Source organism: Sarcophilus harrisii, chromosome 3 (assembly GCF_902635505.1).
Source record: "Sarcophilus harrisii chromosome 3, mSarHar1.11, whole genome shotgun sequence".
NCBI lineage: Eukaryota > Metazoa > Chordata > Mammalia > Dasyuromorphia > Dasyuridae > Sarcophilus > Sarcophilus harrisii.
In genome coordinates this window covers 231,324,679-231,396,767 of record NC_045428.1, presented here as the reverse complement: position 1 = coordinate 231,396,767, position 72,089 = coordinate 231,324,679, and the positions used below count along the sequence as shown (strand labels likewise).

Here is a 72,089-nt window from a genome sequence, read left to right as displayed (position 1 = left end):
TATTAAATTAAAAAATCTTTGTACAAACAAAACTAATGCAGACACCATTGGAAGGGAAGCAATAAACTGGGAAAACATTTTTATAGTCAAAGGTTCTGATAAAGATCTCATTTCTAAGACATATATAGAATTGACTCTAATTTATAAGAAATCAAGCCATTCTCCACTTGATAAATGGTCAAAGGATATGAACAGACAATTTTCAAATGAAAAAGTTGAGACTATTTCTAATAATATGAAAAGGTTCTTCAAATCATTATTTAGAGAAATGCAAATTAAGACAACTCTGAGATACCACTACATACCTCTCAGATTGGGTAAGATGACAAGAAAAGATAATGATGAATGTTGGAGGGGATGTGGGAGAACTGGGACACTGATACATTGTTGGTGGAACTGTGAATGGATCCAACCATTCTCAAGAGCAATTTGGGACTATGCTCAAAAAGTTATCAAACTGTGCATACCCTTTCATCCAGCAGTGTTACTACTGGCCTTATATCCCAAAGAGGTCTTAAAGAAGGGAAAGGGACCCATATGTGCAAAAATTTTTGTGGCAGCCCTTTTTGTAGGGGCAAGAAACTGGAAATTGAGTGGATGCCCATCAGTTGGAGAATGGCTGAATAAGTTATAGTATATGAATGTTATAGATTATTATTGTTCTATAAAAAACGATCAGGAGGATGATTTTAGAACGGCCTGGAGAGCCTTACATGAACTGATGGTAAGTGAAATGAGCAGAACCAGAAGATCATTATTCACTTCAACAACAATACTATATGGTGATCAATTCTGATGGACGTGGCTCTCTTCAACAATGAGAGGATCCAAATCAGTTCCAATTGTTCAGTAATGAAGAATCAGCTACAGCCAGAGAGAGAACTATGGGAAATGAGTATTGAGCACAACATAGCATTTCCACTCTTTCTGTTATTGTTTGCTTGCATTTTTGTTTTCCTTCTCGGGTTTTTTTTACCTTCTTTCTAGATCCAATTGATCTTGTGCAGCAAGATAACTGTATGAATATGTATATACATATATATATATGTATATTGTATTTAATATATACTTTAATATATTTAACATGTATTGGACTATCTGCCATCTAGGGGAAGGAGCAGAAAAGTGGGAACAGAAGGTTTTGCAAGGGTCAATGTTGAAAAATTACCCATGCATATGTTTTGTAAATAAAAAGCTATAATAATAATAAAAAATGACAATAGTGTTACTACTGGGATTATATCCCAAAGAGATTATAAAGAAGGGAAAGGGACCTGTATGTGCACGAATGTTTGTGGCAGCCCTTTTTGTAGTGGCTAGAAACTGGAAACTGAATGGATGTCCATCAGTTGGAGAATGGCTGAATAAATTGTGGTATATGAAAATTATGGAATATTACTGTTCTGTAAGAAATGACCAACAGGATGATTTCAGAAAGGCCTGGAGAGACTTACACGAACTGATGCTGAGTGAAATGAGCAGGACCAGGAGATCATTATATACTTCAACAACAATACTAGATGATGACCAGTTCTGATGGACCTGGCCATCCTCAGCAACGAGATCAACCAAATCATTTCTAATGGAGCAGTAATGAACTGAACTAGCTATGCCCAGAAAAAGAACTCTGGGAGATGACTAAAAACCATTACATTGAATTCCCAATCCCTATATTTATGCACACATGCATTTTTGATTTCCTTCACAAGCTAATTGTACAATAATTCAGAGTCTGATTCTTTTTGTACAGCAAAATAATGTTTTGGTCATGTATATTTATTGTGTATCTAAGTTATATTTTAATATATTTAACATCTACTGGTCATCCTGCCATTTAGGGGAGGGGGTGGGGGGGGGTAAAAGGTGAAAAATTGGAACAAGAGGTTTGGCAATTGTTAATCCTGTAAAGTTACCCATGTATATATCCTGTAAATAAAAGGCTATTAAAAAAAAAAGAAAAAAAAATGACAATAACTTCAAAAGAGTTCCAGGCTATAGATTAGAAGCTCAAAAGCCAACTGTATTTCTGTGTAGTAGTAGCAACATCCAAGAAGCATTGATAGGGAAATAACATTTCAAAAACTTCAAAATGCATAAAGAATTTCTCAACCTCCAAAGTACAAAAAAAGGGACATAAATCTAATTCTGAAATATTCTTTAATAGAGAACAACTTAAATAAATGGAGGAATATTTAATAGCTGGGCTGGGCCAATATAATGAAAATGACAACGCTATAAAAGTTTTTATAATTTTCATATCAATCAAATGACTGAAAATATACTTTATTAGACATGATAAAACAATAACATTCACTTAGAAAAACTATATAACAATCAAAATGACATAAAGAAGTAGGGATAAAGAATGAGACCTCTAGTCCTCAACAATCAGCATTCATCAAAGCCATCTAGTATTGATTAAAAAAATAAATAGATCAATGGAAGAGACAAGGAAGAATCAGAAACAATGGAACTCAATAAATTATATTTAGGAAAGAAAATTTCTATTTGATAAAAAAAATTGCTGAATAAAATGGAAAGCAGGAATTATGCTTAAACCAATACCATATTCAGCATTCTAACTGGATAGAGGACCTTACTAAAGACCACACTATTTAAAATTTGGAAGATAATTAGATTACATACCTCCTATAGCTATGAATAGGAAATACATTCCTAATTAAAGACAAGTAGAGGCAATTATAATATGTGATTACCTAAAAATGAAAAAGTTTTGTAAAAACAAAATTAATGCACCTAGAATAAAAAATGATCTTTTTTTATTGTATTTCTCTCATAAAGTGAGTTCTGATGTTTATTAATGCACTGACAATAAAGGCTGTTTATAAATGACCCTTGGAATTGTCCCTGACAGAATCCTAGCTAAATGGATAACAAGTCAAGCTTAGATCACAAGTACTTCAAGTTCATGAGACACTAACCAAAGCAATGACTACAGTTCTTGGTAACTGCACCTCTGCAGATGGAATAGAATTGGCAGCTCTGCCATAACTCTCCATTATTACCCATTTTCTTCCTTCAGTCTTTGGGGAGAACAAAGAACACATTTCTGAACTGTGCTCTACCGGTAAGGATTTCATGCCTTAAATTCTCTTAATTAGCTAACCCTTGCTTAAATTTGGGACTCCTCAGCCAAGTAGCTGCCCTGATCTCATATTTCAATTGGATGGTTTCCTTTAATCTTCTAAAATCTAAAAATGTTGACCAAGCCAACTAGTGGCCCTGGTAGCAACAACTCTGTGGGCAGGATTTCCTGCCCTCATGGAAAATAGCAAGGGCCAGAGACCAAGCTACAGACTTTAGCAACAGGGAATTCCCCTTCCATTCTATTTTTTAGAAACATATGCTTCTGACCAGGATCAGACTCAGGATCAGGACTGTACAACAGGACTTCATTGGAGAACTTTCCCCTTATTTTCTACCCTTTAGATTTATAAATTTTTTATATTAGATTATGATATGATAGTGCTATACTATAAGAAAAGATAAGCTTAATAATCTTAGAGAAACATGGATAGACTTGCAAAAAAAAATAATGAAGAGTAAAATGAGAAGAACAAAGAGAGCATTGTACCAGTAATATTGTTTTAAGTACAACTTTGAGTGACTAAGTAATTTTGATTATTATAAATATCCAAATTAACTACAAAGGATATATGAAGAAAGACGCTATCTACATCCAAAGAAAGAATTGATAAATAGAAGTATCTATGATTTTACAGACACACACACACACACACACACACACACACACACACACATGCTTGTGGCTAGGAGTAACCATTTCAGGGTCAGGGGAGAGGAAAGAAAAAGGGGGGAGGAAAGAAAGTTACATAATAATTTTATTACATCTTTATTATATATCATATCATATACCACTTATTATTTAAAGGAATAACAAGTTGTATGCAATAGATTTTCAGTTTCATAGGCAATATTTTTTCCTATTCTGCTATGTTATGGAAATACTAAGTTCAGAATAAAATAAAAGTAATTTTTAAAATTGAAGGAAAAGCAACACGGTCAACAAGACAAGGCACTAGACATTTTCCCTCATCCTCATGAGCTCTCAGCCTTCATCAAAACAGAGGTTATATAGAGCAACTTCAACTGACTACATGGACAAAGACTACAGAAAATCGTTTTAAAAAGGGAAAAAAAAGACTTCATGAAAGGCTGAACCAAGATGTCAGAGAAAAGTCATTTACTTGCCTGATGTCTCTCCACTTTTCCTTAAAACAATTTTAAAAGTGTCTCAAAATGAATTCAGGAACAACAACCCACAAAAGAACAGGATGAAACATTTTTTCCAACCCAAGATAACTGTAGAAAAGTTTTATCTCATATGGATAAAAGGGGAGCACATCCTACTGTAGGCAGTGTAAAGGCAAGCCAGCAAGAGGCCCCTAGCATCAGCACAAGCCTGCAACTCAGATATACAAAGTCCCCATAGGCCAATGGCACAGCTGGCTATCTCTAAGGTTTCTGTCCCTGATGTATCAGGATAGTGGTCAGATCTGGTAAGCCTCCAGGTTTACCTCCAATACAACCAGCAAGACAAGGTGACCTCAGTGCAGAATGCAGTGTTAGCTCTTGAGGCCCTACGTGAGAAACCCAACCCCCTTGCCCCTGGTGAAAGGAGCTTGGGACAATGTCCCCTGAATCCCAAGAGCAGAAATCACCTTACATAGAACAACATCTTATACCACATACCATGATAAGATCAAAAAAGATATATGATTTAGACATAGAGGTTGATACCATAAGTGAATTAAGAGAGCAAGGAATAGTTTAGCTATATAATTTATAGAGAAGGGATGAATTTTTGGCCAAACAAAAGAGCAATACAAGATGTAAAATGGATAAGTTTGATTATATTAAATTTATAAAGTTTTGCCAAAACAAAACCAATGCAGCCAAGAATAGAAAGGAAGTAGAAAGCTGAGAAACAATTTTACAGAAGTATCTCTGATAAAGCCCTCATTTCTCAAATACATAGCGAACTGAGTCAACTTTATAAGAATACAAGTCATTACCTAGTTGATAAATGGTTAGAGTATCCTAAACAGTTTGTTTTCAGATGAAGAAAACAAAATTATCTATAGCCATATAAAAATGTTATAAATTACTTTTGATTAGAGAAATATAAATTAAAATAACTGAGATACCACCTCACTACTAATGACAAAAAAGGAAAATGATAAATGTTGGAAAGAATGTGGGAAAATTGGGACACTACTGCAATGTTGTTGGAATTGTAAACTAATTCAATGACTATGGAGAGAATTTTGAAATCAAATTGTGCAATTTTTTGATCCTACAATTCGATCCTTCAGTACCATTACTATATATTTTAAAGGATGATAAAAAGAAAAGGGGGAAAGGATCTACATGTACAAAAATATTTCTAGGATCTTTATTAAAATAGAATTGGACATTGAGGGGATGTCCATCAATTAAAAGATGACTAAACAAGTTGTGGCATATGAATGGAGTATTACTGAGCTATATAAGAAATGATGAACAGGCAAATAAAAAAAAAATCTGGAGTTACATAAACTGATACAAAGTGAAATGAGCAGAAGTAGAACATTGCACACAGTAACAGTAACACTGTGCAATGATCAACTACAATAGACTTACCTCTTTTCAGCAATATGATAATCTAAGATAAGTCCAAAGAAGTCATTATGGAAAATCCTCTCCACATGCAGAGAAAGAACTAATGGAGTCTGAAAGCAGATCAAAGCATATTATTTTCATTTAATTTTTTTCCTGGTTTTTTTTCCCCCCTTTTGGCCTATTTCTTCTTTGACAACACAACTAATATGAAAATGTTTTACATGATTGTATATATGTAACCTATATTAAATTGCCCACCATTTCAGGGAGAAAAAGGAGAAAAATTTGAAACTGAAAAAAATTTTCAAGTGAATGCTAACAGTTATCTTTTCATATAATTGAAAAGAATAAAATACTTTTTAAAAGCTTTATTACTAAAACTCACTCAGCACTTCTCTCTCTGCAGACCATACTATCAATAGCAAAACTGCACTATGAAATCCAACAAAACAGAACTCAGTCTCACACTGTAGTGCCTTCTTCCTCTTCCCTGTGCTGTGAAGATCCAAACTGTAGACATTTGCTGAGGTTTTGAATGCTAGTATTATGTTATAAAAATTTCTGGAGGAGAGTAGAGGAACAGAGGGAAAGGGATAGGGCATGTGTAAAAAAATTTAAAAATATGTAATTATATATATATATATAAAACCATGTGAAAAAATGCTCCAAATAATTATTGTTAAGAGAAATTCTAAACAATTCTGAGGTTTCTACCTCACACCCTTTAAATTTGCAATGATGACTAAAAAATGACAATGTTGGGGAGGGACGGTTCGTCCAATGTAGACACATTAATTCATTGTTATTTGAGCCTTGGAATTATATATTTTGGAAAGCAATTTGGAATTAAACAAATAAAGTGACTAAAATGCCCATATCCTTTGACCTAGAGACTTATTTACTGGGTTTATACTTCAAAAAAGGTATCGATAAAAAGAATGTATTTATAATATTTTTAGCAGCACTTTTCAATTTGAAAATAACAGAATTAGAAACAAAATGGATGCTTATTGATTGAGGAATGGCTAAACAAGTTGTGGTTCATGAATAGAATATTACTGTACTATAAGCAATGATGTGTGTAATGAATAAAGAGATGCATGGAAAGATCTACATTAACTGATATAGTTAAGTAAGCAGGGTCAACAAATCAGTATGCACAATGAATACAATATTGTAAATAGAAAGAACAACCTCACCCACAGAGTAAATATAAAAAAAACTGTAAATATCAAACATGATGCAAAATGAAGAAACATGATTGAGGGGATAGTTCTATTTCCCTCTAAAATAAGGAATATTGCAACTGTGAAATAAGATGAAAAATTTTCATTAATTTCTCATTTCTGAGAACTCCTGTATCCACTAGTGACTTTGTTGTTCATATCAGATTGTTCTTCATGGGAGGAATATTAAAAACATAAAAGGAATTTGTTTTTGAATTAATTTACGCAATAAGCTATCTGGTGTATTCCTTGAATAAAGTACCATTTCTACTTTATACAATTTAAAAGGACTTGGTTTTTACTGCAGTTATATGACTATATACATACATACATATATTTCAATATACAAAAATAAACTGATTTTGAGACTGATGACTAGTAAATTTATGAAATTTCACAAAATTAAACAGTTACCCTCAGAGAAATGACAAAGAAGTAGAAATTGTTACCTTATTGGAATCCAGTCTGAAATTCAGTAGCTTCAATCCCATTTTGTTTTTTTATATTGTTCTCCATCTGTAGGGTAGCTTTATTTGAATCTAACATAAAGGAATATTGAAACTGGGAAGCAGGACACATTATATTTAGTTCTTTGAAGTCCTTTATCTTATAGCCAATTTAAACTTACTAAATGACTGATACCTATAGTAGGAATACTGAAAACACCAAAGGAAATGCACAATATATAATCTTATGAACTAATGTATATGATTAGTAATGTATGTAACTAATAATTTTTTAAATGAAATAGTTTTTTGTTTTTTTTCAGTTGAGTATTTTTAAAAAATACTTTTAATGTTTTTATTTTCTGGTTATACATGTACATTAATTTTTAATACAGATTTCTTTTTTTAAAGCCTTTTATTTTCAAAATATATGCATAGATAGCTTTCAACATTCACCCTTGCAAAACCTTATGTTTCAAGTTTTTTTCTCCCTCCCTTCCCTTCATCCCTTCATTTAGATGACAAGTAATTCAATATATGTTGAACATGTGCAATTCTTCTACACATATTTCCACATTTATCTTGCTGCACAAGAAAAATCAGATCAAAAAGAAAAAAAATGAGAGAAAAAACAAAAAGCAAGCAAATAACACCAAAAAAGTAAAAATACTATGTTGTGATTCACAGTCTCCACAGTCCTTTCTTTGGATGCAGATGGCTCTCTCTATCACAAGACCATTGAAACTAGCCTGAATCACTTCTCTGTTGAAAAGATCCATGTCTATCAGAGTTGATGATCATCATAATCTTGTTGTTGCTGTGTATAGTGTTCTCTTGGTTCTACTCACCTTCACTTAGCACCAGTTCACATGAGTCTCTCCTGGCCTTTCAGAAATCGTCCTGTTGATCGTTTCTTATAGAACAAAAATATTCCATAACATTCATGTGCCATAACTTATTCAGCCATTCTCCAATTAATGGGCATTCACTCAATTTTCAGTTCCTTGTCACTACAAAAAGAGGCTGCTAAAAATATTTTTGCACAGGTGGGTCCTTTTCCCTTTTTATGATCGCAAAGGCCCAGTTGAGACACTACTGTATCAAAGGGTATACACAGTTTGATAACCCTTTGGGCATAGAGTTTCATATTGCTCTCTAGAAGAATTGGATCAATTCACAACTGTACCAACAATTATTGGTGTCCCAGTTTTCCCACTTCCCTTCCAACATTCATCATTATCTTTCCCTGTCATTTTAGCAAATCTGAGAGGTGTATAGTGGTGCCTCAGAATTATCATAATTTGCATTTCTCTGATCAATAGTGATTTAGAGCATTTTTTCATATGATTAGAAATGTTTTTAATTTCTTCATCTCAAAATTGTTTATATCCTTTGTCCACTTATCAATTAAAGAATGGCTTGTATTCTTATAAATTTGAGTTAGTTCTCTATGTACTTTAGAAATGAGGCCTTTATCAGAACCCTTGGATGTAAAAATTTTTCCAAGTTTATTGCTTCCCTCCTAATCTTGTCTAAATTGATTTTGTTTACATAAAAACTTTTCAAATTAATATTACCAAAATTATCCATTTTGCATTCCATAACATATTCTAGTTCTTCATTGGCCACAAATATCCTTTGTATGAAATAATTTTTAAAAATATTCTACATTGTTTATTATAGTTGGTTTGTTATTGCTGTAATTTGATAGGATAAATATCTTTCAAAACATGAGATCAAAACCTTGTTTTCTGTTATCTATAAAATATGATTCTTAAAAATTCAGCCAATATAATACAGTGATCTCCCAAAGGTTAACTCCACCTTCTGGAGGGAGAGGGATTCTGGGTTATCTCCCAGAGTGCTCTCTGGTCCTAAGGAAGATGTGAATTCAGCTCTCATACTAGCCCTGAACTCTCTTGTGAACTCCATTGAGTATAGATATTTGAGCTCTCTAAAGGTGTGAACACAAGCATTGTTCAATCAGTTCCGCCTAATACCTTGTTTCAAGTTCTGGCCCAAAATCAGATCAAATCAACTCCAATGTCTTCACACTTTGTAAAGAAATGTCTTAACACTTTGTAAAAGAATCCAACATCTTCCCTTTTCTTTTGATTTAGACCATAGGCGGTCATAACCTCCTTGACTTCTTAAGGAGGTGAGAACTCCAAAAAGGTGATCATGCCTTCCCTGACATCTCAGGAAGGGAGATGGAAATACCAATAGAAAATCAAATCAGATTAAGGGGTTTCTAAAGGGGCTCACTTGAGACAAGGTGTACATAAATCCATCAGTATGGGAGGCATTACACATAGTTACATAAGAACATAGTAATATAACACAGACTAGTAGTAATGTTAACAAATAACATGAATTAACATGAGAATTTACACATTTACACATTGTCCATTAGTTCATGTGCCAGGAATCCAATGATTCCTGTAAGCTTTGAAATAAACAATTTGTCAACTAGGGAATGACTTGTATTCTTATGAATTTGAGTCAGCTCACTATATAAAGGCCTCATTTCTAAAATATATAGTGAGCTGACTCAAATTCATAAGAATACAAGTCATTCCCCAGTTGACAAATGGTTAAAGGACATGAATAGATACTTTTCTGTAAAGCCACTTCTAGTCATATGAAAAAAATACTTCAAATCATTATTGATTAGAAAATGCAAATTAAGACAACTCTGAAGAACCACTTCATACCCATTAGATTGGCTAATATGACAGAAAAAGATAATAAATATTGGAAGGGATATGGGAAAACTGGAACACTAGTGCATTGTTGATAGAGTTATGTATTGATCCAACCATTCTGGAGAGAAATTTATAACTGTGTGTAACTTTGATCTAACAGTGTCACTACTAGATCTGTATCCCAAAGAGACCATAAAAGAGAGAAAAGGACCCACATGTGCAAAAATGTTTATAGCAGCTCCTTTTGTAATGGCAACTTTATTTTTATACACTGAATGAAATCTATCAAATTAAAAAATAAGAAATTGGAATAAATTATGTTGAATATTTTAAAAAATGTTTTGAAGGAACATATCAAGCATTCATAAATATTACTACATAGCAATTATATTGTATTTTTTCCTGCAGAATTCACACTCATGGATTCTGTTGGATTATATTGTGCTATTCCTGTGGCATTTGTAGGATCATTCTTTTAGGCTGCAATCTGATATAAGGTAGAAGTTTCATTTTCTAATAGATGAAGGTTATTAGAGAGATGAGTGGGATTTAAGTGTCTTGTGGAGAATCACAGTATTCTTTTGCTTGAAAATGAAATAACCTATCTCAATATGTTGAGAACAATATAAAGACAATGGGACTGAAGTGTAGGGTTTAAGATCAGTTATTTGAATCTAATGAAGAATGAGACTTTTAGTTCTTTATGTATTTCCTTAGAGGTGGTACTGAATTTTATTTGCTGAAATAACAGAAAATATCTAATAGGCAATCTAATCATAGAAAGCAAGATTTTATTCTTCTAAATTGAAATATTTTGATCCAATTAATTGATGGCCAAAATCATGGGAGCTAATGAGACACCAAATGAAGTAGTGTAGAGGGTGAAGACCCAGGACAAAACCCTGACAGGACATCTATGTTTAAAGAGAGTCATCTGGATGAGGATCAACCAAAGGATTCTGAGAAGGAACAATCAGATATGTAGGAGGATAACTAGAAGGAAGTATCATCTTGAAAGCTTAGAGGGATGAGAATATAAAAAAGGAGAGGATGATCCATTGTGTGAAAAGCTGGAGAGAAGTCAAGGATAGATTTGGTGACTTTGGAGAAGGCTTTTGTGAAATGATGAAGTCAGAAGCTAGGTTTTAATGGATTAAGGAGAATAAGAGGAGAGAGAGTAGTGGAAGTACCTGTAGAAGGTAGCTTTTTCAAGTTGTTTAGCTGCAAAGAGTAGAAGAGACAGGGATGGTAGTGACAATGGAAAGATCAAGTGAAGGTTTTTTGAGGATGGAATTTGTTTGCAGGCAATACAGAATAAACCAACAGACGAAAAAATTGAAGATAAATGAGAGTTGGAATGACAAACTGGGCAATCTGTTGCCAGAAATGAGATAGAATGGGATTACTTGAACAGATAAAGTGGTTAGCATTAGTGGTTAACATTATATGAGACAGGTATGATGAGATGGTGGCTGAAGGCATCTGAGTGATAAAGAAGAGGGAAAAAGGAGCTCTCAATGAAGACCTCAAATTTTTTTCTGTTAAATATGAGCCAAAGCTCTCAGTTAAGGGAAAGAAAGAGAACCATAGAATGATTGAGGAGGATTGAAAAGACTGAATGAATCATTTTGGAAAGTGGGATTGTGAGCTGATAAGACCACCTAGTTAGTAGCAGTGAGAGCCCAGTTAAGGTTGTATAACATAAATTTGCAGTGAACCTAGAAAGAATGATTGTGTAATTTTCTTTATCTTTTCCAGACTTATATAGGAACAAAGACAGCAAATAGTAGAAGTAATCTAAGGCTGAGAGATGTGGGCAGGGTATAATTAATGATATGATAAATTTAAGACAGAACAATGTAGAGTTGATTTGGTTCCTCCAGGGGTCAAGATGGGGAAAAAAGTGAGTGAAGATAGTATAGTGCAGGTGGTTTGGGAGAGAATTGATTGAATCAAGGGATTAGAAATCACATTATAGATGAAGAATAGGGTCTCATAAGGGGCTGCGAAGAGAGAGGTAGGAAGCCAACAGATGATAATTGGATAAGAGGATTTTGGAATTCTTGAATGTAAACGAAGCACATTTATGAGGGATAAGATAAAGAATATGACCATCAGAAGTGGATTTCTTCAACAAAGAGAAGATTTAACTTAGTTTCAATTGATCAAGGATGGACAGAAGCAGCTACACCCAAAGAAAGAACACTAGGAAATGAATGTAAACTGCTTGCATTTTTGTTCTTCTTCCCGGGTTATTTATACCTTCTAAATCCTATTCTCCCTGAGCAACAAGAGAACTGTTCGGTTCTGCACACATATATTGTATCCATGATCTACTGTAACCTATTTAACATATATAGGACTGCTTGCCATTTGGGGGAGAGGGTGGAGGGAGGGAGGGGAAAAATCGGAACAGAAGTAAGTGCAAGGGATAATGCTGTAAAAAATTACCCTGGCATGGGTTTTGTCAATAAAAAGTTATTAAAAAAAAAGAATATGACCATCATTATGTGTGACTAAAGTACGATGGAAGAGTATAGGAAGTATATGGTCTGAATGAGTAGTTAGGGTGTTCAAGGAAGAGTCACTATTTATGCTAGAGTTTCCTAGTGGCACCTGGGGAGAAAAAAAAAAATTATGATTCATGTATGAACTCAATGAAGAAGGAAAGGGAGTGACCTCGATTTCTGTAGGTGGTAGGAATTTCAATTTGGTGGTAGGAATGAATAGCATGAATCTCAAGAGAGATTATTAAAAGATGGAAGTAGGAAGAGAACCTGGAAGTAGCAAAGTGTGGAACAGAGTATTCCAATTCTCTGTTTGACCATTGAGCAGAGTGGAATAAGTGAAAATGCTGTCATTAAGGGGGAACCTTGTTTTTTTTTTTTTTTTTTTTTTTTTTGTTTTGTTTTGTTTTTTTATCAATAACAATTAAAAAATAGAAGTGAGAGAGGAAAATATTAAGGATGAAGGAAAGTTTGTTTCCTAAGAAATAGGCTTTCCAGAGGGCATAATGGAAGGGAAGAGTGCTATTTGATTGAACTTGGGGTGAGATGGTTCAGGGGAATAAATACAAGGAATTACATTGTGAGGGATGTGTAGTAGAATTTGTATGATTCTACATACTACAGGAGGTTCAGAATCACTGAGATGTGTAGGTTATGACCATGTGTGAACATGTTCATCATCGAGTCAAAAATACTACTTTTCTTCCCAAAGCAAACTAGAGTTTGGACTGGATAAAAGAAGGATAGATGAAAGAAACATAATAGATTGTCAGAGGGGAGGCTCCATTTCTTCCTTGCAAAAGTTGGAGGTTTGGTAGGAGACTGTACAGCAGGAGAGAGAAACCAGATTTCTTATTCCTTTTTCTTCAAGGAAAATAGGCAGAAGGAAAGGGAATGCCTGAAGTCAAAGGGAAAGTTGTTCCTCTTTGCACCAGAGGTTCTCTACATCAAAATTGGGAGAATATGGATGAAGTGGGAGTTGCTTTGTTCTGGCACAGAAGGAAGTTGACCTGACCTAGATCCTTGGGGACACCCTTCACAGGCAATGGAAGTCATATTGTCAGAAAAGGATCTTGCTTTTCATCTCACCTGAAGCTATAAACCAGAAAGTCTATTACTCTTGGCTCAGGGAGAATTCTGATCCCGATCCAGTGTCATTCTACCTCTCCTGCCTTAAAACTCTAAATTGTTTCATATTGTAATATCCAAACCCTCAGTCCCTCAGGTTTTTTTTTCCCCAGGCCCATTATTAACTTCCCATCATTAGTTACATTATCCTTCCTTCCCCAATTTGATCCACTGATGAAGCAGGTCAATTTTATACTGTTCTTGAGTCTCTTGTCCTCCTTAAAAGTATTGTTGATCTTGCCTTTTCAACCCTTAATTTTTTTATCCATTATCTGTTTTTCAATTAATTTAAGTAACTAATTTTGATACTGTTTTTTACATCCCCTAAATCACACCTTAGAAAAATCATATCTTGGGGCAGCTACATGGTGCAATGGATAGAGCACCAGCCCTGAAGTCAGGAGTTCAAATTTGACCTCAGTCACTTAACACTTCCTAGCTGTGTGACCCTGGGCAAGTCACTTAACCCCAATTGCCTCAGCAAAAAACAAAACAAAACAAAACAAAAAAACCAAAAAATCATACCTTTAAATAAATAATTTTTAAAACAAGCATAAAGACATGTATATAGAAATATAAAGAGGAATAAATCAGTAAAATTAATCAACACATTGAAATAATATGATATAATCAGCTACCACATGAACCTTCCATTTATGCAAAGGACAAGAAGATGAGGGAATTTTCTTTGGGAACAAGCCTGTACTTTGTAATTTAGCAGTAGCATTCATTTTTTATTGTTGTTCTCAAATTTTTTTCATCATTGTGTAGTTTCATAACTCTGCTTAATTAATTTTGCATCAGTTCATGTAAATCTTCTGCTTCTGTATTCATCATTTTCATTTCTTATAGCACAATAATACTCCATTACATTCATAAAAGTTTAGCCATTTTCTCTATTAGTCATCTGTTTCTAGTTCTTTTGTAGATGTTTCCATTTAAAAAAAAAAATACTTTCTTCAAAGACTTTGTTGAATATATTTATTTCATTATGGTTTCTTTCATAATAATTGCTTTCAAATATTTGCTTTTTGGAATAGGTGTTTTTGAAATGGTGTTTGGTCCCTAATAGAAAGTTATTTTTTTCCCTTAATAAAGGTGCCATGCACAGGTGAGAAAATAGGATTTTTTTTTCTTTTCCCATTCAGCAATCATCAGAAATCTATATAACTTTTAAAAAATTCTATTTTTGGCCCTACCATTTTTTTTTTTAAATTGGAGTTGTCTAGATCTGAGAGGAGTATATTGACACTACTAATTATTGCAGTTCTATTTCTTTCTGTGAGTTCTAAGATTTCCTTAAATATTTAGATACTGCAAGTGTAAGCTATATACAGAAAATTAGAAATTAAAAGATATAAATCAATAGAAGTCAGAGATATTGGGGAAAGCTTCCTGAAGAAGACTGGATTTTAGCAGGGACTTGTAGGCAATCAGAAAAACCAGCAGGTAGAGAGAAAAAGGAAAGCACTTCAGACAATGGGACAGCCATAGAAAATATCTGGAGAATCTTATTTGTTGACAGCAGAGGCCAATGTTACTCAGTTATAGGGAGAGGGTTAAGAAATTTGAAAGGTAGGTGTGAGGTAGAGAGAATAAAATTTATGAAGATCTTTGAATGTCAGACAGATGATTTTTTATTTGATTCTGAAGGCAAAAAGGAGCCACTGGAATTTATTGAGTATGGGGTTTATATGACAGAACCTGTTTTAGGAAAATCACTTTGGTAGCTATTGGATGGATTTAAGTGGGGAGAAATTTGAGAGGTAGACTTTTTTTTTTTACAGGTATGAGGTGATGATGGTCTGTAATAGGATGGTGGCAGTGTCAGAGAAAAGGGGGAATGTTTGAGATGTGGCAATGGTGAAATTGATAGGCCTTGGCAAATAATTGGATATGGGATGGGGTAAAGGTGGAGCATGAGATATTGATAGTTCACTAAATCTGAGAGGTTCAGACTGTCTGCCTCTGGCTAAGATTTGATATTAGGTGACCAGGAAGCTGCATTAAGAAACTACAGGAAATCAACTTCTAGTGATAGTTTTACCTTCTTTTAAGAAAAACTAATAATCCATCTTGAAAGACAGAAGAGGGCTCAGGGAAATAGACATTTTCCTGTTGGGGGTAGGAGAGAGCAAAGAGGGAAGAAAATGAATCAAGGAAATTCATTACTACCATCCTACATTGAAATTAGAAGTTAATCTCAGAAGGAAATAATTAGCAGTTAGAGACAGGGAAGAACAGATCCAGAAAGATCTTTTGCAGAAACTAAAAGCTGAGTTGAGGTTGGAAGGAAGCTAGGAAAAAGGAGGGAGAGCATTGCAGACATGAGAGTGAGCCTGGGAAAAGATAAGAGAAGGAGATAGGGCAATGGATAGAGTATCAGCCCTGAGTCAGGAGGACTTAACACTTCCTATCTGTGAGACCCAGGACAAGTCACTTAACGCATGTGAAAGGTTGCAAGAACTCCAGTGTAAAATATGGATAGGTTGTGAAGAATTTTAAAAGCGAAACAGTTTTATATAGATCTTGGTGGTAATAAGGAGCCACCATTCAATCCTTTTTCAGTCAAGTTCAATTCTATGACCCAATTTGGGTTTTCTTGGCAGAGATACTGGAGTGATTTGCCATTTCCTTCTCCAGCTCATTTTGCAGATGAGAACTGGGAAAAAAACAAAACAAAACAAAACCAGGGCCATCTAATAGTGTTTGAAACCAGATTTGAACTCAGGAAAACGAATCTTTCTGACTTCAGGTCCAGGACTCTACTCTATCCATCCAACTACCCAATAAAAGAGCTACTCAAGTTTATCAAGGAAGTGGGAGTTACAGGACGAAGCCTATGTTTTAGGAATATCATTTCAGCAGTTGAATAGTTCGAACTGGAGACTAGAAATTTATTGAAAAGGTCCAATGAAGAAGTTTTGCATCATGTTGGGAATAGGAAAAGGGACAAAGAGACGTTGTGAAAGTAGATACAAGATTTGACTAAAAACTTGATGTGTGAGCTGAATGCAAGAAGATTCAAGAAATGTCCAGAGGAAGGTAATTGGGAGGGTTGTGAGCCTCCATATCATGCGATATGATAATTAGATAAAGAAACTGGAAGTGTTTAGTCTAGAGAAGAGATTTAGGACAATAGTAAGGAATGTGACAATTCAAGGTATTTAATGCATTGCCATCTTGTAGAGGGATTAAAATTATTTTGTTACTAAAGCATCAATGAAGGAAAGGATAAAATTTCTTAAATCATTGGAACCATCCAAAAATAGAATTCTCTCTCCTTGAGGGTAATGCATCCCCTCTCATCAAGTTTTTAAGCTCATGTTAGAAAGGGAAAGTACTGGTTTTGGCATCAAAGTTCATTAATTTAAAGCCTGCCTGTCATTTACTATTTGTAAAACTTCAGGTAATTCACTAAACTTTCCTGAGCTTTACTTCTTCGTATGTGAACTTGAGGTTGGAGTAGACCTCAGATGTCCCTTCTAGACCTTAAGTTTAAGGATCTGTGATCTTCCAATTTAGATTTTTGACTTGTACTATTTAACTTTAGAATATCATTTCCCTCTTCAAAGTATGCATTCCAGTCAAATTAAACTGTTATTACCTTTTGATGGATAAGCAGGGTAGATGGCAATACTTAGAAGCTTGCAGGATGTAGTAGTCAGGATGCCATCATTCCAAGAGTTGTACTTGGTGACTACTGGTCCCAGTATAAAGTGATCTGGTCCCAAAACTACTAGGAAGGGGGAGTCCAACCTTATAGTCGGAGTCTTAAATTCTGGTCTCCCCACAGTGGTTGACTGACACTAAAACAGAATCTCTGTGTGAAATTCAAATGCAGAACACATGTTGGCAAGAAGATTAGGAATAAGAAATAATAAGAAATAGTCCTGGTAGAATCTAGGTAGAGAGTTGTGAAAAACACTATAGGTTGAATCTTGTATTGCTATTTATTTTTTTTTTTCAGGTATAGCAGGATCCTGCACAGAGTAGATATCAAAATTTGTTAAACTGAACTGAGTATAAGAATGGTTTAATTTATCCTTAATACATTTTGGTTACTATAGTTATGACTAGAACATAGAAAAAGACTATGAATTGCTTTCTTTCATTCAACTTTGAGAAGATTCTCCCTAATCAAAAGAATTTAAAACAAGGTTCCAATTATGAGAATATGCTTAATGGGAAAAGTTAAAAGTGGAATGGGTAAACTGGAGTTGTCTGTTTTTTAAACTTTCTCTAAAGTATCCATATTAATCAAGTAATACTTTATGCGGGACTTTTGGCAAGCCACTTATAATCCCTCTCTAGGGTTCAGTTTCTGTAAAATGTGGGCGACATACTCTGAAATCCCTTCAAACCCTACAATTTTTAATCCTTTTACTTAATACAAGAATGATAGAAAAGAATGAGGTACTGTAGGAAATGCAAAAATGTACAAAATGAAACTACACAACACTCAAAATTTGAGACAAAATTGCTTTCTTGAATTATTTTATTTCAAAAGTACATAAAACTATAGGAACTATTTAAAAATTTCAAAAGCCTCATTTAAAATACTTAAAACTAGAAACTTTAATGCAAAATCTGACATTGTCATAACCTGTGTTTTGTTCAATGTGATGTGTACCAAAATATCTTTTCCCAGTGGCAAATGGATAATTGTTTTATGAAAATTTTGTTCAGTAAATAAGGATGGTTTATGGTTTCTTTTCAGTTTTACAAGACTAATTAACTTGAAACTTATAACTGACTAGGGACAATATGGACACAAATATAAAGAACTTTAACTTCACAAGATTATACTTTAAACTCATCCTCATCCTTGCACAATGCTTCTTATAGAAGTGTTTAGCCAAAACACAAAATAAAAAAGTGATGTGATAGAAATGGCCCAAACTCAACCAATACGTATTGGTATTAATTATCATAAAGACAATCTAACATTAGAGATGCCAGTTTAAACAAAAGCTTAAATTTATTGATCATTCTTCTAAACTCACATAGTACAAACCTACAGTTTGTTATTATTGCTGTAATATATTCTATCGTGAGATGCTGGCTTAATTGGAGCTTTTTTTCTTTTTAGATTTAAAGTTTGCCCCAAATATTTCATTATGGTACTACATAGAAGGAATGTATGAATACAGAGAAGGTAAATATACATTTCTGTAAGCCATAGAAAAAAAGTTAAAATTATGCCAACTTATTTAAACATGCTACAAGTTTTCTTTGACTAACATTAAAAAAATCCCAACTACATACAACTTTTTTATTCACACTGCATTATAGCTTTTAAATATGTGATCTGCACAATTTAAAATGATACTTTAAATTTGTACCCATGCAAACACAAAAGAAATCTGGAAATTTTTGTTACTTGTGAAAGGATATGCCAATTTGAGACCCATCAACTGGTAGATTTTTCTCAAATATAATAAATATCTTTTTTTCATTTGTAAATTCTAAGTTTACAAGATTGAATTTTAAATAACAAAACTGATTTGAATTATGGAGTGAAATTTCAGCAAAAGACAGAATAGAATGGTCATAGTAAATAGGCATAAATTATTGTCTGTTCTTGTTTAAAAAAATCTTTAAAAGAGCATACAATGAAAAATATTTTACAAATTTTGAATTCTAATTCCTCAGGTTAGATCTAGTATTTTATTTAAGTTGAAAATCAAAAACCTTCCCAGGAAGAGCTGATCAACCATATCATTCATATGTAACACCTAAGGTGATGTCTATCAAATGTTTAGACAGCTCCTTAGCAAAAAACAAAGATCAAATCTTAAAAGTATTGTTTCATAATAAATTTCTTAACATTAATTTCATTATTGTAAAAATAAATCCTAAACGTCTAGCAGTCTAGCTGTCTAGCTAAGAACACAGGAGCCAGAACCATGAGAAAATAGCACTGGGTATTTGAAATGCAACAATATCAAAAACTAATTCCCTTAATACATTTAAGCAATATTCAAAAAGAACACATTGAAAAAAGGCAGTATTAAAAAGCAAAGTAGAAAGGTATCACAGTGATGTACTTAAAAAACAAACAGTACCTTCACCCCTAAAGCACCTTTCATGTGATAGTTCATGGGCACAAAAATGCTTGATAAATAGGAGTTTACTGTAAAGGCACAGATGAAAATTTCTTTTAGCTCTAACAGGGTATGGTAAAAAACCATACGTATACAAAAAACTTAAACATTACAGCCATTTAGTTTTACACAGGATATAATACATAATTCTAGGTTCACAACAACTTTTATTTATGTGTGGTATTTACAACCAAAGCACTCAAGCAGTTTATCAAGAATTAAGTTCTTACAAAAATCTAAGGAGAAAAAAGCATTGGAGTTTTAAAAGCAGATCTTATTTGCTAAAGAAATGAAGTTCTTCTACCATAGTCATTAAAATCTTAAGGAAAAAAGCAATAGGTGTTATTTTTTGATAAAATTAGTTTTCTTGTTTCTAAGATACAGGTGTTAAAAATACTGTTTTTCGTAAGTTTGTTAAAAATTATTAATTTTCACAAAACTAAGAAGGAAATCTTCCCAAACCTCAGCTTCTCTATGAGTATCATACAAAACTACTTCTGCAAGATAATAAACACACAAGTCATAAGTACTAATTTACAACAATTGTGGAAAGAAAAGATTCATTCTTTTAAAAGTAAACTTTCTGGTGGTTTGAAAAAATTGTTTCTTTCAGAAATTTGATTTTCAAAAAGATAAATATGGGTGTACACATTTCTGGGGAGAAAAATGTTCCAGAAAAACAAAAACCAAACCCTTATGTAGGTCTGGCAAACTTGTTCTATAACTGTATTTTTTAAAAAATTAACATTAATTATTTAATTCACATAAACACAGCCTGAAGCAGTAAAATGAAAATATACAAGTACAATCCCATTCAATCAGTCTGGGCTAGGAAGCTTAAAAAGCAACAAGCCATGTTCCTTAACACACTGAATTCCCTAATTTGCAGTCCTGCCCACTGTGGATGAAGTCTTTGTTACCGGCCACATGAGGTAGACTAGGTAATTAAGTGAATGACTTCTTAATAAAAACTATTGCCAAATATGTGACTTCTTTAAAAAGAACAGTGCCCGAGAAGAATCTGCCAGCTGCTCCTTTATTGCTAAATATAGCCAGAAGGCAAAAAATAATTGCTACTCTTTTGTAGTTTCCTTGTGTTGAAACATTTAAAGAAATCATTTTACCAAATTAATTAGATGACCAAACTCAGCTAATTATTAGTAATAGCTGATATTCATACAATAAGATGCTTAAGACACATCTTTCCATCAAATTAATTCCAAAAATAGTAATTTTATAATTTTAAATTAGTTTAGTTATTTTTGCCATTATCTTCAAATTTCTGTAGGGCTTATATAGTTTGCTACAGATGGCTGAGAAACAGTAATAGTAACAGGGAATCTTCCTTTTCTTGGTATACAAATAAAACAGAAGACATTAAATATCACTGAAATCTGTTGTTTCTAAAGGAACCTAAGAAATCCCCTCCCCTTTCCCAAGAGATTCGATCAGATCCTTCTTTAAATTAATATTAGCTAGTATTTATATAATACCCTAAAATTCACAAAGCACTTTACATATGTAGCATTTGTTCCTCACAACAACCCTATGAAACAGATGGGGAAAATAGGCTAAAAAAAGAGGTTAAATGACTTGGTTGCAGTTTTTAAGAGTCTGATGTAGGATTCAAACTCTTGTCAACTAAACAAGTTTCTTGATCATCTTTTTTATTAGTTCAAGTTGGATTATTCTATTTCTTCAAAAGCAATTTTTAGATTGGCAGCTTTTTCTTATTTCCAGAGAAGAAAAAAGTCTCAAGAAACAGTTTGAGACGTTTTTATACGATTGACCCATCTTTGCTTTGTGCTGGTATCATCACAGGAATAGCTCCCATTCTGCTTAGATTAGATGCTGCTACTTTAGCTGGTGGAAAACTTGGGCTCTGTGGAGTACGATCAAAGTCTTCACTTGGTACTTGGTTATACTGAGCTTTGGAATAGCCTTCTATGTTGGAAGGAGACATTGATCCCAGAGATGAATGATTGCTACCAATGTAGCTTCTGGCTGTAGATGTACGGCTCTTTGGAGGAGGAACGTCTTCTCTATAAATGAAAGCCCAGATACATTTTAAAATGTCTTAATATGCTTATTATGTAAACTTACATATGATAATAATGTGGATTATACTGGGGAAGAAAGCAGGAAATTCATAAATTGTACTTCTATTTACAAGTCTATGCTCTAATCTGCTTAAGAAATTAATTTCTGCTGTCAGTTAGTTGAAGGAGAAAAGAATAAATGCATAACTTTTTTTTAAAAATTAAAGCTTTTTATTTGCAAAGCATATGCATGGGTAATTTTTCCAACACTGACTCCTGCATAACCTTTTGTTGCAAATTTTCCCCTTCTTCTCCCCACACCCTCCCCCATCTGGCAGGTAATCCAATACAATGCATAATTCTTAAGAGATCTTGTGAGTAAGGTTGTTTCAACTTCATAAGTTGTACATTCAAACCAGTAATCTACGCCCTAAAAAAGCTTTTAATTTGATAAAATTAAAAGGTATTAAATAACTTACTGTGCGAATATAGTACAAATGCAATAACTACTAAGTTTACTGGATCCCTAGACCAGGTAATACAAAAATGATAACACAATACTTTTAGTTTTTCTGAGAAGGAACTATATTCCTTTATTTAATTCACTAACCTTCCTCTCTACACACAATTACAAAAATTAATTGTATAAGACATGTTTTTGAAAATTTTCTGACACTATGGTTAAAAAAATATATGGATTTGGAGCCAGAAGATACAAGTTTAAATTCTGACCACCACTTGTTCAATGTGAAGTAGGTCTCAATTTAAGAAAGGAAGAAACAGCATAAGAAAGAAATTCTTACCTAGAGTATATAACTAGACCTAATGGCCAGTAAAAACTCTTTTAGCTATATGATGCTATAACCATACATAAGGAATTGTTTTGAAGTAACAGACTGAAATAATATATCCTCCTTATGGTATATTTTGCTATCACTTAGGAATGTATAGGGGGAAAGGTCAAAATCAGGGACTAGCATGAAAAAATAGCATCTAAAGAGTTATATAAAGGTATCAATAGTCTTATTAAAATATTCTGAATCACTATAAGAGAAATGCAAATTAAAACAACTCTAAAATGCCATGTCATACCTATCAGATTGGCTAATGTGACAGAAAAATAAGGTGATAAAAGCTAAAGGGGATGTGGGAATACTGGAACATTTAATTCACTCTTGGTAGAGTTGTGACTGATCCAATCATTTGGATTTCCAGAGCAATTTGGAACTATTATGCCCAAAGGGCAAACTGTCCATACCCTTTGATTTAATAATACCACTACTAAATCCTAAAGAGGTCATAAAAATGGTAAAAGGATTCACATGTACAAAAATATTTATAGTGACTCTCTTTGTGATGATAAGCATTGGAAATTGAGGTGATGCTCATCAATTAAGGAATGGTATATACTATAATGAAATACTATTGTGCCATAAGAAATGATGAGCAAGTAGATTTCAGAAAAACCTGGAAAGATTAATGAAATGAAAATGCTGAGTGAAGTAAGCAGAACCAGAACATTATACACAGTAACATTAATATTGTGAGATGATCAACTTTGATAGATTTAGCTCTCCTCAGCAATGCAATGATAAATGACAATTTCAAAAGACTCATGATGGAAAATACTATCCACATTCAGAAAAAGAACTATGGAGTCTGAATGCAGATTGAAGCTCACTATTTTCACTTTTTTGTTTTCTTCTTTCTTGTGGTTTTCCCTTTTTGTCCTGATTCTTCTTTTATAACATAATTAATATTAAGAATGTGTGTAATATGATCTGTACCTTTATAATCTATATCAGATTGCTTTGCACCTTGAGGAAGGGGAGGGGAAAAATACGGAACTCAAAATCTTATGTAAAAGTGAATGGAAACTATCTTTACATGTCATTAGAAAAAAATAAAATGCTATTTAAAAAAAAACCTTGTTTGGGGGAAAAAAATAAAACTTCTTTCTTTCGGTGGGGAAGAAAAAGAAAATTGTGCAATTTTCAGGGAAGATCAGGGACCTATATTAAAATATTTTCTGTTATTAAATAACTATGTGGCCTTGCCAATTTATTAAGCCATTCCACCCTATAGTTCTGTATCTAAAAATGAAGATACTGAGCTGGATAATTTTTCAAGTTCTTTTTAATTCCAAATTCTCTGATGCTAAGTTGAAACAAAGACCTCAGTGATCAAACATTTACTAATATTAGCTAAAGTGAGTTATTGATTAAAATACTAACATTCAATATTTAAGATTTTGATATTGTAGTTAATTACATCTCTTAAGGGAGCTTTCTTAGGAATTATTTAGGAAAAGCTTATTTCCAAAGATTACCTGATATCATGGTGAACTTCTTTTTCATATTTTTCCTCCTTGCGTTTTTTACAGCAGCAAAAGATTAGAAGACCCAGTAGCAACAGACCACACAAAGTTCCTACAATAGCTCCAGCAATTGTACCAGCAGTGTTTGAAGCTGCAATATTTAAGAACAGCTTTTATAAGGACTTTGGATGGAAATGACTGGAAAGAGCAATTTTACTTCCCTTCCTATCCAGAAGAGTAACTGGCTGGGGCAGCTAGGCGACCCAATAGAGAGAGCACTGGCCCTGGAGTCAGTAGGACCTTAACACTTCCTAGCTGTGTGATCCTGGGCAAGTCACTTAACCCCAATTGCCTCAGGAAAAAAAAAAAAAAAAGATTATATGCACAATTCTAATAGTAGAGCAAATTAATTTGATGCCCCACCCACCAATACATGAGAAAAACTATGTATTAATAAAAAATCTTTTTTTCCTATCCTCTTCATATCCATTAACAAATCAAAGTGATTAAGGTGCACACTAACAAATATTTTTAAAATGGAATACTAAATTAAGAAATACAAAGCCTTGTTATTAATTATCAAAAAGACAAAAGATTACCAAGTGTATGGGGATAGACACTTGGCATTCATTAGAAGATCTGAGTTCAAATCCTTCCTCTGACTGGCTACATGAACATGGACACTATTTAGTGTCCCAGGTTACTCTAAGATTATGAAATTATAGGTCAATGATCAGTTGGAAAGGCAGCAAGATCAAGGATGGAGGCAACATATTCCTCCTTTTCCTCCTCCCCCCCAAAATATAAGAATATACTTACGAGGAATGACAGTCACCGTCAAAATGCATTTATCAAAACCAACTCGGTTTTTAACTGTACAGCTGTATGTGCCAGAATATTCTGGAGTGGCATTTCGTACAGAAATAATAGCTGGGTTGAGATCTATGGGTAGAAAAGCAAATAATTTATTTTCTTATCTACTTTTGAAATATATCTTTGTTACTTGGGAAAGAAGGTACATTATCAAAGACTGCAGTAAAGTTTTGTTTTGTTTTTAAAGATGAAATTGTATAAAAAAGCTATGGAATTTAGCAATAAAGAAATATTTATGGTAAACAAAATACAAAAACACCCCAGGATAAGCACACTGTATTTGTCAAAAACTGCTGGGAAAACTGTATAGCAGTCTGGTAGAAATTAGGCTTATATTTCAAGAAAGACACTACACTACATCAACACTAGCAACTGATATACTACACATCAGAATAACTATCCATGACATAAATATAAAATGCCCATGTAATTAAAAAAAAAATTAGTGCTAGAAAAAGAAAGTTTTCACATCCATAAATGGGAAAGAATTCTTGATTTAAAAGGGTGTAAGGTAATCATGAAAAGATAAAAAAAGAGAACTTTGATTAATAAAGTTAAAGTTTGTATAGAAGCAAAAGGAATGCACCTCAAAATAGAGAGAAAATCATTAGGTAGGGGAAAACATTTGCAATAGATTTTTCTAATAAGTAACAGTATCATAGATGTGAAGCTAAAAGCAATCCTAGAAAACTCTTCTTACAGATGAAGAAACTAAGGTCCAAAGAATTATGAGGAACTTGCTTACCAAATGCCACATAGATGGTGAGGGACACTTTCCACTGCACCACTCTTCTTTCTCATCTGATATTCAAAATAAAGTTATCCCTTCCATATTGATATCACTATATCATGAGTCAGCATAAGAAAATAAATGGGAATTTTTTTTGTTTGCCACAGAAGGCAAACAGAGGCCAGTAAACAACACAAGTTTAGAAATCCAGAAATGCATAAATATATGTATAGTATTACAGAATATCAGCATATACCATAATAATTCAGACTGCTCTGGTATGAAGGGAGAGTCAAAAAATTTTATACAAATTTTCCAAATTTGCAAGGGTGTCTCACCCCTGAAATATGTAAGAATAAGGAACAATGTTCCCAGGAAATAAATGCTTAAAGGATATAAAATGGCATCTTTCCAGTGAGAAATGTAAACTAATAACAATCACACAGAGGCTAACTGCTTATCTCCCAAATAATTAGTTCAGCAAAACCTGAAAGGGTACACCAGCCTGAATAATGATCAAGAAACTAGAGCTGTTCCATTTCAGAGCTGCTTAAGAGGTCATCCAGAAGTTCATGTGTAACAGGAAAGCAAGGAGGCCCACTAGCAAAGAAAGTACTGGTTTAGGGTAGCCTTCAATTCCAAATGTAGATCGCAAAACTTTGTCCAAGCTCTGGCTTCCTTGAGAAAGTACCAAGATGGTCAGAAGACCCTGAAGCAGGGACTTTATAGTGGTAGCAAAGTCTTATAAGCAAGAAGTTGCAATTCTCAAAACAGGAGGTGAAGGACTGTGAGATAAACACTCCATCTTGAAATAGCAGTGAGATCTGAAGTTCAATGATCCACTGAATCAACTCCAGGAGGAATCAACAGAGGAACCCAGGACAGTACTATAAAGTATTACCCTATCCAAAAACTAAAAATTCCAGTCAATCCCTCTCTTTTCCCCCCCTCATCTATCTCAGAAGAGAAGGTAGAAATGATTTCAGTAATTCAAAGGAGAAAAAAAATTTTCCACCAGAACTACACGAATTAATATCAAAAATGAAATTAAAGAATTAAAAGGGAAATACACTAAATAAAAATTTCATCAAGATGAAAAAAATGGCTGGAGCTCTTTTTTCTCTCTTTACTAGTTCACTTGGTGACTTCATCTGCTCTCATGGATTTAATAAACACCTTTGTACTGATGATTCTCAAATCTCTACAGACTCAAAATGAACGTCTAATATAGTTTAAAACAACACAATATGCAAATTTATCTCATTTTCTTTTCTCTTAAATACTCTCCACTCCTAACTCTACTAATTCTGGTGAAGTTAATATCATTCTCCCAATCCCAAAACTTGCAACTCAGGTACAAGCCCTGTTGATTTTTACCTTTGCAATATTTCTCAAACATGCACTCTTCTGATACTGCCATCCCTCTGATAAAGATCTATGAATCATTAGATTCAATAGTCAGCCTGCCTCAACTCTTTCCCTACTCCAAGGATGCTTGTCAAGTGGTTGACTGTTAAATGGTCCAATAATACGAACAAATAATTCTTATAAAAAGAATCACAAACTATTAACAAGACTAGGAATAGTGATCTATGCCTATGATCTCTATTATTAGGAAGGCTGAGACTAGTGTTCAAGGCTTGGGGAAATCTCTTATCTCAAGAATTCTGAGCTTAGTAGGCTAAGCCATAGAGTATCTACATTAAGTACAGCAACCAGCAGCCAATGTGTTAAACTGCCATGAATGAGACTGCAAGTAGGGGAGGGGAAGGAGATACACTGGGATAGGGAGAGACAAATGGTCCGAAAGTAAGTCTGATTGAGCTTATGGTTAGTCACTGCCTTTTCACCATAAGTGAGATAGAAATTGCTCAATCACTAATAAGACAATAACTAAAATTTTATCTCATGCCTATGAAATTGTCAAAGATGACCACAGTCAAATGTGGGAAAGAAAAGAGGCATAATAAAACACTGTTGGTGAAGCTGTGGATTAGTCCAACCATTTGGAAAAGAATTTGGATTAAATTTTTTTTTTAAGAAGAGCAACAAAAATAGCCACACACATTGTCTGAGAGATATAACTGCTAGATATCTATCATAAAGAGGTTAAAGAAGTGGAAAGTAGGAGATAGTGCTGGACCTGAAGTCAGGATGATCCGAGTTTAAATCTGGTCTCAGATCCTAGTTACTAGCAGTGCAATCTTGGGCAAATCACTCGATTTCAGCCAGCTTTAGTTTTCTCATCAGTAAAATGAAATAATTATAGCATCCACTCCTCGGGTTGGATGTGAGGATAAAATGGAATAATAAATCTTAAAGTGCTTGGTCTGCTATTATGACTGTTGTTATTGACAGAAAGATCACATATGTATCAAAATATATTCAAAGTAAAATTTTTTATGGTAGCAGAGAATGAGAAACAAAGTAGATGCTCACTGAATGGGGCATGGCTAAACAAATGGTGGTGGTCATTCAGTTCTTTTCATTTATGTCCAACTCTTCTTGACCCCATTTGAAATTATCTTGGCAGAGATACTGGGGTGGTTTGTCCCATCTTATAGATGAAAAAACTGAGGCAAACAGGATTAAGTGTCTTGTCCAGGATCATACAGATAGTAAATTTCTGAGGCCAGATTTGAACTCAGGAGGATTAGTCCTGACTCCAGGTTTAGCACTTTATTAATAACAAATTGTGATATGTGAATTTATTTTATATTACTAAGCCATAAAAAATGATGAATGTAGAAATCAGAGAAACATGGGGGACCTTATATGAGCAGATGTAAAGTGAAGTCAGCAGAATCATTAAAACAATTTACATGACTTAAGTCATGCAAATGACAAGAGAAAAGAAGAAAATTTAGCCTTGTAGTAATACCCAAGTTTGACTTGATGGAGTAAAGTATCTTTCTTCTCAGCAGAGGTGAGGAACTATGGGTCTACTTTGCATAGTACACTGTCACAGATTTGGATTCTTTCTTTTTTCTTCTTTTTTATTTTTCATTATAATTAATTGCTGCCTGGGTAAGGAATTGAGGGATATAAAGAAAATGAAAAATGATATAAAAAGAAAATATATCAGTAATATATTTTTTTAAAAAGAACAGTTTTCTTTCCTATTATCTTGCCTATGAAAGAAGCATAATTCTTTTGAAATTTTCTAATAATAATTATTATTAAAAGGATATGAGGTAAACATTTCCTTTCTATTCCCTTCTCTCTACTCTTTTTCTACAGAAATAAACTTCATGTATATTTCAATGAGTTTTTTAAAGTGAGGAAACATGCAAAAAATGAGATAAGACAGGGACTATAGACATAACTGTGAAAACCAAGGAAAATGGAAGCCATTCTTCTACTTTCCTATAATTCCTGCCACTATAGTCCTCACCTTAAAAATCATTAAATACCAAGTTAAAAAATAAGGATTAAGTGTAGCAAAGTTTGGGGTAATTGGGGCAGCTAGTGGGAAAAATATGTACATTTGGTTGAATGTGGCTAGAGTGGGTTTTTTTAGGGGATCATATTTAAGATCAGAATTCAGGGACTCTGACCAAATTTGAGTAATCAGTAAAAATAATAAATCCAAGATTAAAATCTCTTTTGAGGGTATAAACTTTGATTTCTGTCAATATCATGCTATTTTAATAATAGCATACAAACATAATGTATTCATGGTGTGCTTTTTGTAATGTAATTTCCTTAAAATAACTCTGTAATGTTGATGGTATAGTTTTATTTTGTCTTGGTTTTTTTAAAATGAGGAAATTCAAGTTCAGTGAAAAAGAAAATTTTGTGACAATCTAAGATTATCATCTCACAGTCAGGCTTTACTCAGAACTAGATTCAAATTCCAGATGCAAAATTTAATATTCTTTTCATTATAAACAATTATAAATACATATACATCTGTTCCAAGATAATCCCAAAGATTTCATGATGAAAAATGCTATCACTCCTCTGAGAGAAAGTACTGATATTGTTTGAATATAGACTGAAGCATACTGTTTCTCACTTTCTTTCTGTCTTCTTGTACAAAATGACTAATACAGAGATGTTTTACATGGCTGCACATGTACAACCCGTATCAGATTGCTTATCCTACCAGGGAGGGGGAAAAGATAGCACTTGAAACTTAAAACTTAAACTTTAATATCACTTAATGTTATTTAGCTGTTGTTAATAATTGATTTGAGCCAATTTCTCAATGGGGTTACATAAATCTTAAAAAAAAAAAAAAAAAAAGGCAAAAGTTTTTTAGCCAAGCAAATGTTAAAACAAATATTTTATTTTAACACACACACACACACACACACACACACACACACACACACACACAGAGCAATACCTGATAATGACACAGGAGGAAATTTCTCTGTGTTGGGAAATTTTTGCCATTCATAGTATAAAGGAAGTGAACCTTCTGATTCACATCTTAGTTTAAAGTCACTGCCAATCTCTGATGATCCATCAAGATAACATTTTGTTCCTGAAGGCTTAACTGAAAAAGAAATTAAATCATTTAATTATTTGCTTATTTAATACTCTCACCTAAAAGAGCATTTTTCAGTATGCATCACATCACATCTCTCTCTCTCACACACACACACACACACACACACACACACACGCACATTGTATTTTAAAGAAAGCAAGAAATTAAAAATTTCAGAATGTACATCTACATAGATATTACTTATTTCAAAATGTTTTTCTTAGCTTAATTTCATTTCTGCTATTTAGTGAAAGAAGAACAGAGCAAGAAATACTTTGAATCAGTGACATTTAAGACTCCATGCTGGTGCTGGAGGCAAATAGAATTCAAACACAATAACCCTTTTATCTCTTCAAGCTGATTTGAGAACTTTTCCCATCTCACAAAAGCATAGATTTGTTCTATGCTTATGACTTCTTTTTAGAAGAGAATATCCAAAATACTTCAAAATCCTGCCCTAGGCTTTTTTAGGGCCAATCTTTCCAAGTAAATGAAAAATCAGTTTCCAGATACATTAAAAAATGAGGATGTGCCAATTAGTGTCAAAGCAAAGAAAGTTTCCCCAAAACAAAGTACTACAACAAAGTAATGTTCATGAAATTCTACATCAGAACCTTCTGCTAATGCAAACATCTTATTCATATTTTACTCTTCTAATAGCCATTAATATAAAATCTTGTACCTGACGGGGCTTAGTAGAAAAAACAGAGAGTTGAAATTTTCAGGTTAATTAGGACCTGTTCCATACATCAGCACAGGATGACAAAATGGTAGAAGTGCATTTCTAATTTTAAATCTCAAATCCTATAATCTCTCAGAGATCACAGAGCATCCCTGTATTTTCTAGAAAACTGAGGCCCACACAGAATTGTGAGTTTTCCCCAAGGTCTCACAGGTAGTTAGTGGAAGAGACTGTACTGTAACCATAGTCTCCTAAGTCTATTGGTCCCTATCCTTTCCATTATGTCTTTGGAGGAATCCTCATTTCCCCTGGAAGCTCATCTTTGTTGTTACTCAACTGTATCTAACTTTGCATGACCTCAGACTCTTCTATCCTTGCTATTTCTTGACATCTGTCTAGGTTCATGTTCGTTATTTCCAGGAAAGTATCTAACCATACGACATCCTCTTTTCCTTTTGTCTTCAATCTTTCCCAAAATCAGGGTCTTTCCCTATAAGTCCTGCCTTCTCATTATGTGACCAGAGCATTTCAGCTTCAGCACTTGTCTTTTCAATGAACAGTCTGAATTAATTTAGGTACTGACCGATTTGATTCCTTTGTTGTCCAAAGGACTCTCAACATTTTCCTCCAGCATCCCAACTTGAATGCTTCAGATCTGAGGCTCTTAGTTTTTTTTATAATCTAACTTTCACTGTCATATATTACCATAAGGAAAAAGAAAAAAAAACTTTGACTATATGGACCTCTCTTAGCATAGTGTCTATTTTTTAATATGCTGTCCAGATTTGTCAGTTTTCCTTCCAAGAAACAATCAACTTGTAATTTCATGGCTGCAGTGATCTTTGAGCTTCAATTTCTTCTCTCTCTGTTTTGCCAGGAAGTGATGGAACCAATTGTTAAGATCTCAGGGTTTTTTTTGATATAAAGCTTCAAACCAGCTTTTCCATTCTTCTTTCACTTTCATCAAGAGACTTCAGTCTTCTTAATTTTTTGCCAGAAGTATTGTCTGCACATCTGAGATTATTGCTACTTTCCCTGGCAACTATAATTTCGGCTTTTGATCTATTAAGCTTGGCATTTTACACGATGTACTCTGCACGTAAATTAAATCAACTGACAACAAACAACTTCCTTTCCCAATCTTAAATCAGTCAATGGTTCCATGTTCAGAACTGTTACTTCTCGATGTGCATACAAATAAAGATGATCTAGTACTTCCATCTCTTTGAAACTTACCACATTTATTGTGTTCCACACAATTGAAGGCTTTGGTACAGTCAATGAAGAAGAAGTAGATGGATTTTTCCCTGGCATTCTCCACAATTCAGCAGATGTTGATAATTTGGTTTCTTATTCTTCTCTCTTTTCAAAAACCACCCTGTTCTTCAGGTATTCTCATATTGTTTAAAAAAGCTAGCTTGCTGTTGTGTGAAATGAGTGTCCTTACTGAAACATGCAGAGATCATGCAGGTGCTATTTAAGGTAAAAGGCACTCACCTTTAAGATACCACATGCACTCCATAAATCACGTCTTTATATTCCTCTCTACTCAGCTAAAAGAAAGTCTTTATGTTTTTAATCATTTTAATTTAAGAATTCTGGAAATAGGGACATACACATTCTGTCACACACAAAGCAAAGAGTTTTAAAAAACATTAAAATTACTATTAAAACTAAAAAGATAGACAATATTTTTATCCATCTATCAAATTTTAATTTGATTTTAATTTATTTATTATTTTACTTTAATTTTATTTATATTTACCAAATAATTTCACAAAACTAAAACAAAACAAAAACACAAACAAACAAACACAAAAAACTTACCAAGCACAGAAAGCTGAATTTTTTTGTTTGCAATACCAGGAAGTTTTTTCACTTTGCATTGATATGTGCCCATATCGGATAACTGTATATCAGTTATGTTAATTGATGCATCACCTAATCTGGGATCACTGCTTGTAAAATAAACGCGTCCTTTCAGATTTTTAGAGTATTTATCATAAATGTTGCCTCCAAAATATACAATTATCTAAAATGAAAGCAGAAAATAATAACTGTTTATTGAACTGGTCAGCATACCAAGTTTTATATTAAAGAAGTATATATACCAGTAAAAAACCCAAAAAACCCCAAAATGACAGGAAAAGCTACTATTACCTTTTCTGGAATATGCTAAAATGGTAGCATCAAATTAGAATGAATTAAAACAATAAAAGTATTATTTAAACAATGTATAAATATAAAAATGATGGAATTATTTAGATTTTAGGAAGGCAGATTTAGAGTTAGAAGAGCTAAATTAGTGTTCAACTGCTCTAAACTTTATAATTCAAATAGGACATGGGAGAACATTTTTTCTTCAACAAATAAGTGAGAGCTCCATCATCCTGGTTTCAGGGTTGGTATTCAATTTCATTCAAGAAACTTTCATTAAATGCCTATTAAGTGTCCCCCCACACACCCCTAAGCACTTGGGATACAGAAAAGGACTGGAGGTCAGCAGATAAATTGGGGCAAAAAGGATAGATTTGAGAATCATCAGCATGAAGATGGTAATTAAATTAATAGAAGCTAATGACATTATCAAGTGAAGTTACTGGTATAGAGGGAGAAAGAAGATATATAGTTTAGTTCTACATACAGTTAGAGGGCATAGAGGAGGAGATGGTAATTAAATTAATAGAAGCTAATGACATTATCAAGTGAAGTTACTGGTATAGAGGGAGAAAGAAGATATATAGTTTAGTTCTACATACAGTTAGAGGGCATAGAGGAGGATCCAGTAAAAAAAGAGTAATCAGATAGGCAGGAAGGAAATTAAAAGAGTAGTGTCCTGAAAATCTAAAGAAAAGAGAGTATGAAGGAGGACAGAGTGATAAACAAACTGTGTCAGACTGCGGAAAGGCCAAAAAGACATGAGGATTGAGAAAAGGTCACTGGATTTGGCAACTAAGACCATTAGGAGAGAGAGCAGTTTCAACTTGTATCATCTTATTAAAGAAATCCAGGAGGCAGCTAGGTGGTGCAGTGAATACAGCACCAGCCCTGAAGTCAGGCAGACCAGAGTTCCAATCTGGCCTCAGACACTTAACACTTTCTGTGTGACCCTGGACAAATCACTCAATTGCCGAAGAAAAAAAGAAACAAAAAAATTCTATGTAATTTAAAGTTCTAATAGCTATTTAAGTGAGTTCAATTTAACTGTAACTCCTTTATCAATACCTAAAATTTAAAGAATTTAGGCATCCTCCCCCCAAAATTTAATAATTAAAAAAAGTCATTCCAGTTTAATGGCAACACAGGTGTGTACAAAACTAAATCAACAAAACAAGAAATTTTTCTACTTTCCTTACTTTTGAGATTTTAATATGATAGCTCATAATTTCTGTTTAGATAAATTCTAAGCATCAATTGCTAAAAATCAGTTTAGCTAGTATGACCCTAGACTCCCATATTTCAATATTTTTGCTGGAATGGTTCTGCGAGGCTTAAATTTTACTTCCCTATTCCTTATTCTCTTTTTTTGGCATCTCATTCTTCCTTTCATATTGGGTAATTTAAAAACGTCTTTATTGAACCTATCACATAGATAACAGAGTAGTCTCCCAGTGGTATCACACTGCACACTGACTGATAAAAATGATATGTAAGATTTTCAGTTGCAATGTTGCTAATATCTCTCCCAATGTGCTGCTCATTGAGGATATGGAGGCCACATAATGAGACTGTCCCTGTTAGTAGCCATTTTTCTTTATCCTTTGTATAATAAAGCTTATTAAAGCTATCTCTATGTAGGATACTTTTTCTGCATTATACTAAGCAAACATGGCTTTTTCAAGGGCTCTAAAATATAGAAAGCAATACAACTTGAGAAATACCAAACTGGGAACCATATAAATTTAATAAATCATTTCATTACTTGTATTCCCAACCATATTTTATTTGTTTTACAGGAATGTCATTGGAGAGCTAACAAGAATACTTCTAGGGTCAGTTAGGTGGTATGATAAGAGTGTTGGACCTAGCAGTAAGATCTGATTCAAATAGGTTTGACAGAGCAATAATGACAATTTTCAGTGAAATTGTAAAAGTGACACTGATTCTATTCCTATTATGTACCATGTAAGTAAAAAAAAAAAAGACTTATTATATTAGAATATTTATAATTGTTTTATTTATAATAGAAAAAGAAAAATAACCCGAACATATGCTATATCTGGAGACAGCAAAATGATAGGATAGGAAATGAAAGAATTATTATATTGATACAATGAAATATAATAACTGCAAAAATATGGAAAAAAATGAAGGCATATCAAGTGATGCAAAATCAATAAAACCAGAACATGTATATTAATTATAACTATATGTACATAACTACACAATAATTATCACACACACACTTGACTATAGCCAATTTGTGTGTGTACTTTTGGTGTTTACATAAGATGTGAAAGCAAAGCTAAAAGTAATTAAGTTTCAAACAAATTCTGAAGGTAGAACAGACAGAGCATGCATTTTGTTGTTGTTGTTGATTATCTTAATTTTTTTGATTTTGCTTAGCTAAAATAAAATGTAAGAATGATATGATCACCACCTCCCTTCCTCCCCCACCCACTCCATTTTCTGAACCAGAGGTTCAAATTTGGGGGCTTTAAGATTTAACCTCCTATTGTGCTTTGATTTTTTTAAAATAACGTGTTATTTAAAAAGTTGAGTAAAGTAAGTAAAAGTTGAGTTTGTAATATTTTTTCTTTTTAATCATTGAAGGCTCTGTGACATAGGAGACAACAGAAAACTTTTCTTAACAATATACTAGGTATATACTGAGTAAATAAACTTCTGCTGAGCATGTAGTTCTGTTTTATGGCATGAAATTTTGCTAAACAGAATTATTCTTGCAGTTGTATTTGTAAAGCAATTTTATATGATTAAGAAATCTGCTGAAGGGGAAGTCTTAAAGGCTAAATTTTGCTCTACCTAGTTAAATATATTAGAAAAATAAGCATGATACTAAGTTTATCTTCTCTGAACCATTCAGTTACCTTCTATGAAAGGACACTTCTTATTAACAGCAGGGAAATAATCCAGCAAATTCCCTGGTTTTCCTTCACCAAAAGAACCATTCTTCCCCTCAGTTAAAACTCTTTGTTGTCTTTTGGAATATTAACAGTATGGCATTAGGCAAATAGTAATCTTAATAAATGCTTTTTGGCCGGTTCCAATAGTCTTGTGATGAAGAGAGCCACCTGTAACCAGAGATAACTGTGGGGACTGGGTGTGGATCACAACGTAGTATTTTTATTCTTTTTGTTGTTGTTTTCTCATTTTTAATCTGATTTTTCTAGTGTATCGTAATAATTGTGGAAATACGTATAGAGGAATTGCACATGTTTAACATATATTGGATTATTTGCTGTCTCAGGGAGGAGGTGGGGGAAAGGGAGGGAGGAAAAAAAATTGGAACAAGGGTGAATGTTGAAAATTACCTACGTATGTTTTGAAAACAAAAAGCTTTAACAATAAAATATATATAAATAAATAATGCCTGTTGATGAATTCTCATGGATCAAAGCTTCCAGTATTACTTTGAGTCTAACTAAAGTCTTTGAATAAAAATCTTGTAATTTAACTGCTACTATTTATAAAAATAATCTTTTTCAGAATCACCATCATTGGTGAAGGACTAAAAGAAATTTTATGTTTTTTTTCTGTATCATAGGCTGCTTTAACTAATGATATTATCATCTACTTTTGAGAAATCTTTCTGCAATTAGCTAGACTTATATAGCAGACTCAGCTACCGGCACTATCCTTAGAAATATTTATAAGATAACAGAAGGTGCTAAAACTTACTCTTTTTATAGAGTCTTCAAGAATCACCTTTACCGCACAATGAAGTGCTGTAAGAGTATGAGGAATAATTATGGGATTTTTATAAAGAACAGCAGAAATAAAATTAATGAACATGGGATTATATCATGGGAATGAGATCCTCCATGTGCATATACGACTTTGGGCACATCTCTCTCAGCTTCATTTTTCTCATCTATAAAATGAGGTGGCTGGTCTCTTCCTAAAATTGTGATTATATGAGCACATCATAATTTAATAAGCCAATGAACACGTAGGCCATTTCCAGGTTTTTATTATTGAAAGCAATAGTGGTCCAGTGGACAGAGTTAGTCTTGGAATCACTTAATTTCTCAGGGCCCTAGTCAACTGTCTAAATCTAAATTATAGATGAGTTACTAAACTGTTATCAATGGAAGGCTTTTCCATGCTAAGAGTTTATTACTATGATTAAATCGATGGGTCCAGACTCTTGCGCGATGCCCCCAAATTATGACATTAAGTATGTACAGTAGATGCTTAGAAATATTTATGTTGAATGCATATTAATACTCACCTCTTCATCAACCCTTTGGTTATCAGGGGGTGATTTAATCCATTCAATGTGTAATGGTTCTTGGTCTTCTGGGCTAACTGTAAATTTGCAAGGGAAATGAACTGTTTCACCCTTGGCTTTTTCAAAGGATTCTTCAGTAGTGGTTATAGTCACACTTCTAGTCATGTCTAAAAAAAAAAAGTAATTTTGTATACAGATGAAGCGTCAATTGTGTACTTTAAGATACTTAGCACATTACAGAAAAATATTCCATTTTTAATAGAAACAAAAAAAAACACCCCACTTTAATTTGAGTTGATACATGTTAAAGTATATCCTAGATAGAATATATGTGTGCAGAACCTAAAAGTTCTCTTGTTACACAGGAAGAATTGGATTTAGAAGGTTAAAAATAACCTGGGAAGAAAAACAAAAATGCAAACAATTCACACTCATTTCCCAGTGTTCCTCCTCTGAGTGTAGCTGATTCTGTCCATCCTTGATCAATTGGAACTGAATTGGATCTTCTCTTTGTTGAAGATATCCACTCCCATCAGAACACATCCTCATACAGTATTATTGTTGAAGTGTATAATGATGCCCTAGTTCTGCTCATTTTACTCAACATCAGTTCATGTAAGTCTTTTCAAGCTTCTCTGTATTCATCCTACTGGCCATTTCTTACAGAATAATATTCCATAACATTCATATACCACAATTTACCAATTCTCCAATTGATGGGTATCCATTCATTTTCCAGTTTCTAGCCACTACAAACAGGGCTGCCACAAATATTTTTGCCCATATAGGTCCCTTTCCCTTCTTTAGTATCTCTTTGGGATATAAGCCCACTAGTAACACTGCTAGATCAAAGGGTATGCACAGTTTGATAACTTTTGGGGCATAATTCCAGATTGCTCTCCAGAATGGTTGGATTCGTTCACAACTCCACCAACAATGCATCGGTGTCCCAGTTTTCCCACATCCCCTCCAATATTCATCATTATTTTTTCCTGTCATCTTAGCCAATCTGACAGGTGTATAGTGGTATTTCAGAGTTGTCTTAATTTGCATTTCGCTGATCAATAGTGATTTAGAACACTCTTTCATATGAGTAGAAATAGTTTCAATTTCATCATCTGAAAATTGTCTGTTCATATCCTTTGACCATTTATCAACTGGAGAATGGCTTGATGAAATAGTATTTATTGAATGATAATTTTGATGGCCTATAAGTATCTATAATATACAATCCAAGTTTAAACTTTCTGTATTGCCATCCAAGTGGGATGACAAAAAGTCTCATCACATTGAATGACATACTGTTATAGCAATTTGGTCCTAAGAACAGTTTTAGAATTCATAGATTCTATGAATGTCATACTATAGTGCACACTCAATGTTTATTAATGGACTGATTTTAAACTAATTTTGACATCCTTTTTAGCCCATGGCTTTTTAATTTTTTAAGTATGTATGGTACACTTAAAATATTACTAACCAACATTTTGCTGGCTATAATTCACAAAGGAAAAATGTGTCAAAATATCCTTTTTAAAAAAATAGTACTTATAATAATACTATCTGTATATGTATAAATTCAGATACTTATGAAAAAGATATCTTTCCATCTTTGTTTTCCTTTTGAAAATTCATATATAATATTTGTTTTAAGAGTTAATTACTACAAAATGGAAAGAGGAGGCAAATCTAGAATGGGATTCAAAGGTTTTGGGAATAAGAATGAGAAAATGTCAGCTGAGACTGTGGAAGGGAATGTTTTAGGGCAGCTAGATGTTCAGTATTATGCAGATAAAGAGTATAGTAATATGCTAGCCAAGGAGGATGAGCCCAGGTTTAATGACAGTGAGGTTTGGTACATATAGATGATTATAAGGTTCAAGGCTGGTGATTTGTGTGAGCACATCCCTAAAAATTGCCTAACCTGTCCTGTTGTTAAATGGGGCAAGGCTCGTCTCATTGCCCAGGTGAGAAAACTACCAAATGCAGGAGCAAAGAAGTGGGGTATCCAAATATTTCTTTTCCAAAATGCTGTAATCTTGTGTGTGTGTGTGTGTGTGTGTGTGTGTATTGTTGTTCAGTGCTTATTTTATAAGGAGAAAATATTCAAGCTTAGGCTTTTAAGTGGAAGTAAAATATCTAATAAATCTTGTATTTTAATTGAAGAATACTTTCCCTCTTCTGTTATCTTGCCGCTTGAGCATCAATAACTAGTAATCATTATGTTCCAGGTAAGAAATTGTTCCAAACTATTTTCTGAAGCTTTGTTTCTTTCCTGATACCTCTAGGTCAAGTCTAGTTTTAAGCCAACCCTCTCTGATGAATAATAGAGACCGATAGAGATGAATAAAAAAACCGATAGAGCTGTGATGCTCTATGGGAAAAACTGAATCATAAATATCCCCAGAGACAGTGTAAAAGATGGCACTAAAGAAAGGAAGATAGCTGAAGAACATATGAAGTGATGAAGTGACATGAGGTTACTCCTTCCACATTTGATTCTTATCCATATTTACTCTTCCCTCTAAGAAGGTATATGGGAAAATGAACTCCAGGTTTATGAAGACTAGTCTGTAATTATTTGTATTACTTTGGTATTTCATTAAATGTTTTTTTCTTTGAACTAAGGGTCCTTTTGGATGACTAAACAAAGTAGGAATCTGAGCCATTGGGTGGAGAGGATTGTGGCTCACAAGAACCTGGAATAGCTTTCTGACGCCCAAGAAAGGACATGGGGGCTGAAGTGGAGAGATAATATATAGGTAAATTGGGGGGAAAGGAAGCTAAGAAAACCCAAGAATAATGTCCTATCACACAAATTAATGCCATTTCCAAAGTAAATTTATTTATCATACACATGGTATAGTCAAACCAATAATAGTTATTTCTCTCATTTTTGAGACTGCTCCCTACTGTGAACACTATGATAGATTAATTAATGTTTAGGTGAAAACCAAAAGCATTGCTCACTTTGTGATGAGCAATGTGGTAACATGAATGCCCAGATAGAGATCAGTCTGGGAAGGAAAAAGTCTGAGAAGATAATTGTTGAATATAATTGTTGAGTGTTGAAGTGAGGATAGAGAGATAGGTCTGCTAATTAAAGGTGTGATTAAATCAGTTAAACAAACCTGTCTAGTGTTGGGCACATATTAAATAGCCAGTATTTCCTTACAGTAGTAGAAAACTTTTTCTTGTTGATGTGTAATATAAATACTGTGTCATTTACCCTATTTCTCCATTTATTGAAAACAAAAATTTAAAAATAGGACCTTTATTTAGGAAAGAACTTAGAGACTTGGAAATACTGCATAGTAAAGACAATCTCTTATTTATCTTCCAATAGTTTATATGTGATTTTGTTATAGATATGTGTATTTGACAATATCTCCATAGAACAAGGTCATCAAGTGTTGCTAAGATACAAAATAACATGTTGCTTGCATACTGACATGTTCTGTATATTCCTGGAGCTAATATTCTGCTCTAAAGACAAACTAGACAATTGTATAAATTTTTTTGTTTTAGTGTTTTAGTCAAACTATTTTTATCATAAGTAATTTTAGTCATTACTATAATTTTGCATGTCTTACAATGAATAAAATAAGTGGAGAAATGTATCTTTCATGTCAGCAAATATCTTCAAGGTTTTCAAAACAAAAACAAATGATGTTAGCTTGGATGTGTCAGTCACTTCAGTTTCAGATCAGAAATAACGAAGAAGCACTATTAGCCTTGAAATTAAAAAGGGGAAAAAAAAGATCCTATATGTACAAAAATATATATTATATATGTTAACTATTTTTGTTGTGCAGTGGCTGAACAAATTATATCATTTGCATATATTATTACATCTTAAAAAGCAAAGGGACATATCAGTTGGGGAATGGCTGAATAAGATATGGTATATGAATTAATGGAATATTGTTGTTCTATAAGAAATGATGAGCAGGCTAATTTCAGAAAAGCCTGGAAAGATTTACATGAACTGATGCTAAGTGGCATGAGTAGAAACAAGAGAACTTTGTACACAGCAATAAGATTATATAATCATCAACTATAAAGAACTTAGCTCTTTTCAATAATGAAATATAATTTGAGGAGATTGACGTTTCCATTGGTTTTATTTTGCAACCTGTTTGTGCCAATTATGTACCTTTCCATCACCATCCATGTGAGAGTCAACTTTAAGCTCTTAGAGACAGCAGTGTGTAATAACACTAGCAGAATGTTGATGTGAAAAAGATGTCTGTTTCAGATATACACCCACTAATGGACAAATACTATAGATTTTCCAGCTAAATGAATGTTCTTAGTAGGAATATTTTTATGCCTCACTTTTTTTTTTTTAAATGATCAGAGAGTTACTGAATGGAGTTATCAGTCTGTGAAGGGGTTTTGAATTATTTAGATACACATATTCTTGGAAAAAGATGTGAATCAAATGCTCTTTCACAATCAAAAAACAATAAACTTAATGGGCTTTAATTATGCTACATCTCAATGCAAAAAAGATGACTGCCTGTGTAGTAGTTGATTTTTACCTGTCACAATTTTAAAAAAAAAAAAACACCTTTGGTATTTCTCTGTCTTTGAGATACCTGGCATGTAAATTTCTCTTAAACTTAAAGAAAAAATAAACCTATAAATGGAAATACTCTGAGAGAGAAGGAAAGGAAAAAAAGGTGAGACAGAGACATATACAGAGTGACAGAGAAACATCAAAGAACCAGTAATAGGGATGATATAAAAATATCATAAACATGGCAAACTCACTTATTATTATTATTATTTTTTTTAACAAAAACGAACAATTATAAAACTGCTAATATTTGTCTTATCACATTGGGGAGGTCCAGGATAAAAGGAATATCTTATTTTGGTTAGGTCTTGAATAAAATCTGTGTAAGACATTGATAAATGGTTGAAAGACCTTTAAATTTATTTCTTATGCAGAATTGTGGCTATGTGGAGATTGCATCTCAGTGAGATCACAGAATCACACAATTTCAGTGCTGGAATGGAGAATCTATCTTGTCCAGCTGATATCTCACTGTCAATCTCATCTACAATAATATAAGTGATTTTCTTGGCCACATTTTTAATAATTCTAAATATTAACAAGTTTTAAATGGACCTCTTTGCAAACTGTATCCATTAATAAGTGACAAGAATAGTCCATATGAAAACCATTTAAAAACCAAAGTCATGTTAGCTCATATTCTCCTTCAACCTCAACCTTAATCCAAATTTTATCTTTTCTTCTCCAGACTAAACATAACCAATTCCTTTGGATGACTCATAAATAGCACAGTCTCAAAGTTTTTGATCATTCTGGCAGTCCTCCTTTGTATATGTGAGTTTTCAATGTCAATCCTTAATATGGCACCCAACTCTAAACATAAAACTTCAGATATGGTCTAGGGCAGAGTAGAGTATGACCACCTCTCCAAAGTATTGCCCCATACCAAGGTTGAAGTCTACTAAAAGTCCCAAAAAATCTTTTTCAAAACAATTGCTTTATCTACCCATGTACCATCTTCCCCACATTTAAGGTTACAATTTTCTCTATTTGATTTATTCTTATTAAATTTGACTCAATGGTAATCAGAGCATTTTTTTTAAAATTTAAAAGGACCTAAACAGCCATTTAATCTAACCCATGCACAAAAAAAGAAAGCCTAACTATAACATATCTGAAAAGTAAACATGTACCTTCTGTTGGAAGGTCTCTAGTAAAGGGGAACCCACTACTATCTTTCAATATATCCATTAGATCTGTTAGAAAGGAATATCCTGATAAGTAGGCTAGATTTTTCACTTTGTAACTTCCACCTTTTGCCCCTCATTCTGCTGTACTGAGCCAAATAGAGTAGGCCTAAGCCTATACATAGCCTTATCCTGTTCCCCCATGAGCCTTAATCACATTAAATATCCTCAATACCTACAAAGAATGAACCAAATGGTCAACCATTTATTAAGTACTATATGAGAGTCCATGTCTCTAAAGGCATTTTACTGGGAAAGACAACATGTGTATGAATTTATATATATATATATATATATATATATATATATATATATGCACAAACACACACATACACACAAAATAAATACAAAGTAATTTTGAGGGGAAAGGCACTTGCAGCTAGGGGAAATGGATGTCAAAAAATGCTCACTATAGATTGTGTTTGAATATATTTATTGTCTCCTTCATTAGATTGGGAATTCCTAGAGATCAAAGACTATCTTTTGCTTCTTTTTGTATTTCTGCTCTTAGAACAGATTTTAATATATAAAAGGCACTTAATAAATGTTGTAGCAAGGAGAAAGAGCAAGGGCCCTGGCTCCAGGATCTTTATTTAGAGAGAGGTCTCAGCATAATTTTTTCTCCTCATTTCTCACAAGCCGCAGTACTTTTGGACTTCTCTGGAACTCTGCAACATTCCTCTGTACTTTTTCCCTACTCCTCTATACCCTCTTTACTCAGTCTTCTCAGCTTCTTTTTGTGCATTGTCTTTCTCCATTATATTAAGGATAGGGACTGCCTGTTATCTGCAGTATTAAGGACTGGCACAAAATACCCATTATACATTTACTAAATAATTAATTGGTTGATTGCTCCCTTAATCCTGACTCAACATCTCAATTCAGGAAAATTAGAATTCTTGTGACATTCAGCACCCCCCCCCCCCAAAGTATATAGCTAAAGTAGTCTTTAAAAGAAAAATCACAACACTAAAAACATACATTAGCAAAGTCAAAGAGAATTAGTGTATTAAATAAACATTTTTAAAAACAATTAAGCTAATCAAAGTAAGCATAAAAGAGGAACTCTTGAGAATCAGGGAATAGATAAATTTAAAACCAAAAACCACATAGAACTGAAAAACAAAACTATTAGCTGGATGCTGAAAAAGATTAACATAATTGATAAACATTTAGTCAGACTGATTAGGAATATTCTTTCAAACATTTAATTAATAATAACCACGCTACACAAATTATTTTCAAAAACTGAGGAAAAATTTTATCAAATTCCTTGAGACAAACACAGTCTCAAGATACTGGAGTCACCTTGTCAAAACAAGACCCACCCATGAATAGAGATACTAAAGAGTTGCCGATAAGCCAGGTGTTTCCCCTTAGCAAGAGCCAAAACTAATACCAAGCCTTGACCTACACCCCAGGTAAAAATTCCCAGCACCCTACTCCCTATTTAACTCAATAAAGAATTTATTATTAAATTAACTCAAATAAGAACTTCAATAAAACTCCCTCCAATTAATCTATGTTGGGCACCTAACTCCATCAAGGACACCAGGAGATCATTTCCTTTATTCTGTAAATATATCTTTGCTTTCACTTTTCTTTCTGTCCACTTCCATCTTGCCCTGTCCTCCATCAGTGCTCCTGCTATACGTCAAACTGCAGATCTAAACATCCCAACTTACCTTTCAGTTTTCTGACTTAGGTAATGCAGAATGAAAGGGATAGATAGGGACCTCATTCCTTAATGAAGGATACTCTTCCTCCCCCCAGTAGCAACTTTACCTTCATGCATCTTGGCCATTTTCCCATGGGAAGTAATCAGCAAAGGAAATTACCAACTTACTTTTAAATGGAACGTAGTATTTCAAAACTTCACAGTTCAATATTAAGATACAGGAATACAAGGATAGTTCAAAAATTTAAAAATAATCATATGTAATAATATCAAAAGAAAAAAGTCTCAACCCACATGATTTTCTTAACAGATGCAGAAATTATCATCACATCATTTGTCAAAAATCCTTACGAAGTATGGGTATGGCTTTTTTTTTTTTTAAATACTAAAAAGTATCGGGAGCAAACTAGGTGGCACAGTGGATAGAGCACCAGCCCCGAAGTTAGGAAGACCTGAGTTCAAATTCAAATCTGGCCTCAGACACTTAATACTTCCTAGCTGTGTGACCTTGGACAAGTCACTTACCCCCAATTGCCTCAGCTAAAAAAAATTATATATCTATATTCAAAAATTTAAAAAGAATTAAATGTAATGGGAATAACCTCAAATCTCTGCAAAATAAGTAAAAACATAAAATGTCTACCTCTCCTTGCTAGCATATCCAATACCTTGAAAAAGCCAAAACAGGTAAAAATTAAAAGCATAAAAATAGCCAAGAGACAAAATTGTCCTTATTTGATGATAGCTTTCTTAGAAAATCTTAAGGTATCAGAAAAGATAGTAACTGAGGTAATCAGTTGGGCAAAATTGATAAGATAACCCATATAAATCAAGAGTACATCTTTTTTTAGACCCACTCCAATCCAAGTATTTATTAAAAGTATATCATGTTATAGGCCTGATAGTTACTTGTATCTGTCTATAGCAACAGACATATTGGCAGGACTCCAACAAAAATCTTTCTTGACTCTTAACTTTACTACTTTTTCTATTGATGGAATCCCTGATAGAAACATAAAAGGGTTTCCCCCTTTTTTCCTAGTAGAAACTAGGCAAGTTTTTACAGATCACAGCTAAGATAAAGAGTAAAAGTTAATCAGAAATATCCTGAAACACTGCCACTCACTGCCTCCTATTGTCTCCCCTCATCATATTGTAAACTCTTGAAGGTGGGGACTGTTTTCTTTTTATCAGTTGTATCCCCTGTGTTTAGTACACTGCCTGGTACATAGTAGGTGTTTAATAAATATTTTGATTGGATTACTGGTTTAAATTGGATTGCTTAGGCACCAGTAGCTCATGCCTTGCTACTGTTGGTGAGGAAGGAGATCATCAGGTTAGTTACTCCTTTCAATAGGTAAAAACAGGTAAGGATGGGTTATACTTGTTCCTCCTCAAAAATATCATCTATGTCTACAGGTGTAAAAAATAATTCTCACTAATTCACATAGTGCATAACTGGAGATATAAATAGATTATGTCTGACATCTTCAAAAGCCCTCTTTCTTCCAACAAATAATTCATATAGTTGCAAGCCTATATGGGTTTGCAACCCACAATTTAAGAAGCTTTGTTCTATAATGCTTCCTTTTAAGTAACTTTGACCCAGTAAGAATCATAGCTTTAATCATGAATCTTTTGAATATTATTTTACAGTAACAACATCCAAGAGGCAATAGAAAGTAATAATAGTTAAGATTTTTAGTATCAATTAAACACACTCCATACTTGTAGAGATTCAATTACAAAATGTTCCTTAAAAAAAAAAAAAAGATGAAGAATTATTTGTTGCATATGGGTACACTGTGCTAATAAAAAATAAAATACTGTCAAAATTATTTTAAAGATTTAATGACATACCAAAGTCCTAAAGGAACACTATAGAGAGCCAAATAAAAAAATTTTTAAAAAATAAAATAAAAAATATTAAGAAAAACAAAAGATCTACAGTATTAAGAAAAATAAAGAAACAGGAGGCAATAGAATACTTCAAAGCCCCATATTATGTTAAAGAATAACAATCATCATAAGTACTTAGTTTTGGATAAAAAATAAAAAAAGAACAATGAAACAGATTAGACTAGGCAAAAATCAGAAATGGAATTCAATAATCCAGTGTTTGATTAGGAAAGAACATTATTATTCTATAATAAATTAGAAATATGTCTGCAACATGATTACAAATCATAATCACAGTCATGAATGTAGAAGAAATTCTTAAACTTCACAAGGAAGTCAAATTTAAATATATGAAATCTTTTACACAAAGTTGATGCACCTAGGAATAGAGTAGAAGTTAACAAAAAATATCCAATGCCAATATGTCTGTTGCTATAGACAGATACAGGTAACTATCAGGCCTATAACATGATATACTTTTAATAAATACTTGGATTTAAAAAAAGATGTACTCTTGATTTCTATGGGTTATCTTGTCAATTTTGCCCAACTGATTACCTCAGTTACTATCTTTTCTGATACCTTAAGATTTTCTAAGAAAGCTATCATCAAATAAGGACAATTTTGTCTCTTGTCTCTTGGCTATTTTTATGCTTTAATCCAACTAGGGTCCTGAAGAGTCAGGATTGCAAAAAAGAAAAGACTGAATACCACATTAATAAAACAAAAAAGACCATCCTTACCCAGGAGAACTTCACAGTGTAATGGAAGAGACAAATATATATATAAACAAGCTATCTACAGAGTAAAGAGGAAATAATTTGAGGGAAGGCACTAGAATTGCGAGACTAGATAAAAGTTTTTTCTGTAGATGAGATTTTAGTTGGCCCTTAAAGCAAACTCCAAATGGAGTTACAAAGATTCGGAAGCAGCTAAATCATAAAAAAGACCTTTATCCCCATTATTCTATTTTGAGTCTGGCTAGAGTCATGTTCTGTTCATTTTGAGCTACCAAAGAGTCTGAGATCTATAATAGAGTGGTTGCAGACTTTGAAGTAGAACTGGTTTGTTGTTTATCCATACTCCACTTCATCCTTTGTGTATATCTCTGGTGTTCCTGATGTGTCAGGATTTTTCTTTGAATTCAGCTAACTAGATAGGCACTCAGAAGCGGTGGGAGAGAGGAATGTGTATCTGTCAGCCCCTCCACCCTCACCCAAACTGATATGGCAGTAAACTATCTGATAGCCTTTTTGTGCATTTCCACTGTGTCTGTGAATTGGAATTCAGATCCACAAAATATGTAAAATATTTCATGGTTTATAGTCTGAGAAATTCATTTTCAATTTACCAGTTAAACTGGGCAGGAACAGTGAGAAGGAAGCTTAAATATCAGCACTCAAGATTTTGACACCTTTTTCTAACAGTTTACTATTACAGTTACAGAAATTATCAGTAGTTTCTCTAATTACTAAGTGATAATCATTTATTTACTTTTCTATGTTGCCCTAGGATATAGGAAGTATTTTTATTCAGAGTAGAACTATGCAGTCTGTGTTTAAAAAAACAACACTTTTTAAAATAGGAAGCATAATAACATTTTATTAGTTTACTTTGTGCAAGTGTTTACTAGACTATAAACAAATTACAGTCCTCTCTTCACTTCCCCACATTTGGCTGAAGCAATGAGAGAGAGAGAGAGAGAGAGAGAGAGAGAGAGTGTGTGAGTGTGTGTTAGAGTTTAAATTAACCCTTTCCTAGGATAACCGAAGGAATATTTTAGTGGGGAGAGGGGGAAGAGGAAGGAATCATTACATTTTGTATCTTGGCAATGTAGATCCAGTGTTATGTTTCAAATGTTTGAAAGTTTTCTTGTAACAATGTAAAACTGCATTGTACCTTAGAAAGATTTTTAAATCCTATGAATAACAAGTATAACTTTCCAATTAGAAAGAGTAAATCGATCTTAGACAGGTCTAATATTTGAAAATTCAGTTCTTTTTATTAAACAATGAGATAAGATAACTTAAAACCTCGACAAGGTAAAATTTGAGTTTGATACAAACTTAAAATCAAGTGCAGAAAGAAAAAATAATCCAATAGCTTTGAAAAAATAGTAGCAATTTTCATCTACAGTTTAGCTACTAAACTGTTTTTAGCAATTGAGACATTAACTTTTTCTAGTAATACCTATATCAGGTCAAGTAACACCTATGTCCCTATTGCTCAAATGGCAATTTCATTAATTAGCCTATGTCCTCAAGTCTGAGTCAAAAGGTAATCAATCTTCAGGCCCCTCATGTAGCCAAAACAGCCTTTCCTTAAAATTCTCCTTGATTGAGCTGTCTTTACTACATGTTTTCTCTTGCTCCATCTTTCTTTGTCTCTACTAGACCAACAATCATAGGAGTCCTGGACTCCTGATTTAAGATAAAACCCTAGATATATAATCATTAGATAATTTCATTACCTTGCTCTAAAGAATGAGCTATATAATATGAATATAATGGCACTCAACTGGAATACAAGTTAAATTATGAACTTGATTAGCTATTTTACCATGGAAAAACTAACAAATTAAATTATCCTTTGTGACATAACTGCATCTATGAAATAAAATCAAAAGGCTTCTCATAGAATGCTTAAGATAAGTCATGACTGCTTTTCAAAGTTTTACTTTTATATAACGGCCTGCATGGACTTTTAGAAAGATTAAGTTCAATTTGTGCCCAATGTTATTTTAAAACAAAGATGAAAGACTACAAATATTAAGATATTAATAAACAATTAGCAAACAAAACCTCCCTCTTTTTGAATTTTTAAATTTTTGTATTATTTTTCAAGGAAATACTGTTCAGTTTCATTGTAAATTATATGGAATAATGATGTGCAAAGTACACGAAATAGTTGCCTTTTCTTCATCTCTATCTCTAGGAGAGCTGGAATTACCCAAAATTTTATATATATCAGAGGAGAAAAAAGGATAATTTTATGAGGCTGCTAAAAGATTTAGATTTTAGTTCAATTTTTTTCCCATCGTACGTGAAATAATTATATTATTTGCCATATCCCTTAGAATCTGACAGTAAATTACTATTTGTTATGTATGATATTATTCATTGTTATTTATATTATTGTATAAATTATATAATTGACAACAAAATAGAAATGAGCTAAGATGCATGTAATGTGGGTTGAAATAAAAGAGTATTTTATCCCTTTTAGTCACTAATATTTAAAACAAATATGCATCTCTAATGATCTAGGATCATAATCCCTTACTTGCTCATGAGCAGGAGAGGTATGTATGTAATAATTTTCATTATTTATGATTAGTTTTTCAGTATTATTTTTGTTATTAAGTATTACTTGTTGAATATGGATTATTGGTTTGAGATTTTTATTGAATCAATTGGATTGCCTCAAAGATTATTTCCTTGACCAGTGACATAAATTGTAAACTTTCTGGTAAACTTGAAGCCTTTTTAATCAATCCATCAATAAAAAACCAGTAGACCACCTTTCTATATTCTGAAATTTTCAAATTTCAAATTACATATCGATATTGTGAAAAGACTTTCACCTGCCTGGACTAAAATTACCAAGCCATTGAGAATGTGAACACTGGACTTCAAACTAAAATCCACAAATACTACACTTTGTGGTTGACACTGAAATAGAAAGTTAGGGTCAAATTTGTAGGTCCTTACTCAAAGAAAGAACACTCCATCTCTCTACTCCCAGCATTTTCTCTAGCTGTCCCCCATTCCTGTAACTTTCCTCTCCTCCACTCTGATTACTAACCTCCCTGGTTTTCTTTAAGTCTCAGTTAAATCCTATCTTTTATAGAAAGTCTTTCCCAGCACCTTCCTTCTATTAACCATTTCCCATTTATCCTAAAAATAGCTTACTTGGTACATATCTGTCTGCATGTTGTCTCCCCTATTAGACGTAAGCTCTCTGAGGTCAAGGACTATTTTTTGCCTTTTTTTGGTAGCTTCAGCACTTAGCACAGTACCTGGCACATAGTGCTTAAATGTTTACCATAAATACAATTTCAGAGACATTAGGCAAAAGTTTGTAAGAGTTTTTAACTTGGATCCATGATCAAATTTTAAAGAATCAGTGAAATTGGATGGGAGAAAAAAACATTTTCAATAAGCTCTAACTGAAATTAAGCATATCTTTCATTAGGAATAATAAATATTCTAAGATGCCAAAGTCATCTAAAAAAAAGATTAAGAACTACAACTTTAATGTTTAGGAAGGCATAGTGGAGAGGCAGGAAGATATACTTCATTTCTCGTTCTTTGCTCCAAAGATGTTAGATATGAGATTATTAACTTAACATAAAATTATTTCTATTTTTAATTTCCTTTAACTTCCATAAATGAAAAATTTGCATCTAAAACTCCCAAACTGTTACCTATTCTGTTAAAATAACAGTCAAAACTAAGGTTGTTCCACACAGACAATCTGCTATGAACCTTTACCAAAGTGGTAAAAACCCTTCAGCATACCATTCCTTTTATTTTCTATAAACAGGGATCACAGAATCTCAGAGTTGAGAAGCACTCCAGAGACCACCCTTAGTCAAACTTTAATAAGAATTCCCTCTATAGCATAAGTTGTTCTATGACATTTGTTTTGAGAACATGTAACAAAGCAATTGATGTATTAAAATTCTGAGATTAAAATAAAAGTAGAGGAAGGGTGGGGTACATTTCAGACATAGTTGCGGAAGTGCATAAACAAAATCCCAAAGGCACGTTAGTTTACTAAAACAGAGTAAAAGAAGAGCAATGATAAGGCAGTATTGAAGGTAGAATAATTCCAAGTTATAGATAAGACTTTAAATATATATCTCTATATAAGGTTTTAAATATAAGGATATTTGAATTATTAATTCAGTAAGGTTTAGTTTAATTCAGCAAATATTAAGAACCTACTATAAGTTAAGGCATTGTTCCTAGATACAGCATGTATACAAATAAAATAATTAGATAATTTCTGGAAGGGGGGACGTGTGTAAGAGAGGGAGAAAGAAACAGAAAGAGACAGCAACTGGAAGGAATTAATTGTAATTTAAGAATTGCTTCAATGGTTGCTCTGGTACTGGGGTATGCCTAGAGCTTCCTCTTGTCACAAGGTTCTGGGACCTTTCCCTATTGTAGTCCTACCCCTCAAATGCTGTGTTCCACCACAGGATTCAGGAATCATTCAGACTAGCATTGTGTAGGACCCCAGAATCTGAACTGATGTCAGTGGTATTGTATTGGACCAGGAATGCCTTGAGACTATTCTCTCTGCTAGGCTAGGGCTGGATTTGGCTTTTTTGGGGACTGGGATGGTCTTAGGCCTCCAATGCTAGACCATCTGGGAAAGTTCTTAGACAGTCTATTGTGGTGTTGGGAAAGGTTCAGGTTGGACAGGGCTGTGGTGAAAACCTCTTTAAGTCCAAAAAGCATTCCTTGAGGGTCAGGCTTGCCTGGTCTTGGATACTACAGAGCTGCAAGAAGTGCTGCCTGTTCCAAAGGCTCCAGGCAGTGCTGAATGAATTCAAACTCTCAGCACTTTGTCTAATATCTTCTGTAGATTCTTGGGTCAGGTGCTCTGATTGGAGGTGATTCTATCAATTAATAGTGGTTCATTGCTATGGTCCAGTAAAACATTTGCAGATATGGATCTCAACAAACTAACAACTTCCCATAATGAATGACTTGTAATGGGCTGAGGCTTGAGTAGATGCACTGAGGTCCCAGGCCCTGAGGCTAAATAGTAATTGGACTATTAATATACATGCTTAGATAAAGAATGGCCCCCACCCACTCTCTGTGCAAGTCCTGACGATTTTGGTGGGTGGAGGCAGAGAGACAGGAAGAGAGGCTGGGGGAGATTGGGCCTGGGTTCTATGCTGGTAGCTGCTGGTCGTGTGGCTTCTGGTCTAGCTAGCTTCTTGACTCAGCTGTACACATTGCTATTGCCCATTCTCTTCCACCTCCGATCTTTCTTCACTGAGAATAAAGATTGACGATTTTCCCCTAACCTGAATTCCTGATTCCCGCCGATTTTGAAATACGCGGTCATCACAATGACTGACCACCATTACCTTCCTGGACTTGACAAAAATCTCATCATTTCTACTTTGTTATTTCTACTAGATTTACACACAATCTAATCTTATACCAATTGAAAATTTCCAAGGAGTATAGTCTTTCAATCTGAAACCCTGTCTTACTATTATAAGGCTGGGACAAGAAGCTACACTTCCATTATAATTCCTTCAATTATTAGTGTCCTTTCTTCTCTACTCCTCTATCCCTATCCTCCATTCCCTGCAAAATGAACCATTATCTTCTATTGTGTACATGCCATAGTCTCTAATGAAACTATGATTGCAATTTCTTAAACTTGGAATGTCCCCAATTTTAAAGTCCCATTCAAATGTTACTTCATAACTCAGTTAAAATGACTATTACAATTCACACTTCTAATACTGTAAAAATTGGGAAAGTTCCTGCTGGTAGATCTTGCCTCCAATCTTTCTCCACTCCAATCCATCCTCCATTCAGACATCATAGTGATTTTTCCACAATGGATGCCATATCCCTAGTCAATAAACTCCAGTGGCTCCCTATTGCCTGTAGAATCAAGTACAAAATGCTATTTGGCATAAAAAGCCTTTATAACCTAGCCTTCTACCTTTCCAGACTTCTTACATCTTTCTCCCCATCCCATACTCTTCACTTCAATGACACTGGCATTCTTGCTGGTCCATGAGAAAGATACTCCATCTCTTGGCATTTTCTCTGGCTGCCCCCCAAATCTGGAATCTTGTACTTCATCTCCACCTATTTTTCTGAGTTTATTTTAAATTGATTTTTGATGATAGGTAACAGTAATCTGAACCTCAATTAAGTATTATCCTGGCCAAAAGAATTCCATTCTCAGAAGTAGCTATATTATCAAAAAATCTGTATTCAGATTATTATATTTTAATTTCACAAATAAAAATTTTGAAGAAATTAATTTTTTCTCTTGTTATCTAACTACCTACATAACATCCTTGATTTTGTCTTTTGGACCACAAAGCCTAAAATATTTATTATCTGGTCTTTTACAGCAAGTTACCTGATCTAGATCTAGGTAACTTGTAACATTTCCCTGGCCACCACTTTTCTAAGTGAATTATCTTCTCCATTTAAAGGTAAACTCCTTAAGTAGCTTTTATATTTGCATCCCCAGTACTCAACAAAATGCTAGGCAAAATCATTCATCCATTCCTTATAACAACTATTTTGTATTAGTTATTTTTATTTCTAAGATTCAACAATAGATGCTGAAATCCATGGAGAGACTTAAGTAATCTTTTCATCTCTCCTGGAGACTAAGTACAGTTATATGTAAAACATTAAACCTTAATCTCAGGGAGAGATATAGGCTAGAAATAGATATGAGAATCATTCCGAGACGATCATTAAAGCATAAAAGTAGACTCAAAACGAAAATATGTGTAATTAAGATGGTTTTGGGACATCTACAAAAGAACAACTTAGAAATAAAATTTAGAGCCCATAAGGATCTCTGTCAGACAAGTGTAATTTAGTCCAACTCCCTCATTTTCCAGAAGAGAAAACTAAAATCAGAGATATATATCAGACAGGATAAAAACCCAGGTCTTCTGGAGGTAGTGGGGAAGGTGCTATTTATATAGCACCTACCATGTGCAGGCTTTGATTTTACCCTCAGTGATACAAGTTTTAAGTGGAGGAAAGTCAGGTAAACAGCAGTGCCTTCTCCAGGGTTATATGAATCACAAAGCTAATGTGTGAAACTAAATTTGAATGTCTTCCTGACTTTAGGCTCAGCATTTTATCCATTGTGCTAATTAGTTGCCAACAAAGCTAACAAAGCCAATGCTCTTTCCTCTACACCAAGATGCCTTTTCTGTGCTTAGAAAGGTAGACTAAAAGAACAGTGTCATAGAATCCAAGAAAAGAGTACTTAGAAATGCTTCACAAAGGAGATTTGACAACAAGCCCTTTGATTCACAGGTTATTCTGTCAACTACTTTCTAGTGGTTATTATTTTACCTAGACAAAAAAAAAAAAACAAAAAACGCACATTTAATATACATGATCTCATCAGAGAATTTCTAAAATAGGCACCAGGAAATCTAGAGAAAAAAAAAAAAAAGGCAAGGTTGTTTCAATGGAAAGGACTTAAGATTTTAAAGTTAAAAGACCTGGGTTTGAATTACTCTCTTTCACTTACTGCCTTTATAACTTTGGAAAAGTTACAACAGGTTTCCTCATCTATAAAAGGAAGGGTGGGCGGTTTGGTTAGGTGATCTCTTAGGTCTCTTCTTTAAACAATAATAATTTCATGTTGCTGTTTGAGACTTTGAGATGTCCAAATCCAAGGGAAAAAATGTGAACTTTAATGTACAATACAAATGTTGAATTTTTGAAAAAATATTATCTACAATAAAATAATGACTTAAACTTAATTAAAACATTTCATATTACTGATAATTTATTACTCTATTTCAATACTTCAAATGTGACCATTTTCACCTAAAGAGAAGCTCTCCAAAGAGATAGGGGAAAAGAATGAAATTAAATTGTTTTAAAAATTAGTAACTTCCTAACAAGCTAAGTCTTAGTTTTATCAAACAATTCAAGTGAACTTTAGCTTGACTTTAATTCAATAACAAAAAAATATAGTGGTAAAGTTTCAAGACAATGCTTACTTTCAAAACAGAATTTTCATGCCATGAGTAATACTCATATCCATGACAATAACGATGTATTTTACATTTCAGCAGGAAACAGAAAGTGCAATCTCAATTCTGCAGCAAAATACTCTTAACATTTAACCTTCCAGGTGCTGTTCAAAACACAAATTATGAAGTTCAGAGGTAGGGAAGCCTGACAAAATAAATAGAGCCATTTTACTTTCAAGAGTAGGATCCAAAAAACATTGCTTCCATAGGAATAAAAGCAAATGCTAGGTATACTTCTATTCCATGTGTATGTATATGTATATGTGAATATATAACACGTAGATATTATATTTCTCTCCAAGAAAATACTGCATAAAGTACTTTAAGGAGAATTCTAAACCCCAAGACATTTTATCTGAAAGAGTTCATGAGAAATCAAGAAATAAAACTGAATCTTCTCTAATGTACTGATCTCCTCCCCCCCATAGAAACTAATCCTTTTGTAGGAATCTAATTTCTTCAGAATTCAACCATTACACAGACTTATCTGCATTTTTAAAAATCAGAAATAGTTCTCTCTTAGATCATTCATAATCTATATAAGTCCTGCTAATTTTTGATTAGTATTTTTTTTTTTAATAAAACAATTGGGGAGGATCACAGGTGCCCCCAGGTCACTGAGCCTTTTTTAAAATTGCAAGCGAAATTATCTACAATTTTACCTTCTAGGACTTAAAATACAGGTGTCCCTTGCCGGAAACGATACAATGACAAATAAAAGTGGGCCAGAGAAACAGAAACCAGTGGAGACAGATCGATACCACTGAAGGAAAAAAAGATACCAGCAAAATCGGCCGAGAGCTGACCAGTGTCCGAAAAGTCCCTCCAGAACATGGTGCTTCTCAGCAGGATTATTCAAACCACCACCATTACCCTCAACATACACATAGTCACTGGTTTCCCTCCCCCACCATATACATCAATCACGCACGCCTTCCATTTCTGAAACCAGCCCTAGAGGGAGGGTGACCACACCAAACGCTTTCAAGAGGACAACACAATTTCTAGGCAATAGGGGTTCGATCGCAAACTCCCAAAAGATGCATTTCGAAAATTTCTTTGTTTCATGGCTCCCTCGGGGACTTTTATTTCTCCCACCAGGCTATCTTTCCCTCAGACAAACGAGCCTCAAGGTCCAGGATGACCACCTCCCGAAGATATTCCCAATGACCACGTAAACTACCCATAACTCCTACACCACCAATTAGAAAAATCACTTTGAAGCCGCTTCATTCGACGAGTCTCCCTCCCCGGGTGCAGAGTCCAGTTCCTTTGTCTCTCCGCCCCATTGTACCCAGGGTGAATACAGGCGGGGTGATTCCCGGACCTGCAGGAATGCAATGGAGATCCATCCTCTCTCCTCTACTCACTCACCCGCTGTCCAGCACAGGAGCGCAAAGCACAACAGGAGCTTCATGGCGAGGGGACTCCCCTGGGTCTGCGCTCCGGTTCCCCTCCGCAGCTTTCCTGATGGGTCTCGCTCCCAGCCCCGCTCACCAATACCTCCGTGCTTCTGTCCTCTCCTTTTCCCTCTCCCAATCCGCACCAGGGCGAGCAGGTGAAACTGGCGTCACTTCCGCTCTAACTGCCCTGTGTAGGTTTTCACTCCGCGCGTATTCCCGGGGTTCAAGGTCCGCCCAGGCTCTAAATCTTTTTCATGCATCACCGGACAGCCGCACGTCTACGCCCCGAGACGGTCCTCTGGGGGGTTGGTGCCTTAGGTGGAGGGGAAGACTCCACGTGCACGTCAGCCGGGGAGAAAAGGCACCCGTGCCCCGAGGGAGGTTTTGTGGGATTGGAATCTAATCTTCACTAACCACCGCCCATATTGCTAGTCTTTTTTTTTTTTTTTAAATAGGCCAACTAACAATTTCTTTTGGGGGGAACAAAAAGGTATAGCTCACTCCAGCCCCTCCATTCCCACCCCTTTTGGCTAAGAGAATTATGTTCACATTGCAGAGTCTAGAAACTGTCCGCTGGAGATGGGGTGCGTTTTTTTCTCATTGCTTTTATCCAGAAACGGATTTACACTTTATTTTACTGAACCTCCAGGCCTTAGAGCGTGGACAAAGTATAATTAAAAGGAGAGCACAGCTCTCGTTTCCCCTGGGAAGAAGAAATCTCATTAAATTAAAATTTTAAAAATAAATAAAGAACCAAAGAGGAAGGAATGGGGAGAGAATTTGTCTAAGGCAAGTTGATAGGTAAGATCTGGGCTGAGCATATTAAACAAAACAGGTTTTAAATATTATTTATATGTGAATATAAAAGGGGGGCGAAGTTGGGGGGAAGATAGGAAGATTTCTCTGAACAAAATAAAGACAAAATCTGTTATTCAGTACATAGACTATATATATAGTAAGTACTATATAGACACTTTTAAGAGTGGTTGAAAAGTATCGGATGACTGGTTACATTTAATTTCCAAAACTAGTGGATTTCCCCCCAATTAATTTAGGATGGGTTTCTTCAGCTATTTCTTTTCAGGGTTGCTCTCCGGAAGACTACCTGTTTTCAGCTATAATGAAGTTAAAATAATACGCAGTGAACGTCTTCGGGGCAGCGACTATAGGTGCAATGGAAAGAGTACTGGATTTGGAATAAGGAAGACCTGGGTTCAAAAGCTGGCTCAGCAATTTACTGCCTCCATAACCTTACCAAATCCCAATTTCTCTAAGATTGTTTCTTCCTCTGTAAAATGTAGAGATTATCACAGGGCTTTTCTTATTATCCAAATTCTAGATATTTGGGACTGATGTCGTTCCCCTCCCTCCTCCTTCCCCCCCCTCCCCGCTAAAAAAAGTCCTTCTTTATCCATTCAGCCATTGCAACACATAGTTTGTAAGAGCGGAATTTTATTAAATAAAGTAATAACATAGCATTCTTCCCATAAAAATCAAGTTTAAAAGTAGCCATCCATAGGAATTATATGTGGAGATAATGCATCCATACTTGCAAACTTGTGTCCAAGGCATCTGTACTTACCAGGATGTATACATAGAGAGCATGTGTGATAGGCTGACATGTATTAGAGGGGCAACTCATGCCACTTACGTTGCAGAGTTGCCAGTGTCTTCTACAAAAGACATCACATTACCGTCGCCTAGATCACAGACCTAGCTTCCCTCAAGGCTTTGTCCTCTGAAAAAACATTTTTTTTTTAACATGTCAGCTGGTCATCAATTATTTTCAAGGTCATCTGAATCACGGTCCACAGGAAACTGGTTACAGGTTTTTTCCCCCCATCTAAAAAAGCCAGCTGCTCCATTCACTGAGAGAATGCTATGATAATGAGCCTCTTCCTGCTTCCTCCAGCTTCAACTATAGTTTTGAGATAAACTATTCAGATCACCTGAAAGTTTATTTCCTCAGGTAGAAATACTGTGATTACTAATCCTTTCCTATGAGCTCAGCTAGAGAAATATTTAATAAATTTTGGTAAGCACTGTGTATATCAAAAAAAAAAAAAAAAAAAAAAGCAAAAACACCTTTCCTGCCCTCAAGGGAAAGGGTAAGGGAAAGATCAAGAAAAACACATAGAAGATGGGATTTTAAAAAATTAATTAACTTTCTTAAACATTAAAAAGTTGATTGAACACAAAGCTGCAATTCCATTATTTACAAGTTGCTATTTCTTTTAACTATATAATAGTTATCATGTAATTTTTTTTTCCTTTTCCCCTTTTTTCTTCCCTTCCATTCCCTCCTGAATCCTAGAGATGGCTGCTGTTAGACACAAATAGGGAATGTGTGTGTAAACTTATTTTACACATACTTCTACTTATCAGTTCTTGAAGATGGGATTTATGCTGAGTTATTTAAGAAGCCAAGAAGTAGATGTGAAGAGGGAAAGCCTTCCAAGGAGAGACAGTCAGTGAAAAAGCACAGAAAGGAAATGGAAGGTTATGTATGAGAAACAGCAAGTAGGCTAGTGTAGTTTGTTTATAAAATATGTAGAGGGGAGAAAGATGTAATAAGACTGGAAAGTCAGGAAAGCACTAGGTTGTAAAGTAGTTTAAAAGCCCAATAGAAGATTTAATATTTGATCCTGGCAATAATAGGGGAGCCACTATGGGTTATTGAATAGAGGGGGGAAAGGAGAGAGTAAGGCATATGATCACATCTATGCTTTAGGAAAATAACATTAGCACCAGAGTGGAACAGAGACCTGAGTGGTGATAGACTTAAGACAGGGAGACATACTAGAAGGCTATTGCAGTGTGATTAGGGTTTAAACTACATGTATAAATAAAGAAAAGGGGCTGTATAAGACATTTGCATTTTTCCCCTTTGTTTCTCTGATGTCCCTGCCCCCCAATTGTTACCATTAGAAGACACGTGTGTGTGTGTGTGTGTGTGTGTGTGTGTGTGTGTGTGTGTGTCTACGGAGGGAGGGAGAATGAGAGGGAGATTCAGACAGACAAACTCAGTTAAATAAGAACTGATCTTTCCAAAAGTAATGAATTGCCTGGAGCTGACCAGACTGTCAATTCAGGCCTCTAGAATTTTGTTGTCCTCCCAAATTCTTCCTTCTGGAGATTCCAAAGCTTTCTTTGTGGACTTTAGTTTGTTATGTAAAACAAACTTACTTAATGTAACTATGAGAAGACTAACCCTCTTGCAGGAGAGTCATTCTCTCTTCCTTAGTAAATAAATCTATATAAATCCTGTTCCCAACCCCTTCTTTGGGTACCCCAGCATTTGCTGTGTGGCTCCCCATGCTGTTATTCATATGCTCAGATTCAAGACCTTCATTTTGTTGTATCAACTATTTTCATTAAATTCAGATTGACTGTATAAATATATGTAAAATCATTTTTTGCATTTCTATTTATCACATCTTTATATTCAGGTAACATCTTACTTTGTAAGTCCTTTGTAGTTAATTTGGATATTTATAGTCAAGATGATTTAGTAGCTCAAAGTTATTCTTTAAGCAGTATTGCTGTTGCTGTATAAAACATTCTTGTTCTCTTGGTTCTACTTATTTCACTCTTCATTATTTCATGCAAGTCTTTCCATGTTTTTCTAAAATTGAGCCTGAATGAGATGAGGTGAGATCTTTCAAGACAGTTGTGAAAATCGAGTAAGCCTTCATCTGTTTCAAAGTTTGAGTAGGCCTGAAGGATTTTAAGCATCAAGTCAAGAGCATACTTAAATTCCCTCCCTGCTATCCCCTAAGGGCATACTTAAGTCCCCTTGTTATCCTCCTCTGACATCAGTGTCTTTCTGTTAGGTCAAATATGGGCAACTATGTACTTATTGGTCAAGTTCAATTTCTTGGGTAGGTCCCTCGTTTAGGATGTAAGATCCTCAGCCAATAAGGATGAGGGTCAGTGGTGGGAGGGGGTATTTGCGTTAGGGATAAAAAGTGTTGATCCTGCTCCCTACAGTGCTTCCTCCCTTCGATTGTCTGCTCCAGGTGTGGGACATCCGATTCTTGAGATCGTATAATAAACTTTGCTTTGCTTCTAGAGATCTCTCCAGTTTTTTTTTTTTTATTAAATGCTGTCTGAACCACACAAGCCTATCATTTTCAGCAAAATAATATCCCATCAAAATCACATAACACAGCTTGTTCAGTCATTCCCCAATTCTTTTGCAACCCCACAATTTTCAGGTTTTTGCCATCACAAAGAGCTGCTATAGATATTTTAGAAAATATATGATCTTTTCCTTTAGAACATATAGGTTCTTTTCCCTTTTGCCTGATCCTTGCTAGTAGTGGTATTGCTGGGTCAAAGACTATAAGCAGGTTAATAACTTTTGGGGCATAATTCCAGATTGCTCTCCAAAATGGTTGGATCATTTCAAATTGCACCAACCATGAATTAGGGTCCCAATTTTTCCACATACTCTGCAACATTTGTCACTTTCTCCTTCTATCATTTTAGTCAGTCTGATTTTATATATATATATATATATATATATATATGTATATATATACATATATATATATGTATGTATATATAATGATATCTCAAGGATTTAGTTTGCATTTCTGATTAATAATAATGTAGATTATTTTTATATGACTATAACGTGTTTTGATTTCTTCAATGGAAAACTGCTTGTTCATATCCTTAGACCATTTATCAATTGGGGAATGACTCATTTTCTTGTAGATTTGACAAAATTCTTTCTATATTTGAGATATAAGATATCTGAGAAACTGTCTATAATTTTTTTGTCCAAATTTTCAGCTTTCCTTCTGATCTTGGTTTTATTTGTACAACCTTTTTTTAACTTAATCTAGTCACAACTATCCATTTTATACCACACTCTTTGAGAGTATATATATATTTGAGAATTGGATGAGGGCTTATTTAAATTGGAGATATGCAGAGAAATGAAAATTAAATCAGAAAAATGAAATTGAAACATAAGAAATAGAATCTAAAGATTAGGATTATGTGGAACAAAGAAGACAAAATTTTTAGAGGGAAGCCATAAATTAGAATAAGAAACATGCCGTTAAATGCAGAAGGAGTATATACGTACCCAAATAGATCTAGGAGAGATATAATCAGGACTCATACTCTCTAGGAGAATTAGGCATTCCTTTGTAGTACCCAGCCAATGGAAAAGCAGTAGAGGGACTGAACTATGTCCAAATAAAGTGATTGAGACTGCTAAGGGGGTATGTAATCAAGGGTGGGGACTCACATGCATATGGGGTAATTTGGTGCTATGGATTGTCGGTAAACTCATAGTACCCAGTCAGTGGGGGGAATCAGGAGAGGGACTTGCATTTGGAAGTGGGTGGGTTAGGGTATAGAAAGAAATGTTTTATTGATTTTAAGTGCAGACTAGTTTAGACACCAGCTCCTCCAAGAACATAAAATAAAATCCTTTCCTGTTTTCAGGCAGCAATTCTATAGAATTCTTGGTAACATCCTTGTCTCTTACAACTCTGCTCTCTTATGTTTCATAAATTATTCATCTATCCATAAATCTGTTAAGTAATATGTTCTATGTTCTTCAAACTTACTTATAATATCTCTCTTTATATCTAGGTCATGTATCTCTTTTGACCTTGTCTTAGTAAATGGCATTAATAAAAATAAGATATTGATCTATACCCAATTTCTGTCAGACTGCTTTCCAGTTTTTATCAACAATTTTTTTAAACAAATAATGAATTCTTATCTTAAAATCTTGTCTTTACCCTTGTCAAATACAAAGTTACTAAATTCATTTGCTACTATAAATTTTATATCTACTCTGTTCCACTGATCTAACTTTCTATTTCTTAGCCAAATAGTTTTGATAATTACTGCCTTATAAAATAGTTTAAGATGTGCCTTGTAATATAGTTTAATAAGTTTAAATATCCATCTTTTACATTTTTATTAGTTCCTTTTATATTCTTGCCTTCTTGTTCTTCCAAATAAATTTTCCAAATAATTTTTATCTTAAAAACTTGTCTTAACCTTGTCAAATACAATGTTACTATACTCATATGTTGCTGTAAATTGTTTGTCTACTCTGTTTTACTAATTTACCTTTCTATTTCTTTACCAGTTCCAGATAGTTTTGATAATTAATACCTTATAATATAGTTTAAGGTCTGGTACTATCTAAACCTCCTTCCTTTACACTTTTTTTTCATTAATTCCTTTGATATTCTTGACTTTTTGTTCTTTCAAATGAATTTTTTTTTCTAATTCAATAAAATTTTTTTTTGGTAATTTAATTGGAATAGCGTCGAATATATAAATTAGTTTAGGTAGAATTGTCTTCTTTACCCTTTCCCACTTTGTCACACTTTCTTTCCATTTTGCCTGCTCTTTCCAGCTTACTTATACTTTGCTCTTCCCCACATACTCTTTGATTTAATCATATTGGCCTCTTTGCTATTCCCCCCACAAGACATTGCATTGTCCAATTGCAAGCATTTTTGCTGGATGTGTCCCATGCCTGGAATGGTTTTCCTCCTCATTTCTGCCTTCTGGCTTTCCTGGCTTTCTTCAAGTCCTAGTTTAAATCTCATCTTCTATAGGAAGATTTTTCCCAATCTCTATTAATTTTAGCACATTCACTATGTTCATCATTTCCTATGTATAGCTTGTTTATATATAGTTGCTTTCGTATTGTCTACCCTAATAGATAAAATTTTGCCTTTCTTTGTATTTCCAGGGCTTATCACAGTGCCTGGCATACAGTAGCTGTTTAATAAATGTGTATTGACTGATTAAATTGCCTTTTCTCTCCTGAGTTTCTCAGTTGAACTCTAATCTAACATTAGAAATCTGTTTTGATTTCTTTGATTTCTTTGCTCCTTACTTGACATATATCTCTGTAGAATCTTTACTTCTTCAAATATAAAATGGGTTAAAAGACTTTATTGTAAGGAAACTTTTAACTTCACCTCAGTAATCCTTTATTCAAAATTGCATTTAGACCCCTACTCTATTCCAGTGAGTAGTAATCAATTTGATAGAATCATATCAAAGTTCCATATATTAGGTCCTAGAGCAATGAGTTGCAGATTTTAATTTCACTTGCTCAGTTAACAGGAAGTTAGAGGCCCTCCACCCTTGTTTTTCCTTGTCATAGTGACCATGGTGACCCAACATGGCAGAGGTGACTCTACCACATGGAAAATCTCCCAAAATATTTTTGTAGCTCTGAACCAGTCTTTTGCCCAGTAGGATAAGATGACCATCTTATGACCATTTAGCTCACTGACTGTGATAGTTTGTACCATTTCCTATTGCTTGACCTGAGGAGAAGCCTGTTCATCTTTTATGTAGATATTCCTTGCTTCATCCAACTTGTGACCCCACTGACATACTATTTTGCTTATTTTAGCTTATATATCATGTCAATGAAGTTATTCTGTATTTGACATAATTATTCTTGAATGTCTAGATATATGATTCTATAAAAATAAGCTCCTTGAAAGAGGAGGCATTTCAGATCATGAGGAAGATCTGAGGACCACTTAATTAGAGGATTCCATGGACCCTTTAATAAAATGCTGTTGGCTAAGAACTCTGCCTCAGTCTCTTATTGTAGGTAGGATCACAACAGTTCCTCTGCTGGCCAAGCTCACAGTTTTACAGTCATCCTCAATTCTTATTTTCCCTCACTCCACATATATAATCAAGTTGCCAAAACTTGTTCCTAATAACAGCTGGCTAACAGGAACCTAGCCCTTAAATGCACACCAAATATATTCAGCCTTGTTCACTTTGAAGCATATGCAAATATTAATTCTGTTCTAATAACCAGATTAATTTTGGGTGGCTACTAAACTACAACAGAAAGAAAGACAAAAGACAGACTGGAGCAATTGCATTGAGGAGGAGATTGTTCTGATACTTTGGAATTGGAGAGACCTCACGTCCTCACTACCTGGATCCTTGAATGTAGGCCTTTGTTCTTTGCTGTTCTTCATTAGTTCTTTCCTTTTTTTAATTGTGAGGATACTGATTTTGTTTAAAAACTTCTGAGATTTGACACTTTGGGAGACTATGCCACCAAAAGTCTGAGAGCTGGAGTCCTATGCCAGATATTATAGATCCTAAGCACAGTGAGAAGAAATATTTTCCCTAATGACCTGCTTCAAAGGCTTCCAAAGGAGGGAGTGGCAGCCATGTTGCTTTCAGAAGTGATCTTGCATGGACAAAGGCTTTGTATTGCTTTAAGGTTGAGATCACTTTTCCTAGGGTCCAATCAGACATTGGAAAGTATTTACTTCCAACTGTTGGACGAAAGCGTGTGTACTTCTGTCCTTACTATCTATTTTTCATAAATATACGTTTGTAAAAAGGAGTTTTTGTTTGATGGGTTAAATGACAGTGGGATACCAATCACTCGAGGGTATCAGTTATATAAAGGAGATACTTTATTTTTGTTAGGAAGAATACACCAGAATAATGTGAGTTTGCATCAGTGACATCAGCAAAAACCAACTCATTCCCTCAGATTGGAGACTAAATATTTCTAATTTTCAAATCTAATCTCCTTCCCTCTATTCACCTAATCACTCCCCTAGTTGCCCTCATTATTTGGTTATTTCAAATAACCAAATTCTTATCGCTCAAGTTTCTATTATCTCTCATTACCCCAAATATCTTGTATTTATATGTGTGTTATTGTATCCAGCTAGCTGAACTAGACCTTACTGACTATGGGCTGATTGAAGCTGATCTAGCATTTTCATTCTTTGAAATATATGTTCCAAGATCTACAGTCTTTTTGAGTAAAAGCTGCTAGATCTTGTGAAATTCTAAGTATATTTCCATAGTATTAATTTTTTTTTCTTGTTGCTTGAAATATTTTCTCCTTAACCTGGAAGTTTTGAAACTTGGTTATGCCCTTCCGTAAGTTTTTTTCTTGGGATCTATTTTAGGTAGTGAATGGTAAAAATTTTTTCTATCTCTACTTAACCTTCCTTTTCTAGAACTTCAGGATAATTTTTCTTAATAATTTCTTGCTATATTATATCCAGATTCTTTTTTTTAAATTCATAACTTTCAGGTAGTCTTACAATTTTTTATTGTCTCTCCTCAGTTCATTAAATGTCTATTTTTTTTTTCATTCAAGATTATACTTAGCTTTGCTGGACAAGTTATCCTTGATTATAATCCCAGCTTCTTTGCCCTATGAAATATAGTATTTCAAGACTTATAGTTCTTAAATCTAGTAGCTGTTAGACCTGTAGTTCCATGATATTTAAATTGTTTAATATTGTTATTGCTAACAATATTTTCTTCTTCACATGGAAGTTTTGAAATTTGATTATTTTTTAAAATCATTTTTGTTATTTTTATTTTATGGAATAAAACAAACATTTTAAAACAATATTCCAAACAGCTAAAATGGTATATTATTACTTCCCTAGAGACACTAATTGAACAAAAGGAAGAATTTCAGGCTTTTGAGTATATTTACTAGGTAGAACTTTAGGAAAACATGGCATTATCAGCGATTATGTTGCAGTGGAGATATTGTAATATGTATCAGTAAAAGACATAGTAATGAAATCATGAAAACTACCAGTGATGATGTTCATGAATAGGTTGATTAAAACAAATGTAAAAAATTAGAGAAATTGTGCTCAAAATCTGTTCATACATCATAAGATACTTATGTAAGTCAATTATTTTGAATTCTTAATACTGGGAATTTCTGTCATTTCTAAGGATTTATAGGTCAGGAGCAACACTATCCTGAAATTGTGGCAATTATTATCATTGTTTATACTGAGTCACAAATATAGGTCTAGGTCATGGATGAGTTTAATTAAGTAAACATAAAGGTAGCAATCATCCTATTATAGCCTAGCTTGTTAGTTTTCTCCATAATCTAAAAACTCATTCCTTCAGGCCCACAAATTTACTTGTAAAATGATTTGGTCTTTTCTTTGAATTTTTGATCCTGAAGGAATGCTATAAATTTAGCATATATTATCATTTTATGATACTTATCCTTTCTCTTTTGTTGATTTAAAGTATCTGCAACAAATTGATTTTAAATAGATGAATGGGCTAAAAATCATAAATTTATAGAATAATAAAATCTTCCAATGGTAAGAGACATCATTTTACAGGTAAGAAAAGCTAAGTCAATTGTCTAATATCACAGAGTTAGCCAATAGTAGAACCAGGATTATTTGGGAAGAAAAACTCAATTTCAAAAATTAATTTAATACCAGAAGAGAAACATTAAATAATACTATACACGAGACTTATGTTCTACTGTCAAATACTTATAGAACTGCTGAAATCTGGAATGATGTCTATATTATCTGTCTTGGCAGATGCTACCATCTTGGCAATAGATTTTTTGGATACAAAGAATCAAGACTAATCATAAAACAAAAGTGTTATTTTTTTTTTAAGTTAGAAGAAATAAGTTTAATATTTAGACTTCTTTCTTGACTTGAGCATAAAAAAAGCATACTTGGTCATAGAAGATACTTCCTAATAACTATTATATGAACTATATTATTTTTATAATCAAATTACATGTATTAAAAATTAAATGACCCCCCTATTCCTCTACCTACTACATGATGACACTTTTCATGGAGCTGAGCATGTGCTCTAGTCTCTTTTAGAAGACTACATTTTATGGATCCTTGATAAATAATTTACATGCCCAAATAATTTTAGTTGGCTATTGAGTGTTCACTAGAATTATGTCAAAAAAAGATTGGCAACTGAGTTAAAAAGAGAAGCCCCCTTGGTAATTAAAGAGGTGAAGGATAATTTAGGGTGGTTCTCTTATGGATTAATTACAACATTTTAACAATGGGAGATACTTGTAGGTTAATCAGCAGTCAATAAATGTAGATTTATATAGCCATAGAAGAGGAAGAATATTTAACAAAGCCATATTCCATTAGGAAACCACAGTTATTTAGCTCTTCACAATTTATTAATATTAATCAATTTAAAATGAGAAACCTCAAATGGAATACTAAATCTTGAACTATTGGTTTTTTGGATTCTGACTAACAGGATGCTATGTTAACAACCTGAGTGGGCCCCATTAGCAAATGAAGTTTGGAGGGAAAGTCTCAATAGGAGACTCAAATGCTAAACTGAATGAAAGGGCCTGAGGAAGATCTAACCTGGACTATCTAGTGAGATCCTAGGAACTGAGTAGACTATAAAAGCTATGAAATTCTCTCTCTGTCTGTCTCTGTCTCTCTCTCTGTCTCCCCCTCCCTCTCTTCCCCACTCTTTCTCTCTCCCTCTCTCTTTCTGCTTTCTCTCTCACCTTCTCTCAATAATAGAGCTTTCCATTAACCTAAAGCAGGTGGGGGGGTGGATTTCTCTTCTCTTTCCTCCCTACCAATAACTTTAAGGGTGATAGTACAATCTAGAGACAACCAGAATATGTATTTGCCTCGGCGAGCCTGAGACTGGATCTCAAATCCCTGGCTACCTTTTCAATTTTTTTAATTTATTTTTTTTTCTCAACTACATATAAAAATGTTTTTTAATATTAATTTTTAAAATGTTTGAGTTCCAAATTTACCCCCCCCCCCTTTTGAGAAGGCAGTTTGCTATGGATTATTTTTATGCAGTTGTGCACAACAAATTTCCACATAATCCATGTTTCATAAGAAAATATACCCAAAACACCCATGAAAATAAAATTAAAAAGGCCAAACCTAAACAAAACATGCTTTGATTTGTATTCAGACTTTAACAATTATTTCTGATAGGTGTGAGTAGTACCTCATAGTTATTTTAAGATGTATTTCTCTAATCAACAGTGATTTATATGATTTTTATATGATTATTTTTTATTCTGAAAACTACCTGTTCATAACCTTTAACCATTTTTAAACTGAGGTATGACTTAGATTTCTATAAATTTGTCTCAGTTTTCTATACAATTGAGAAATGACACCTTTATCAGAGAAATTTGCTGTAAAAAAAATTATTTCCTATCTTTCTGTTTTCCTTCTAACCTTAGTTGCATTGGTTTATGCAAAATCTTTTAAATTTCATTTGAATATAATTATCCATTTTACATCCAATAATGCTAACCCCCTGAATTCAAGAAGCCAGGAGTTCTTTAGTTAATGTGGGTTGTCCAGTAGGAGGTGTTTGTTGTAATTATAGAGTTTAAGCAGAAAATGCATTGTCATCAAGAAAAGATGCCAGGTAGGTGCTATTGTCGACAGAACTAAGAAATCTTAAGCTATGCCCTAACTTGCCAAAAGATCTGAGCTTGTGAGTTAATATTGACAATGTAGGTCAGAGAGGAAAGAAAAATATCTATTTAGCAGTCCAATAAAATGTTTTCATCCTAAGGTATAGTGGAATAGGTGATAGATTATCGCTTCATGGTTTGTAAAAATTTATTTGTTAAGCCATAAGTCTTTCATATTTGCATTTGTGGTGAAGAAAAGGCTTTAATTCCAAATAAATACTTTGCAGTATGAGTCCTATTTTTAGAATAGATCCTATTAATCTAATTTAGGGAAGCCCAAGATGTGAAGCCATATCTCTGTTGTGGAGATATTCCCTGGAACTCCAGGGGTTTTGACGATTCAAAGTGAATATAAATAGCAGTTGTTTCTTTTCTGGCCAGAAAGCTTGAGTCTTTTTTGTTTTGTTTTGAGTAGGTAAAAGAGGCCTTCTTTTGCCTCATTTCTTACCTATCCTTAATAACTGAATGGGTATAGCTTCAGATAAACTGAGACCTGGGAAAGACCTTGGCTTAAAAAGGCCAAAGTGTCCACTACGTCTCCATTTGTCCTGATCTTGTCTCTGGACCCAGATAGTTCTGGAGGAGAGAGTGAGGCTAGTGATTTTGCATACCCCTGCCTCACTGAAATCCACTTCATTTGCCAGTCAAGACATTCCTTTCTGATGTCATTGGTTCTCTTCAAGAATGAAGTCAAAGAAAAACAACAATATTCACCCAGCATAAGAATTCATTGTAGGAGTGGAAGGAGGCGTTGGTCTTATGGGTAGCATACAAAAGAATTGAAGTCATTATTAATTTAGCACCTGGAGGCTCTCTTCATCTTGCCTATGTCTCCCATATATTACCTATACCTACCCTCAAGTTCAAGGCACTCTACTGTTACTTTCATCTTCACACGTCAACAAGGAAACATGATTCAAAACAAAATAATTTAATAAAGTTGTACAATAGGAAAAAAGTACCATAAAGCACTTTCTCACAAACAGGGTACACATAGATGCATATATTATTATTGGGAAGAATAGACAAAATTACAGAACACACATAGAAAGCAAGTGTTTTTAGTAAGTCATGTGTGTGTGTATGAAGGGGCCCACATGTAGGACAGCTCTTTTCCAGAAATGAATGGGAGGAAAGGACAATATCAAAGAAATATATGATTAAGAAAAAAGAAAGATGGATTGGTCCTATTGTAAAGGCAAGAACTTATATCCTCTTTCACTGGTCACCTTATGATGACAGGCAAAAGTATATTAGGTGAACTCCTAGTGGTGAATATTGGGAGAACATGGACAAGAACATGGAGAACATGGAATATTGGGACACAGGATGGACAAGCAGGATGGCTGCACCATCATATGAAACATATCAATGAAATCACAGGTCCATTTGAATATTTGAATGAAAAAAAGGCATTTTGCATTTAGGAAATGATTTACTTTTGTGTTTCTTACTGAAATATCCAATAGGTGATATATTTAATAGAGTGTCAGATCTGGAGTTCAAGAAGATTCAGCTTCCTGAGTTCAAATCTGGCTTCTGAAACATATTAGCTGGATGTCCTTGAGCAAATCACCTCACCCTGCTTGCCTTAGTTCTTCATCTGTAAAATGACCTGGAGAAGGAAATGGCAAACTACTCCAGTATCTTTGCCAAGAAAACCCCAAATGGGATCACAAAGAGTGAAACAACTGAAACAACTGCACAACAATACTGGCATATTCTGTTCTTTCTTTTTAAATTTGATTTTTTTTTTAAGTTAATCTGAGATTTAAAAAAATAAGATTGTAAATCTATCAAATAAATGTCAGTTAATCAAGTATAAATTTCTTTGAAAGAACAGTTTTTGGCCTGCTTCTAACAGACACCATAATAACGACAGAAAATCAGGTCATATAAATAACAAATACTGACTTTGCCTCCTTTACCTACCCTTGTTCTGCCTCAGATTTATTTGAAGTTAAATCAAGAAGTAAGATCATTGGAATCCTAAGTAAATTATCTGTAAGACAGGGAAAAAAAAACCTTAATTTTAGCTCCAGAAATAATCTGCCTGAATTATGCTGGTTGAATGTGGTATCTTAGAATAAAGCACTATGACTTTGAAGAGAAAAATTACAGTCATGCTTTCCCAGGAATCTACATAATGAGAGAAAAATAATAATAAGAAAAATGTGGAGGAAAAAAAAACACTGGAGATCCTAAACTTTTCTTCATTGTTTCAAAAAATCAAAGCCTCAAATGTTACCAGTCTAGGCCATGTGGTAGGTGATGACAAATCTGTAATTTGGAATGGATTTTTTTCTTATATTAAAGCTTTTTATTTTCAAAAATATGCAGGGATAATTTTCAACATTCACTCAAGCAAAACCTTGTGTTGCAAACTTTTCCCCTCACTTCCTCCTACGCCCTCCCCTAGATGGCAAGTAATCCAATATATGTTAACCACGTGTAGTTCTTCTAAACCTGCTTCACAAGAAAAATCAGATCAAAAAGGAAAAAAATAAGAAAGAAAACAAAATGCAAGCAAATAACAAAAAAGAGTGAAAATACTACATTGTGATCCATACTCAGTTTTCATAGTCTTCTCCTTAGGTGCAGGTGGCTCTCTTCATCACAAGATCATTGGAACTTGCCTGAATCATTTCATTATTGAAAAGAGCCATGTCCATTAGAATTAATCATCGCATAATTGTTGTTTCTGTGTAAAAAGACATTTTTACACTCACTTCACTTAACATCAATTTATGTAAGTCTCTCCAGGCCTTCTAAAATCATCCTGTTGATCATTTTTTACAGAACAATAATATTCCATAACTTTCATAGCCATTCTCCAACTGATGGTCATAGAGTGGATCTTTGAGTATAAGGTGGTAAGCATAGACAAGAGCAGAATTGGGAACATTAAGGCCACAGCATTGACACTTCTAGAACAGAGTCCTAAGTGTCTTGCATGCATGCTTTC

General features: G+C 33.9%; 1 protein-coding gene across 1 annotated transcript; it reads right to left on the bottom strand.

Annotated features, from left to right (window-relative positions):
* Window positions 1-18,613: 18,613 nt before the first annotated feature.
* On the bottom strand, window positions 18,614-57,083 carry CXADR (CXADR Ig-like cell adhesion molecule). Its single transcript, XM_003766755.4, has 7 exons — window positions 56,819-57,083; window positions 37,314-37,480; window positions 32,729-32,933; window positions 30,073-30,225; window positions 24,938-25,060; window positions 24,131-24,269; window positions 18,614-21,804 (listed from the first exon to the last, which is right to left on the bottom strand). Exons 1-7 carry the CDS (start codon window positions 56,859-56,861, stop codon window positions 21,540-21,542), a joined length of 1,095 nt encoding a protein of 364 aa, XP_003766803.1. The 5' UTR covers window positions 56,862-57,083; the 3' UTR covers window positions 18,614-21,539.
* Between the last annotated feature and the right edge of the window lie 15,006 nt (window positions 57,084-72,089).

Coding starts and splice junctions, on each gene's coding strand:
- CXADR (XM_003766755.4), bottom strand. CDS start 56,861: ATGAAGCTCCTGTTGTGCTTTGCGCTCCTGTGCTGGACAGCGG. Junction 24,270..24,937: donor GACGGTGACTGTCATTCCTC/GTAAGTATATTC, acceptor TAAATATTGCAG/CTTCAAACACTGCTGGTACA. Junction 21,805..24,130: donor GAAGTTCACCATGATATCAG/GTAATCTTTGGA, acceptor TTTCATTTATAG/AGAAGACGTTCCTCCTCCAA.